The sequence below is a fragment of the Megalobrama amblycephala genome, linkage group LG11 (assembly GCF_018812025.1).
Source record: "Megalobrama amblycephala isolate DHTTF-2021 linkage group LG11, ASM1881202v1, whole genome shotgun sequence".
NCBI lineage: Eukaryota > Metazoa > Chordata > Actinopteri > Cypriniformes > Xenocyprididae > Megalobrama > Megalobrama amblycephala.
Genome location: NC_063054.1, coordinates 28,859,287 through 28,931,375, shown reverse-complemented (window position 1 = coordinate 28,931,375; position 72,089 = coordinate 28,859,287). Strand labels below are relative to the sequence as shown.

The following is a 72,089-nucleotide window of genomic DNA, read 5'->3' as shown; positions in this document are numbered from 1 at the left end:
GGCTGTTGTCAGGGCGTGGGCAACCAGGTATATCTTTGACCGTATGACAAAGTGCTAAACGCAGAATGTATGGGGAGAGTCATGTGTTGAGTGTTAGTATGATATTTTTTTTGCTTGACTATTTGGTTGAGTGATATAAATATTTGCAGCTTTAAATTGCAGTCACATTTACCAAATTTTGTCAAATTCTTGTGAGTGAAATGTCATTTCAATAGGAATCCATAAATTGGAATTTTGCTTGAGGGTGAAAGATTTCCTCACACAGATTTTGTGAGTAAGTCATCCAAATTCGCCTTGTTTGCCAACAGAAACCTGCTTGGTTTAAAAGTGACATCTGTGACATTGCTACACAACTGACAGTAAACAATGAAATTTCATTAATGTGGCCACACCTTTACTGGCCCTATGTATATGAAATGCATTAGTCCTTTTTTACATTTAACATTTCAGAGTGCCATTCTGTCTCTGTGAAATGCTTGACCTTTCGTTGTCGTTATGATACTAATCAACTTTGACACACCCTTGTCCCAGATGACCCCAAAGAGATCCAGTTTATTCAACTGTTCACAAAGCATGAAATGAGTTTAATTTCCTACCGTGAAGTGTGGCGTGGTTTACACCCTGGAGCCTGTATATCATTCCATCCCCTCGTCCTGTTTTTGTGGACTTACTGTTCGCTGTTGTCCAGTAGACACTTTTTTACAATAGATGGATCAGGCCCTGTCTTAAAAACATCTTTGTGCAGCTCATTGGTCAGTGCTACCTTGCCAGATCTGAACAGGCCATCAATATTTCTGGCATTTTACAAGCTACATTACCCTTACTAATCTGCTTCTATACCCAGCATGCATCTTTCTAAGGCAAGTGCCAGATTTCACCAAGTGTTACCCAAAGGCATTCTAGAATACACTTAGTATAAAAACTGCTTTTATTTTTCAAAATAGCCTGCAGTCTATTGTGGAATAAAACCATGTCCTCTAAACCATATCTTGTTGTTGTAAGGAACATTAAGTTCCTTGACTTTCTTTTCAGTGCCACCTGCCAAGGACAAGAGAAAATTACCAACATGTGGGCAAATTTTATGTTTTTACCTGTTGTGTATTATTTTAATGATTCAACAGCTGTTTTTCCCTTAATGTGATTTGCTTCTTTTTTTGTTAAATTGTTCTTTTCTCTATATCTCTGGACTTTTACTAATGTTAATGCTCAGATATTTAAATTCAGATTTGCAATATGCAAATTAGGTATGGATATATGTGTGTTCTTTATAGTATTGGGAAGTAACTAAGTAAAAGACTATTTTTACTATATAGCTAATGTAGCTTCCAGTAACAATCTAAACTCTAAATTGTGTTTTTAATGAGTGAATAATCAAACATACTCACCTAAATAGCACTCTCTCTCTCTCATATGTAAGGTTTGAAAGTCTGATTCATTTTACTGAATTGATTCATTCAAACAGTTCATGTAAATGAGCCGATTCACAAAAATGATTCGGTGATACTTTATAATAAGGTCCCATTCGTCAACATTAATTAAAGGGTTAGTTCACCCAAAAATTAAATTTCTGTCATTAATTACTCACCCTCATGTCGTAACTCGTAAGACCTTCATTCATCTTCAGAACACAAATTAAGATATTCTTGATGAAATCTGAGAGTTTTTTCAAAATCTTCCAAAAAAAAGCAACAAAATTACCGCATTCAAGGTCCAGAAAAGTAGTAAAGACATTGTTAAAATAGTCAACCTGACTACAGTGGTACAACCTGTTATGAAGTGACGAGAATACGTTTTGTACGCAAAAACAAAACAAAAATAATGACTTTATTCAACAATTTATTATACCCTGTTTATAAACTATAATCTCTGGCTTCTGGTAACGGCCGTCCGCGAGTCTATTTTTGGCAGAAGAGTGACCTCTAACCCAGTTAACCCTTAAATGCACACCTTTATACCTCTTTAGTGACCCGGGACGTCATTCACTACCCTCCTCGTTCATTTTTTAAAGTTAGACATCAACCTTCTTGATATTCCTCAATCAATTCATTATAAAGAATATAACACGAAAAAATCATAAAATTATAAAAGAATGCCTATCTTTGCATTCATTTTTTGTAAAAATTGTATAGGGTCACTAAAGACCCGAGGTGTGTATGAGTGTACTTATATTTTTTCTAAACAACAATAATTTTATCTTAGATGACAGAATAAGTGCAATTCACCTTTATTCCACAAGGTGGCAATGTCTGATACACAATGCTGAAGTGACGACTCATTTAGACAGAAAACGAAATAATAAGAAAAACATGAAATGGCTCAGCGATTTACTGCAGAGCAAGTACTGAACGCAATCAAACATGACTGTAACTGTCACTGGATGGATCTGTTGAAGCTGTTAGCGATCTAAATATTGATTTTGAAGATGTTGAAAATTATATAGTTTTGAGAATACGTTTGAGATCGCGAATGGGCTCATATTTGTGACCTCAAACATAAAACTAGCCTATTATTTGCTGAATTTACTGGGAAATGAGCTCTGACAAGGACAGTGATGATGGCATAAAACATCTGCTCAAACGGAGCCCTTTCAAGCTCCAAAAGGTAACAAAATATGCTTTATTTTATTCTTCTGTAATTGTTACTCTAATATCAGAGGAGTTTTATATGATTGCGACAGGTAGAGATCCTTCCGTGTTAGATATAGATCCGGGTCGATAAAGACCCAAATATGTAAGAATGATTGGCGAAACAGTCATGCATTTAAGGGTTAAACAGCTTGACTTCACTACTTAAAATTATGATTAGCATGTAGCTTGTAAGTTTTCTTGAAAAACGTCTTCTCAAACACTGGTTTTCTGTTGTCCTCACTGTGCAGATTGTTATTGTTATATGTATGTTTTCTTGTCATCCATGCAACAGGTACAATAAGCATCAGTGTAACTGACTGCTTCATGCATATATATGGGTATACTGTAGATCCAACTGTATTAAGTATAAACCCAAGGCTTCTTAAGTCTTTTTGCACAGCGTTTTGGTTCATTTGATTCACAACAACTTCTTTATATGAGCCTTTTTGTATAACCAGCTCCACTGAGAGATACTTTTAAAGGCATATTTCTTCATGGATTTTCTTTTTGAACAGTGTGTCCTTTGAATTCCTGTATCATTGTGGAATTTTGGAAATATATTCATTTCTTTTGTTAAGGTTGCTATCTGCTTTCACACACACACACACACACACACACACACACACACACACACACACACACACGCACACTGACGTCTTGTGCGAGGTCTTTTCCTTCATATCCAGCTCAACCGAGAGTCTAAGAAGTCTTAGGATTTAGTTATTGAAAATGACTACTGACACTTTAGATAAGTGGTGTCTAACAGAACACATATGAACAGACACAGTCATTCAATGTGGGAAATCAAGAATAATTTTTTTTTCTATTTCTGTGCAACAGTGATATTTGTATTGTTTCTAATTGATAAAGGTCAGGTTAGTTTTACTTTTATCATTTTTGAAATGTCACAAATGTACATTTCTTTCTTGCCCTGGTTGCCATTTGCTTTCTTGTTGGCTGTGAAATAGCCATCATATCACAGAATCAGTCTGTTAAAGAATTATAAAAATGCCCTCTAATGAAATACACTCCTTATCTCAAGGGCAAAAGATCAATTTGATGTGGCCCAACATCCTTATCAGAAAGCGATTACATGGGAAGAGCCGTTTCCTATTGGAGTCTTCCCTCAGACAAGCCACTATCTGCCACCTAATTAAAAATCACAGGGAAGGCTGGGTCTTGTGACTCACTTACACATTGAATTAAAGCCCCACATGGACAAACATTGCTTAAAACTATAGGATTGTGGCAATGTATGTCCGTCTCTCTCTTTGTCTAATTAATAATTAGATCAAATTAATGGTGATTTATTGGATGACTACATTCATTCATGTAATACATGGTATCTGCATTTGAAAAAAAAGTAATTAACAGATTCGCTTTAGTGATTTCCAGCCATCATATGTCATACTCTTTACAAAGACATTGTAAATGGGTTGTCAGGACTTTTCTTGGTTAGCATGTAAAACAGCTCATTTAAAAATTTAAGATTAATTTCATATAGAGTGGTATTTCATTTTGTTTCAATGCATTGTTTAAAAAGCATCAGTAGATTAAAGGTCACACTTTATTTCGATAGTCCAGACTCTCTTTAGACTAGACTGTCTGCTTAAAGGGATAGTTTCAAAAATGTAAATTCTGTCATCATTTAATACTCACCCTCAGTTGTTCCAAACCTGTATGAATTTCTTTCTTCTGCTGAACACAAAAGAAGATATTTTGAAGAATATGGGTAACCAAACATTTGTTTGATGTACCCCACTGACTTCCATAGTATGAAAAAAACAATGCATAACCTGATATTGCTGAGTTCAACATGTCCTTGGTCAACATTTTTGTTGATCCTGGAACAACATTCAAATCAACCAATCAGATTTGAGGGACAAGTTTACAGATTATGTCAAGTTTAGGCTTAAAATCATGAATTGGTGCTTCTACATCAGTGTTATTCATCTATCATTTCCCTCTGATTTTTGGGATAACTTATGGGTAGGGTTAGGTTTAGGGGGAGGAATAGGGTTAAGACTAAATTTTCAGACTAGAATGTTGTTCCAGGATCAACAAAATATGTTGACCCAGGAACGCATCTAACTCAGCAATATCAGGATGTGCATTGCCCATATTCTTAAAAATATCTTCTTTTGCCTTCCGCAGAAGAAAGAAATTCATACAAGTTTGGAATAACGTGAGGGTGAGTAAATGATGACAGAACTTTAATTTTTGGGTGAACTATCCCTTTTATATCTGCTAACACTTTATTTTGATGGTCCCCCAAAAAAATATTCTAATGAGTAACTTTGCAAGTACATGTCAACTTAATATACATTTTTCTCTAGTATTAATGGGCATGTATTTGTATTGTTTTTTCATTCTTAGCCACTTGTGCCTGCACTAAACAATAAAATAAAATAAAAATAAAGGAGAAAGGCAATGCATGCCTCTAACATTCTCAGTTCTCCACATTTCTTAGTATCTGTGACTCAGAACAGCCTCTCAATGTAGGATAAAATGTAGCTCCTTTTTAGAGTGTGTATTGACAAGGAGCATTTAGTTGTGCATTTAGACTGATTGGAGAGTATAGGATCCAGAGCAAAAGAGAGAAGGAAGTGCAGATCTCCTTAATGACAGCCAGGGAGAAATGCTGCATGTTGACTCATCCTTATCAATATGCATGACATCATTTTTGGCCTTGTAAATGTGCTGATTTAGGTGAGCTAAATCCTCTGTTGACGTTGAAGCCTGTTTGCAATGCACGAGACGCAGGAATTGCTTGTGCTTTATTGCTAGGAGCTTCCTTGGTTTTTCTTAATGGACTGTCCTGTTATTGCATATTATTTATGGACTTATAAAACTTTATTCATGCTTTATTCATGTTTTGTTTTTCCTACTGCAGTTATTAATATGATATGAAAATAATGCAGTAATATTTCAAATATACATATTTATATTTTAGTTTTTCTTACGTTTAATAAAATTTAATCTATATGAATTATTGATTTATGGTCTGAGGACAGGTGTTGTGAGTGACAATGTAATATAATATTGACTGAGAAAAAAATCTCTGAATAAATATGTTGCATGTGCATTTGTAAATGCAACATATGACTGAAAAATTATCTGTGTCAGTGGATATAAAGATGGATTTGAGGATCATGCTCTTTAATTTGTAAGGGTCAATCTCTTCTCCAGCTAATGTTCTTCACCTTAAATATTGTTCTGCAAAGTTGTGTATGTTTCTTAAAGAAGACAAATCCGGTTCTCAGTATTTAACATTCACTGCTATGTCATGCTGATTATACTGTGTAAATGATTGCATATATAATCACCTAGGCAGAAACTGTTTTTATGAAAGATAATTGGTATAAGGCAACAAAAATAAATAGAATAAAAATAAGCAAATAAATATTTAAAAAAAGCATCCTACAATTAGCTTTTTAGCCCTTTCCAACTAACCTGGTGAGAAAACCTTTTACCCAAGATGTATATATAACATTTACTTTGCAAGATAAATTGGGGTGATGAACAACATGATCCATCGTGTGTCTGATGTTAACCCACACACTGGATACAGAATGTGGAGCCGTGGATATGGAAACAAACAAAGAAGTTTTTGCTGTGGTGTAACTAGTTGCATGACCTAGTTTTTGTTTAGAAAAGAACTGGGACAAAACTGAAGGGGAGAAAAAATTGTTGACTGTGTTCTGCATGTTTTCATCTTCTACCACTGTATAGGTCAAAAATAATGTATTATTAATTATAAAAATCTCAAACAATTTCTTTACACTTTGGGTGAAGAATTAGACACGATTTTGAAACAGGGAGCACAAGATCTTAAAAGCTTGTGTGATTTTTAACTTGTAGTATGTGAAATATGAAAATACGTAATAAATATTTGATGGTGATGACAGAAGAAGGGAAACAGTTTTGAAACTTTGTAAAAGATGAATTAAAAAAGGCTACAGTACTTTAAATGCATATTTATATTTCTGTTTATTCTTAATTTAAATATATGTTAATATTTATTTCATACTATATATAGGAATTAGGGTTGTCAAAATTAACGTGTTAATTTTGCGATTATTTTTAATGCAAAAAAAAATTAACTCAATTAACAGCATCCCTTTTTTTCTGTCATCCTTTGGCTGTTCTGAATTATATGATCATTCAATCATTCATCAAGTGCTATTAAACCATTCAATTGCGATAAGATGCAAAAAAAGAACTCAAATCTGTACTGGTGCGCTGTCTGTGAAGCAGCTCTTTGAGAACAAACACCCAAAAAGTGCACAGAAAGCAGCTTCAGACAACGTGGCCGATAAAAACACACAAAATTATTATAAGCACAGTCTTAAAGGTGCCCTAGTTTCAAAAATTGAATTTACCTCGGCACAGTTGAATAACAAGAGTTCAGTACATGGAAATGACATACAGTGAGTCTCAAACGCCATTGTTTCCTCCTTTTTATATAAATCTCATTTGTTTAAAAGACCTCCGAAGAACAGGCGAATCTCATATGTAACAGTCGGGATCATTAATATGCACGCCCCCAATATTTGCATATGCCAGCCCATGTTGAAGGCATTACACAAGGGCAGGCAATATTAACATCTGGATGTGCACAGCCAAATCATCAGACTAGGTAAGCAAGCAAGAACAATAGCGAAAAATGGCAGATGGAGCAATAATAACTGACATGATCATTGATATCATGATATTTTTAGTGATATTTGTAAATTGTCTTTCTAAATGTTTCGTTAGCATGTTGCTAATGTACTGTTAAATGTGGTTAAAGTTACCATCGTTTCTTACTGTATTCACGGAGGCAAGACTGTCGTTATTTTCATTTTTTAAACACTTGCAGTCTGTATAATTCATAAACACAACTTCATTCTTTATAAATCTCTCCAACAGTGTGTAATGTTAGCTTTAGCCACGGAGCACAGCCTCAAACTCATTCAGAATCAAATGTAAACATCCAAATAAATACCATACTTACGCGATTAGACATGTTGCATGACGAACACTTTGTAAAGATCCATTTTGAGGGTTATATTAGCTGTGTGAACTGTGTTTTGTTTTATACATTTTTGCAATATTACATGAAACTGTCTTTACTAACTGATAAAAGACTATTTATTAGGTGCACTGAAAGTAATAATATTAATATACATCATCTGTGCACGAGGTAGGGCCTTAAAAACATCAGCCAATCATTTACGCGATCATCGCGTAAACGATTGGCCCTCTGGCTTGTCAAACACTGCCGTGATGTTCCTTGTGAGAGACAGTAGCTTTCCCAGTAACTTTCCACACTCCACAGACGCCGCATACAATGTTTTTGTCAGGAGACAGGAGTATGAGTTACCTGCGGTGAGTCCGACATAATGAATCCAAAAAAACACGACACAGCGAATGCCGGTGGTAAACACTCGTGTTCCGATACTCGTGCACGAGTTTTGGGAGGTGTTCCTTTGAAATGAGCTGTGAAGGAGGGGGGTTGTTCTTACGCATGCACTCATTTCAAAAACTCAGTAACAGTCTTTGGATTCTCAGTCGACGAAAAAATCCTCTCTATCACCTTTAAGGCAAGCGCGAGCTCTTGGGGCGTGGAGCATGAGATTTAAAGGGGCCACATACCCTGAATCGGTGCATTTATAATGATAGGCAGACACATCACAGACACATTCAGGGGACACTTAAGACTTATATTACATCTTTTGAAAACATGTTCTTCGGCATCTTTATAATTATTTAGAAAGTTTTAAATGAATGTAAAGGATGTGCGCCAGATCTTAAAGTGACAGTCACCTAATGACTCTGCTGTGGAGTTGATTCAACTCATAGACTAGCATGTGCTGTCATGTTAATCTTTTGTGCAAATCCAGCGTTGAATTGACCCTCGTTTGTAAAGTAGTCTGCCACAAAATGGCGACACGGTACCAACATTCTATTACAGCGACTCTTCCTCTTCTCTAAAGCAGCCCAACATTTGTTGCATTTGTTGCCTTGCCACCTTTGTTGCGTGTTCCCAGGGGCAGGGTTTATGTACATTTTAGGGTTAGTGATGTCACTAACCTGGGAAGAAGCTCATTGTAGTCCCCAACAACCGTTTGTTGTAGTCCTTAAACAGAGAATTCTTTAAAAAAAAAACTGAACTTTGAGCATCGTAACTTTGCAGGTATTATTTACATTACACACTAACTAAAGTTAAAAAAGTGAAATCATAATCAACCACCCCTTTAAAACAGTTTTGTCCCATGTCTCAAGAATCAGTGTTAATTCCTCAAATGCAGCTGGTTGCTAATGAACTCCGTTTACCACAGTATTTAGATACTTAATCTTACTCCCAGTGTTGAAAAGCAAAAGTCTAATAAGCTGGAACTGAGGAACTGTTGGTTGGTGTTGAATTGTGCGCGCATAGCTAATCAGAAAAACAACATTCAGCTGGGAAACATAAGCTTTTTCTGCAAGCATTAGGACAACCCTAAAAGGAGAAACAGCGAAAAAAGTTTATTTTCTGCATGCGCAAGAACAAAGTCAAAGATAAGCACATAGAACTCTTAATGTCCTCTAATAAAAATAGGTCAGGCATATAGCCACGTAGGGAAAACAGAACGCAGTATTGCTGAGTTGCAACCTTGTATGAAATGAAGATTCATGATCAGCTAAATTACCATTTAAGGGTTTTTAAATAAGGACAGTTATGAAATAATACCTATGAGGGTTTGAAGTATATTTCCACCTGAAACTACCTTTTATGTGTGTTCCTAAGCAGTGAGTCGATGTTTCCACATGCACACACACACACATAGCAGATGCTGTTTCAAAAAAAAAAAACATGCTTTCTCAAGAGGCCTTGCAGCATCTGGTGTGCCGTATCAGCTCCTCCATGGTGAATCTTCTCTAATTGTCAGCTGAAAAGACACATAGATCCTCTGCCCTCTAACAAGTGCCTCTCAGCTTGAGAGTCTGATGCACCATCTCAAGGAAGGGATAATTTAATGCAGACTGCATTGTCAACTGTCATTTCTGTACTGCTAAGAGAAAAATTTAATTAAGCTGACATTAACATTAGACTATACATTTTCTTTTCTGGGTAGCCTATGAGATTTGTATCAGCAAACCTCTATCTTTTAAAAGTGTTTTTATTGAACTTTCCATCAGATTCTCATTTTATTCACCCATCGACTATCGGTTTTAAATTGAATGCAGGACTTCTGAACTTATTCTTGAAACTTTGCTATCAATATTTATAGGTTACTGCACGCAGGCAAACAAATCCCTGTTTAGCATCACAGATGATGATGCAGCTTCATTGGAGAGATCAAAACTAATTAATTTCCTCTATTAACAATATACATTTGAGTATATACTTTCTGAATGTTGTCGGAAAGTACTCTAAAGAAAGTTTTCTGATGTTTTGTCAGTGCTGATGTATGAGAGGAAAATGGTTTTTGGTCTCCTCCTAATTAGGTCTGCTTGTTTCTAATTCTTTAATTGAGCAGTGAAATATTACTCTTCTCTTTCTACGTCTGCCCCACGGCTTTGTCTTGACCTAAGAGCCCATATCTCAGCACAGAGGAAGACAATTGGCTTCAGGACCCAAAAAGACTAAAATAATTGGTGCTAACTGCTAATCCTACATTTTTATTGTTGTTAGAGTTTTTGTAGGGCTAGAGTTCTTATTCCAGTCTGGTGTTAATCCTCAGACAGACATTGTTTGATATAAAAGCACAGAGCTATCAAACAAACAATGAGACATTTACCATTTTGATACAATGTGTCTGGATATTCTAAATATTTTAGGTTGTGTGAGAATATAGAGAGAAGCATATGAAGAAAGCTCTTTAAAAAAAAACATAGCATAACAATACTCTATAAATAGCAACTGAAAAAACAGACCAGCCTAAGATGGTTTGCTGGTCTTAACTAGTCTCCCATTCTGTTTAGGGTAGTTTGTTGGATGATTTTAGATGGGTTTTAGTCAAGTAAAGTCACCTTTATTTATATAGCACTTTTTACAATACAGAATGTTTCAAAGCAGATTTACAGGGATAAACAGGAAAATAATAATTCAATGATGCATACAGAGTTCAATTCAACTATAAAGCATCTCTGTAGAAAACAGTTATGTCATCGTCCAGGTCTGCGTTTCATAGTGACCATTGGTGGCAATGGTTCTACGATCTACTTAAAGGGCACCTATTATGCAAAATTCACTTTTACATGGTTTTTGAATATAAATGTGTGTTGGCAGTGTGTATACACAACCACCCTATAATGATAAAATTCCACCCACTCCTTTTTTTATTATTCCCATAAATCAAAAGCAGTGTCTCAGAAAAAGCCATTTGCAGATTCTGGGCAAAGCGACATCACTTTGTACAGGCCCCACCCATGACTGCTGATTGTCTCTGTCGTATTAGCATCGAGCGAGTTGTACACAGTCCGCCATTTTCTCCAGGCTGGAGCAGCTGTAGCAACAACAATATCTTGTAAGCAACTGAGGTGTTTTGTTGTTGGATGTAAGAGTGAACATAACGGTCTCCATGTACTCCTGAAATCAGAGCCGCTGAAGACAGTGGATTAGTTTTATTTTTGAAGGGAATGCGCCCCCATATACCTAAATTCGTTTATGTCTGCGCAAATCATTTTACACCTGCTTTGTGAACGACTGTCAATACAAAGGGTGGATCACTCAGTGATGTCATTACTCAAGGATGGATCACTACCAACTGTTCGTGATCCCGATACTGGACATGGCAGTAATGAAAGGAAGAGCACACACTTTATTTTTATTAAGCACATACAGTGATTTTCTGGAGTGAAAACGGACGCTTCATCTTTTGTGTGAAGTACAATAAATGTCATAAAACTCATCAGTATATTTTTTTTCCATCATTCAGACGGGGTCCAGTACAACAGGCTTGTACTAATAATGGATAAAAGCAAGATGACAACATAAGTTATAACCGTAATTAAACTAAACTATACCTGTTCTATCTCCATGCAGCATATATTCTCTAGCTCTGTAGGCATTATTATCTGAATCCGGATCAGAGTGAACACTGTTACTGACAGTTTCTGACATTATTAGTGCGTCCTGACTCCCGACACCGGAGAATGAGCTCTTGAAGCTCCGCCCTCTTTGACCGGGAACAGCAGCTCATTTGCATTTAAAGGGAAACACACTAAAACGGCGCGTTTTTGCTCACCTCCAAAAAGTGGCAATTCTAACATGCTATAAAAATTATATGTGAGGTATTTTGAGCTAAAACTAAACTAAAGGGGCATAATAGGTGCCCTTTAAGCTTACAATGTTTTTGGGAAACGCAGCCCAGCTCAGTTCAGTACCCATCCAATAGTGTCAGTACAGTCAAATTAATAATAATGCTAAATATTGCATGTCCTCAACTAAGCAAAACAGAGGCAATAGTGACAGGGAACCCAAATAACATCGGTGGAGAACAATGGAGAAAAAAACCTTGAGAGAAACCAGGCTCAGTCGTGGGACCAGTTCTCCTCTGGCCAAATGAACCAAGGCATTTATTTTTAGCTGGTCAGGTAAGTAGGAAGACCATCTTAAACCAGCTAAAATCACTTCAAACCAGGAAGGTAAGTAAGTATTTTTTCATGCATACAGTATGTGAGTGTGTGAGTGGCAACCACATTTAAATGCGAGAGTGAATCTGCATAAAGCTGACAAACTAACAATGAGACAATAGCAATTTTGAATGACTTTACAAGGTTATTTTGATACAATGTGTGTGTATATTTAAAATATTTTGAATTGTTGTTTATGGAATATACAGTCAAGAAGAGTATGAAACAAGCTATAAAAAATATAGCATGCCAGTACTCTATAAAAAGCACCAATAACTGAACTGAAATGCAAAAATAGTGTAAACAAGATGCTTATTTAACTGGTCCATCACTTTCTGGCAAGGTCTATTGGACAGTTTTACCCACTTTTGTAGCTGGTCAGGCAGGTATACCATCTTAAACCAGCTAAAAAATTTTGTCTAGTCTTTTGTTTAGTTGAATTTCCAGACATCTACATATTTATGAATGCCAGCCACATTTAAATGCGAGAGTGAATCTTTTAAATTATCATTATAATTAACCGAATGCAGGAGTTACTCCCTAATTTGCAATGGCTGACATAGTGATCGTAACATTGACTTCTTGTTGCTGTAAACAAGATGTTCCTTATGTTGCTTTTATTCAATTATTTTTTGCATTTTTAACTACTGTAGTAAAACTGTCAGCACAAACTTCAGCTTCACTTACAGTTGATTCAGCTACTCTCCATCACATTTTCTCTAACACAGCCTATTTTTACATAAGAGTAACACGTTCCAATTTTCACACAAATTTATCACCACCAGATTTTCTCCTTGAGTTCAAAAGCCAATCTGTCACACTGATGTGCGAAGATCTTTAGCTGTAAAGTCTTCTGGATTGTTAAAGGCTGGAACACATGCCCTTAAGGCTACGTTTGACCTTCATCTGAAATGATTGTTTCAGCAGTATTACAAAACTGGGCCAGTCAGATGAGTCACCATTGTACAGGAGAACTCACTTATGGGGATAGGCCAAGAGTGCCAACCTTTAACTGGTGCCGCTCGCTATAACGTTAGTTACTGGGCAATAAAATATGAAACCCCTGCCAATGAATTTCGCTCTCACATGAGGCAGCGCAGCGCGGCGGGAGGCGCTGGGTGAAGTCCCTTGGCTGAAGGTAATGTATTCCCAGAAAAGCAATGTCAGCATGGTGGCAAATACACTACGACAAGTGAAATGATTAATGAGCTTTGAAGGACTGCTGCAGACATTTAACAAGGAGTAATATTTTTGATGAGGGTGCTTTGGAGTGCATTTACTGAACGGTAACAAATATCAAGACATTGTATTTTCATATTCACACTTGCATGCGATGAAAGTTGTATTGATCTATGTGCACAGTGAATTCAAACTTAAATTACAAAAATTGTATAATACTAAAACCAAAACCAGACCCATTTTTGGTTCCCCAAAGGACCTTTTTTCTTAATGTAAAGATTACTTTAAAAATCCAAAGAATCTTTTTCCATTATAAAGAACCATTTGCAATGGAAAGGTTCTTCATGAAACCATGTTAATGCCAATAAAGATCCTTTATTTATAAAAAAGTGCTTTAGGATTGGATTGGAAAGTATCCCTTTTTTTATATAAAGCAGAAAGTATACTTCATTTTTTTTTATGCGTACACTTGCAAAGTATACTTCACTTGACTTATAAGCTTACACAGGCATTTGACGCATGCGCATCGCGACAAATTGCAATACCTCTATGAGTATTACAACCCATATAATAACATCTTTGTATTCTTTCATGTTAGAGTTGTACAAATGAGGGTACTTTATAATCCCTTCGCACAATCTCTCGTCTGTGTAGGCCTCCATTGTTGCTGTAGCTTGCACACTGTGGCGACCAGGGCGGGCGAGAGCCGTGAGGGAACGGCGCGAGGCCGGTGACACGAGAGTTAACGAGCTCCACCTGTGAGGCGCACCGGCCTTGAGTCTCTCACGGAGGAGCTCCGGGAGCATAAAAGGAGGAGCGACGACAGTGAAGGACGAGAGAGGACCAGGCCTGGACTTTATTTTATGTTTTATTATGTTTGTGTGGCTGGCAGACATCTGCGAGGGTCTGCCGGCATTACTTTCGTTTTGTTCTTTGTTTATTTTATTAAAGATTATTGTTTGAATGTTCGCCAGTTCCTGCCTACATACTTACAAACTGTGTTACATTGGTGCTGAAACCCGGGAGGAAGGAGGGACATGCTGTCGGAGAGCCCTCACTGCTGAGGGGGATCGCGGTGCTGCGGAGTTCGGGCAGCGCGGGAGTGAAGACCGCGAGAGGCTGTGGTGCTGGAGCCTTGTGACAGCTGGGACTGAGACCCCGATGCCGTGCTCCTGGGACGAGGTGGGGTGGCTGCCGTCCAGGAGGGAGCGGAGGAGTTGCCGTCGTCCGCCGTGGGCCGGAGCCTGCTACCGACCGCCATGAAGGGGAGGAGCAGGGGACGGCGGACTCGCTGCTGGCTGCCCTCAGCCGGAGGAGCCATCGCCGGCCGCCAGGAGGCAGTCGAGGATCGGGCCGTCCACCGAGCGTCCAGTGCCATCGCATGGCATCGCGGGGAAGAGCCTCTCGGCTGGCTGAGGACATAGCGGCAGTGTGTCCGGGAACCGGACCAAGAATTTTTTTTCTCTTCTCCCCTCTCTCGTTCTGTCGCTCCCCTTGCTTCTGTCTCCTTTCTCTCGTCTCGTCTGTCCTTACCCCCAGGTGCTGCGGCCGCCGAGACAGGCCCCGGGGGGGAGTAGAGCGCAGTGTCGGGAGTACCCGGGCGAGAGCCGTGAGGGAACGGCGCGAGGCCGGTGTGTTAACGAGAGTTAACGAGCTCCACCTGTGAGGCGCACCAGCCTTGAGTCTCTCACGGAGGAGCTCCGGGAGCATAAAAGGAGGAGCGACAACAGTGAAGGACGAGAGAGGACCAGGCCTGGACTTTATTTTATGTTTTATTATATTTGTGTGGCTGGCAGACGTCCACGACGGTCTGCCGGCATTACTTTCGTTATGTTCTTTGTTTGTTTTATTAAAGATTATTGTTTGAATGTTCTCCAGTCCCCGCCTCCTTCTTACCATACTTACGAACTGTGTTACACACACATTCAGGTCTGTTCTGGTTATGCAGTATTTCTTCGACTACCTTGGCTGCATTCCACTCCAAATTTTTATGTCCTTCACTCGCTAACTTCCTTCCGTCTCGTGGACTCGGATGTGCATCATTGCTTATGCCCACTACTGGCGGAACTCATGCATAAGGTTTAAATGGAATTCACTATGGAGTTCAGTGCTTGGGGAAGTTTGCGAGTGCGTGTCTAAAATTGGAGTGGAACACAGCCCATGTCACAGGGCATGGTTGCCACCTTGAGGATAAAGTAATTACTGCAAAAATATAAGTAAATAAATGTGCATGTGCGACCTTACAACTTCAGTTACAAAAATTTGGCGGTGCACGTTCAATATGCGCATACTATTCTGATGATGAATTTCGCGTCACATGCACTGTACGCTGACCCTTGCGTATGCATAAAAAGTGAAGTATACTTTGGCCTTAAGAGCGGACACAGCCATTTGTAAATTGAATGTGTCTGGCTTTCGACGTCATCTGTTTCCAATTATTTTTAGCTGTACAAAACAGCTTGTCATGCTGCTTAATATTGCAAACTAGTATTTCTTACCATACTGTTTTAATGTATTGCGTAATTATAAACACTGGTTTGTAGTGCAAGTAGTTTTATAGTTTACTGCACTTTGTCTTTCTTCTAGTTATTTAGCCTATAGACTGGCTAATACATTGGAAGTCTCTCACATTCACAGAAAATAGCTTATTTCTGCGTTGTAAGGTATACATAAGGTTTTACTATCCATCTGTTTTACTATCCAAAACCCTATCAGAAGAGACCTGCGAGCCCTTTTTGGGTCACGAACCACTGCAAAATATACCAAGAGTATCAAAAAATATATTCTCTTCTTCCCCAAGGTCTTTTTACCCTACTGAAAGTCTTTAAAAAGTCGTACTTTGTTAAACGGTGTCTGAGATTTTGATGCAGTGGTAATCGTGCATATAACACAGAGCAGCAGTGACAGAGAGGACGTCCATGCTGTCTTTCACTATTACAGCCAGTTACCGCCTCTCCTTCTCAATGAAGTCTTACTCAGGGAAATTAACATCAGATTTGAACAGCAGGTGGGGCTTCCTGTTTTCCTGAGTGGGAGCCAAAGCAATTCATGACTCAAGGTTGCACGAACTCTACTGGGCACGAGGCACATTCTGCAGCAGGACCATATGAGGGCCATTCATAATGCTGACAACAATAGCAAAGCACACTGTCACCTCTGAGAAAAGCCCTGTTTCTTTCAGCAATCGTTCGCGATTTGATTAATTTATCACCGCGCACGACTTGAACAGCGGTGCCAGGAACTGACTTCGCTGTCAGCTGCATTATGTTACTGGTTTTATCGAATTCTTTGTGGTCTAGTGTTCAACAGATATGTGTTTCGAGATGAAATGAAAGAAATGTTTAAAGGGATAGTTCACCCAAAAATGAAAATATGATGTTTATCTGCTTACCCCCAGGGCATCTAAGATGTAGGTGGCAGAACACAAATGATGATTTTTAACTCCAACCGTTGCAGTCTGTCAGTCATATAATGCATGGCAATGGGAACACAATCTATGAGAGTAAAAAAAAAAAAAAAACATGCACAGACAAATAAACCCTGTGGCTCGTGACGACACATTGATGTCCTGAGACATGAAACGATTAGTTTGTGCGAGAAACCGAACAATATTTATATAATTTTTTACCTCTAATACACCACTATGTGCAAATGCCTTGAGCGCGTGCACGGAATCCGGTGCGTGAGGTGTGTACACGCTCTGGCGTAATTTAAAGGATTAGTCCACTTTCAAATAAAATTTTCCTGATAATTTACTCACCCCCATATAATTAAATAGAGTAAAGTTATGCGTATTTGGCGTGCTGTCCGGTGAGAGGGCTCCGAGCTTGGAATTTTGGCCCGAACCCAGAGTACTCCCCCCGGTGTGGTAAAAGTAGATAGAACTAGAAGTGAGGAGATGGGGTGGAGGAGGGATAACTGATAAACTCTCAGATGAACAGAGGTAAGTCTGCTGAATTTATACCTCTTGACATTGGTTGAGTTGATTAACTGAATGCTCTCCACCTGTGCTAATTAGGTTAATTATCTAAACTTGCTCCTCCCGAATTTTGTTAATAAAACATCACGTCATCCAAGATGTTCATGTCTTTCTTTCTTCGGTCGAAAAGAAATTAAGGTTTTTGATGAAAACATTCCAGGATTATTCTCCTTATAGTGGACTTCAATGGCCTCCAGACAGTTGAAGGTCAAAACTGCAGTTTCAGTGCAGCTTCAAAGGGCTTTAAACGATACCAGACGAGGGTCTTACCTAGTGAAACGATCGGCCATTTTCTTAAAAAATACAAATGTAAATGCTTTATAAACACCAGTGATCACCTTGCACGTGCTTCCGCTTTCTGTATTCTTCAAAAAGCTTGCGCTGTATGTCCTACGCCTTCCTTATTCAACTTACGGAACGAATGCGGCACCAGTTCCATTTTTTCTGTAAGTCATTTGTACTGAAGAAGTCAACTACATCTTGGATGCCCTGGGGGTAAGCAGATAAACATCACATTTTCATTTTTGGGTAAACTATCCCTTTAACTAAGGTCATGATTTAGACACTTTTAGCAACTGATATTGTAGATATCATGGCAGCAGACTCAGTTGACTCATAATTTTTTATGAAATCTGCTAAAGTGACAATTTTTTGTGATAAAATTATTATTGTGTTTTTTAATGTGGTTCTTATTATTTAAATCTCATATAAAATTAATGGGGGGGGGGGGGGAATCCAAAGCTCATCATGTAATATTTCGTTTGCTCGAGGCTGATCATCAGCATTTTTCAAAGGTTAAGTGCTTTTGTGACCATTTGTTAATTTCTACATTTTTAAAAGGTTCTATTTTTGCACTTGACTATATTTTTGGAAAGTGTCAGTTAGTATTTTGTTTTCTTTCCTGTAAGAACAAAACATCTCTCCTATATTGTCATAAGCAGGTATCAGCAAGGCCCTAGGGGCTTCTTTAAAACTGCATTAAACCAGTTAGCTATTTATAATGCATGGGATTACTTACTCCCATGAAATGGATGTATTGACAGCAGCCAATAACATGAGGTCTAATGGAAGGGAAGAGGCTGTTTTAATTAAGATGGGTCATTTCTTTTCTCTTGGAGGCTAACATGAGCTCTCTGTCAACCCATGTTAGTGGCTGCTTTCATCAATGGTCAAAGCTGTGCAGAGAGGATGTTTGGGAAGGAAAGTAAGCCATGAGCCAAGCACAAAGGAATAGTAATAAGATTATTTTACCAGCCTATTTTGCTGGTCATAACCCTAGAAGAAACAAGGGTGTTAAATGGAAAAGTGTTTAAGTGTTCACCTCAATTTTTGTATCATGTCAGTAATTAAAGAAAAGTTCAGAGGGCTACGCAGAGCAAAATTTGTCACAGCGGAAACAAAAACTTACTATATAGAAACAGCATCACAATTACAAATTACACTTAAACTACCAACTGTTTCTTTTATCTTCTTTGAAAATAAGCTTGTGTATCTTTGTATCAGTCACAGGTCAAGCAGACATTACTGATCATCTCCTAAAATAAATTTGACTCGTGCCACCTACCTAAACATTGTTGCAGACCAGGTACATCCCTTCATGACAATGGTGTTCCCTGGTGGAAGTGGCCTCTTTCAGCAGGATAATGCACCCTGCCAAGCTGCAAACATTGTTAAAAAATAATTTGAGGAACATGATGAAGAGTTCAAGGTGTTGCCCTGGCCTCTAAATTCCCCTGATTTCAATCCAGCTGAGAATCTATGGGATATGCTGTGCAAGTTCGATCCACAGTGGCTCCACCTCACAACCTGCAGGACTTGAAGGTTCTGCTACTAATGTCTTGGTGCCAGATACCACAGGACATCTTCAGGGGGCTTGCAGAATCCATGCCTCGGCAGGTCTTGGCAGCACACAGAGAACCAGCAGCATATTAGGCAGGTGGTCATTATGTTTTGGCTCATTGGTTTTTAAAATATATCATATCCTGTTACATTATCTAACGATACCAGGAGTAAGTTTACATTGAGCAACACCCAGAGGCCCAGTGTCTTCAATAGGGAAAACTGTATTCAGTTTCTGTGTTCTTACAGCAATTCTATTTTCTACTTTTGTTGATTTTATATATTTATTTTATATGAGCTTTGCTATTTTTGGATAATACATTTGGAATACAATGTGGTTTTGTTATTTCTGACAATAAACATAAAAAAGCATTAACATATAATAGGGGAAAATTTTAATAGAGAAAAACTATGGCTAGTTTAACACAATGGAGCAGTATATGCTAGATCGGTCATTAATATTTACAATATAATATTTCAAATATTATAAATACATACAGGATTCTGCTGAATAACTGTAAATGTTAATAGAAAGCCCACTGTAGAAGACAAATGATCTTAAGGTTAATAACGTAGAGTGGATTATTATACAGGTCTCTCCTCATGTTTGACAGATGTGGCCTCAGGCTATGATGTTGAACTCAAGCGGTGTGTTATGCACAATCTGTCACCTGTTTTTCACTTTTGCACTTGCGCTTCTCACTTAAAGGATAGCATCACACCATTAGTATTTATAACACAACACTCTGTGTTATTAGAAATATGTGCGCTTTACATATAAAACAAGGCTTATTGCATTCTGACATCACTGGCAATGCAGACTATAATTCATCATATATGAAACACAAAGTCATTTTCTCTGGCTTCTGTTTTTTAGTGATGGCCACTTTAGAAGTCACTGGCCTACATCTTTTTTAGTGCTGGCTTTTGAATTAAATGTAATTAAATTCAGTGCCAGTTTTGTATTTGTGCATTAGGTGGCAGTTTCACAGTGTGGTTTCTCCACAGCTGTGCTTTAAGATGTGTTTGAGCGTTTGGCCTGCCACTCTTGCCACTACAAGCCCACCACCTGGCGACAGCGGCTGGCAGGAAGTGCACATTAAGCTTTGACTGCAGGCCCGTATCCACTGAGACTGCAAAAATATGGGATTCTTCTCAACTGCACAATGCTTTCTTCTTCCACGTCCTTCTCCAACTTCAGTGATATTTCTCTCTTATCATCTCTGTAGTCCAGTGTTGCCATGTCTGCTAATTCTAAACAACTTTGGGCTTGTTTTCTCATCACTTATAAATATGTGCAGCCACAGGTTGTGTATTTTGAGCTTATTTGTAGAATACAGTCATCAATTCGTGATACAAAGAATCTGGAGCAATTCTGATATTTTCCAATGTATCGCGATTCTGAGCTTAGTTTTTAACAGCAGATGGCACTATGTGCTTTAGAAACACCTGTAAACTGCTTGCTTCTCGTTCCTTTTCACACACCACTTAAACCTAAAATAATCATTCATAAGGTTCGAAAAGGTTGAGGCAAAATACAAGGGTGTTCACAGTGGGCTGTTTACATAAATCTCATGTCATAAAAGCATTCTGAGCTGAGGTGCAAGTATATTTAACCACTTACATGACTCAGCCAAACGCACGATCGCTGCCCAGCACTCTTCTTCATGAGCATTTGAGTGTGCGGTTAAAACTAGCCTAGAGCGCCATCTGCTGTTAAAACTAAGCTCAAAATCGATTCGAGAGAGAAAATATCTGAATCGATTCAGAATAACTGTATCACAAATCAAGAACCAATGTATTGTCCCAACCCTATGTTTGGGCTTGCTAGTGCCTGGCTCCCATAGCACAATAAAATATGGTTGACCGCAACAACTGCTGTTTGAGTTCCACACTCATGTCATAATTAATCAACATAGTTTATTTTCTTTTTTCTCCTGTGTTTCTGCCTTTTACCTTCCCCAAGAATGCATAAATATGCAAAAGATCTTCATCTGAAGCAACATTGTTGGTTTAACTTAAAAAGGTAAGTAACCTGGTTGCCTTAAAATTTTGAGTTCATTAGCTATGTTTCCATAAAAGTTGCAAATTTAACTTATGCGCAAAATTTGAATATCGCACAAAACATTTGCGACCCGTTTTCATCCCATGTGTTCAAGAGAACAAAATCATCACTTCCTGGGAAATTGGCACAACATATCTCTAATTAAAATTAAAGTTGTCATGTTATCTTGCGATCATTTTGATGACCTTTTATTTTAAATGTGATATCCCAAAATGCGCATAAAATAGCTAGATGGAAACATAGCTATTGAAACAAAAAAATTACTCAATACAAAGAAAGAGAGAACAAAATCTCTTTCTTTGTAACTCAAATGTTTAGTTTCAATTAGTTAAAATTTCAAGGCAACCGGGTTACTTAATTTTAAGTTAAACCAACAGTGAGGTTGCTTATTTAGACTTATTTTATTGTGGCAAGTCACCTGCTTTGGGCTTGTTTTGTCAGACCAGGCTTTTATAGTGAGATCTGGCAACACTCAGTAGTCATCATTACAATGGAATGGAGTAAATGTTTCCCCCAGTTCTGGGATGGGCAGTGTTGAGAATCTTAATACATATAATTGTCTTGTGGTGTTTTTTTTTTCCTGACATGTGATCTACTGTATGCACTAAATCTTTTGAGCTCAAGTGGTAAAGAAGGTGACTGAGCTGACGGCTCTAAATTGAGGTTAAAGTGTAATTCTAAGAAAAGGAGAGCACACATTTTGGTAATGATCTGGGGAATAAACTAGGACAAGTCATAGCCCTACTATTCCGTGACTGTCTCCGTTGTATCCCAATTATGTGGCAACATGCTGCTTTCTGCCATGTCACATTTACGTTAAGAGTGAGGCGTTTGTCTGCATCATTCATATATTCCAAGAGTGCATCCAGTGCTTTGGCTTGCTATTGTAACTACAGCGTTTTGCAGGCTAAAAGCATCTTTCTCCATTAACAGTCAATTAGAAATATCCATTGATTTTGATTAAATATTTGTGTGTGTACCATCACAAATTAGTCTTATTTTGCTTCCAGATGTGCTCAAAGGTGGTACAGTTCTTACTATTCACAGCAAGCAACCAAATTATAGTCATTTTGTGTTGATGACCATGTCTAAGCATTCACTGGTTGTAAACACAACATCATCCGCACAGAAGTAATGAAGAAGCTGTAACTGAAAAGGATTACAGGTCATCTCTGCAGTCACACATGATCAGCAGTGCAGAAAATTGTTTTATGCTGGGCTTATGTTAAAATATTGCACAAACAACAAGTATGCATCCATAATAGCTATGTGTAGAGAGTATAATCTAAGTTTCATGCCAGCTATTAAAACTATTAAAATGGGTAGTTATTTAGAACTATGGATTCACTTAACCTCATTTGACCTGCCATTAAGAGAACATCAGCGACAACGACAAATAACAATGGGAAATTATTCTATTCCAAGATCACAGTGAATTTATTCTTCACTACTTCAATCTAGTTTTTGACTCCCTGGTACCATGGCTTTTTACAAAAATGTTACTTTTTCATCATGTTGTAATTGCTATTTATTTACAGAGTGTGAAATCAATGAGTTATAGTGTACCCCAGTTTTTATTACAAGTTGTATTTCAGGCTTGTAAATTATATTTTAGATCAAATTAAGTTAGAGCCTAAAGTAAGTTCCCAGAAAAAAAAAAAGAAAAAAGAATAGTAAGGTAATACATGGATTGTTTTTCCAGAATAAGGACACTAGCTATCTATTTTTGGTCTGTTTGATCTATTTTTGGTTCTGCCCGTGTTCTACCAAGTATAAAAGAGGCTTTAATACTTCAGCTCCACAAAGAATTAAAAACATAAAGCTTTTAACATAGAAGAAAGGTTCTCAATATTTCAAGTAGTCAGTAGTATTCTTACTGAAGAATCACCGCAGGCTGATATTGCATTCCACTTTTTTGCAGAGCATTGAAGCTCTGAAATTAAGTCTGTACAATATTCAGACAATCATAAAAAAAATGGAAAATATAGCAGCTTGATATGAATTATAATCTTTGCTATAGCAGCAAAGATATAACTGTGAATAAAGCTCTCTATAATATTATAGAGAGCTTTATTCATCTTCAGGCTGTATCTTTGTCTTTGAATCATTAGCGAGTTAAGAATAGCACAAAATTAAAGGATAGCATAAAATATTATGTAGTGTAACCCATAATAAAATGATAGATAATGTCAGGAATTGTCAAAGTAAACTTCCTAATAATGGAAAGCAAATGGCATACTGTTGCTATGGCTACCACCATAAAATCTGTTAGAAGTGCCTATTTAAGCACAACTCACAACTTTTGTGGTTAATTAAATGCGTGAAAGTGCTGTTTAAATGCGTAAATATAAATACTTGTATATGCAATATTTGGGGGGGCTCGATGGTTAATTCATAAAGGCTATAGAGTACCTCAGGGATGACGCGTTTTTGTAGGCCAACCCGGAAGTTAGCGGCGCACGGGTTCCCTCGGTTGAAAGCCTATGCATTTTTCCCATAGACTTTTGGAAAATCGCAGAAAATAAGCTCTGTGTTTAACAAAGGGTCATGACACTTACACGTTTTGTCTATCAAGATAATCTTTACAAGTTAAAACAACATAAATAAATTTTGAAGCCTAAATAAAGTTGTCAGATATAAAAAGCTAACAGTAGGCTATAAACGGACTACAGCACACCATGGTCGCGGATCAACGTCGTCACCACCAAGCTTCTTCAAACTGTATTTAAAAAACAACATTATTTAAAAACATGTTCGCTGATTATGATCTGTACTGTGTATGAATACTTATCCACTTTTTCATGAGAAATGCTGTCCAAATGTCCTGTTTATCATGATGACGTCTAAAGTCCCCGCCAAAGTAAGTAGTCCCTTTTAGCAATTTGTTAGCAACTGCCGTTTTTAAGACACAGTAAAGGTTTAAAAAATCACAAGCGGGTTATAACTGGTGTGTTTTATGTCATAGATCAAAATGTGAAAATATTTAGAGGCTTTGTTAACCACAGACACAGGCAATTTAGCAAAAACCCATTCAAAAAACCCATAAGACTTTACGGCATTGGAACCGGAAGTAGCTAACTCGCTTCCGGGTTTTGACTACAAAAATGCGTCATCCCTGAGCTACTCTATTAGAGTCAGCATGAAACGGAAGTTGCGAAAGTCTTTTCTTCCCTATTGTGACGTAGGCTAGGGCGGAACTTGATTGGATGTTTTACCTTTGTGGTTTGCTATTCATGAGTGACAGGTTGTCCCGCCCCTGCGTCAGTAAACACGTCATCAGAAAGGGATATGGGAAGTCATTTTGATTAAAGGGCGCATTAAAAAAAAAAAAAAAGATATGCACGGATAAATCGTTTATAATAAATACTGCAATATTCTATAAAAAATTACCACTTTTGATTTTATGGTGATAGATAAGTTTCGGTCGTTATCAGGAAACTCCGAAGGACTTTAAATGAGTAGCCACATAGCCTATGTTTATGTCTAGAAATCAAATGATTTTTTATCGTGTCTGCACTGAAACTACATTTGGCCTTGTGTGTGGACTGCCGCCCTAGCTTTAAGATGGGAATGCCTCATTCATTAGTAATCGAGTGGCTATTTCAAGAGGTGAGTCCACGATCAGCAAGGGCTTTGAATCGCGCGTGTTCTTAAAAATGAGCCCCCACCCACCCAGCCAGCCAGTATTTCCCCATCGTGCCTCCTTCCATGCACACAGCAGCAGCAGCAGCACATGGTTACAATAAAGCCCATAAATCAGGCGCCTCCGATCGAATAGTCCGAATTAAGCACACATGCACATCAGACTGGGGCTGGCTGCTGTTGCAGCAGAAGAAGCGAGAGAAACAGTCACACATCAGGGGGAGGGATGGAACCAAAAAGCCTCTATAGTGATCAATATCTGACTGTCTTGTTGCAAATCGCTGCAGTGCTTCACAGGTGTAGTGAGTATTCTCATACGGATTGACTGAACTGGAGCCACATGTCACATGTGCTTCATAGGAAGAACCGGGGCATCATCTGCTGCAAGCTGGATCTGGAGGAGGATGCTGCGGCAAGTGATACACAGAGGGCTGAAAGCTTCTTTCTACTGGCTGGGTTTGTTCGTGAGTAGGCATCCGGTGTTCTTCCTCACCGTCCCCGCAGTCCTGACCATTATTTTCGGATCCACGGTGCTGAGCCGGTTTAAGCCCGAAACGGACCTGGAGATCCTGGTCGCCCCGACGCACAGCCTCGCGAAGATCGAGCGGAGTCTCGCCAACAGCCTCTTCCCCATCGACCAGTCCAAGCACAAGCTGTACTCGGACCTGCACACCCCCGGCAGATATGGCAGACTCATTCTACTGGCCAAATCCGGGGGAAATATCCTGGAACTGGCCGAGCAGGTGCTCCAGGTGCACAAGAAGGTCCTGGATATGCGTGTCAATTATAAAGGCTTCAATTACACTTTCGCGCATCTCTGTGTCCTGAGCCACCGGGACAAGAGATGCCTCCTGGATGATATCATCACCATATTCGAAGACATTCGCTTAGCTGTTCTGTCTAACAGCACTTTTTCCAAGGTCCCCGTGAGCTATCCGAATACAACGTTAAAGGTAAGAGACATATATAGTCTGGAGCACAGCGGCTGTGCTTCAAAAACCTCGCGAGCCGCCTAACGAGACAGCGTTTTTTCGAGGGCTTTGAGACGCAGCCTTTGTGTGCGGTGGAACGACATTGCAACAATGAAACTGCAAAAAGGAGCTCGGCATATTGCGACTGTGCCATAGAAAACCTTACGAAACGCTCAGAATTATGAATAGACTCAGTGCTGCTGTATTAGTAGTGTGTGCAGCCTCGGAATCAGCTGCATAGTTCTCCAGCACTGCACTCTGAGGCTGGTGATGCAATGTACACTACAAGACACTCACAGAATCTAGACTTTTATCCTATTTTTTATAACATAACAGATGTGTTAGAGGACGTTGTCCTCGTGCACTATATCTAATCAATACAATTATTGCAGATTACAAGCAATACTATTAATTAAATACAATTGTTTAGAATCAAGTATCAGATAAGCTGCATTAAAATAAATGATTCAACTTGGAACAGATCTTTGAAATATTGAGTTAATTAGAATCACAAGAACTACTAACAATTAATTTAAGTTCCTCTAAGAAGGTTTCTTAAGTTGTATTCACTTAAAAAAAAAAGAGTTTTTTTAAAGCAGTTTTCCCCTTGTGTGAGTGATTAGAGAATCAGTTATGGAACAAAAACACTGCCTTAAATACCTGTACACAAAGACACAGGTAACAATCAACTAACTGATCATTTTATAGGAACAAATACATGCCATCAAAAGACAGCAAGCTACTGAATATGACAATAAACCAACAACAGTTGTTGGGGAGACAGTGAAACCATATTATTATTTCAGGCCCCAGTGCATGCTGGGAAGACCACAGCTGGAAATGTGAGCATAAGGTGTGTTTATGCGAGAAATGCTTGTAAACTAGACTTATATTTATCAATAATCTAAATTTGGAATTATTCAAACAGAATAAACATTTTAAATTATGTTAACCAAATTTTGATCATAATAACGAACATAAATCTGTTAAATATTTTGTGTTTTCATGATCGACAGTAGCGTATTTCTTGCACATTGTTACATTTCGAATGTCATAAACTGAGAATAATTATATAAGACCTATAAGACTAAAACAGTCTTCACCAAAATGCTGCACTACTCACAGACTAAAGACTAAATATAACACAGCAGTACAGCAAGCCAGATATCTTATTGTTTTCCTAAGCCTACGTCAGTAGGAGTAGGAGCACGATCTGTGTGAATGAGGTGCTCACGGTGGCCTCTACAAGAGCTCATTCATATTGTGCCAGAACATCTTGAGGCTGTATTGCTGCATCGCTCTCTCAGCATAGGGTGATGCACCGTCCAGCTCATTATTGGATTCTGAAATATTGAGACTATTGAGCAAAATACAATAATATTCAACCTTCTCTGGATTTTATTCATCCTGCATTGTTTTGGTGCAAAACTGATGTCGTTCAACTGTGGAGATTGTCTTAACATTTATCCAGCTTCATGCTGTGGATATCAGCTTGTGTTTTCTTCTTGCCTGTTTTGCTTGTCTGACATTTAGCTAAAAGACACTAAGTACACACTGCTTCCTCGAGAGGTTTATTTTTTTCCTTCTTTTTTTTTTTACATGAAAGACACTGCCCGGCCAAAAAAAAAAGTCGCTGTTTGGATTTTAGTAGGCAAATACTTAAGAATCTATGAATGGATCATTATTACAGTGATTATTATGTTTCTAGCATGTTATATGTTTGGCAATGGTTCTTTTAACTCTTAAAGATGGAGTGTGTAGCTTTTCATTTCTTAAACAACCATGTAGGAAGATGTATCATGGCCATATTCCAGGATGACAATGTCAAGATTCATCAGGGTTAAAATTGTGAAAGAATGGTTCAGAGAGCATGAAGAATCATTTTCACACTTGTGAATTGGCATATCACAACATTTATTTCCATCAAGAGATGCATCATTTTTTGGTCAAGATCTTGTATTGACAATGCAAGAGGTGAGCACTCTGTAAAGTCTACTCCAGCACATCCCAAATACTTACACTGAGGTTAAGATCAGGGCCAATTCATGTGTGAAAATGATTCTTCATGCTCCCTCCCAACAATTCTTTCACATTTTGAGCCTGATGAATCTTGACATTGTCATCCTGGAATATGGCCATGATACATCTTAATACATGGTTGTTTAAGAAATGAAAAGCTACACACTCCATCTTTTAGGGTTAAAAGAACCGTTGCCAAACATATAACATGCTAGAAAATAAAATAATAATCACTGTAATAATGATCCATCCATAGACTCTTAAGTATTAAAATCCAAACAGCAACTTTTTTTTTTTTTTTTTTTGGCCGGGCAGTGTAATACATTGTTGAAGTGTGTTAAATCCATTCAAATACCAGAACAAATCCACACCAACAAAGCTGGTTTGCTGATTCTGCAAGTCACACATGATTATAACATGGGATTAATGTTAAAATGCAGTAAGGAATTGGAGTAAGATTCTCCCACTCATAAAACTCTGAACTGTGCAGTTTACAAATGTATAGTGTAAAAATGTATATTGATCTATTAACTAGGGATGTATGGTTTTAAAGGAAATATTTTATATACATATTTAACCATATTAAGGTATATTTTATGGATTAAAGTTGGAGTTTAAACTGTTTTTACGAATGGTACATGGCTGCTATTGCTATTTCTTCCTGCAGCCAATACTACAGATCTCAACTCATTGGTTAATCAACTTTAGTAATCCTCAGATGTTCCAAGCGTACCAATTATTTAACTATTTATTGGACTGTAGCTGATTTTTACTGATAGGAAAGTACACTTGTTATATTGAATTCAAACTGAATTTCACTCATAACAGTTTCATTTAATGAATAAATTAGAAAAATAAATTAGTAACTGGTTTGTTTTGGCCCTAGGATGGTCGGGTGTCCTTTATTGGCCATCAGCTGGGCGGCGTGGCCTTGTCCACAAATAGCCGGGACCAACAGGTTAAGTTTGCTCGCGCCATCCAAATCACCTACTACCTCCGTAACCTTGGCCCAGTGGTGCAGGACATCATTGCTGAAAAGTGGGAGAGTGAATTCTGTAAGCTGGTGTACCAGCTGGCTACAGACAGCCAGGAGCTACAAATCCAGTCGCTTACGTCCTTCAGCTTATGGCGGGACTTCCACAAGACAGGAGTACTGGCCAAAAGCGAGGTATTGGTCAGCTTGGTGCTGGTGCTCCTGGCAGCCACCATCTCCAGCTCTATGCGGGACTGCTTGCGCGGGAAACCCTTCCTGGGCCTGTTGGGCGTCCTCACCATCTGCATCGCCAACGTGACGGCAGCTGGGATTTTTTTCATCTCTGATGGGAAATTTAACTCTACGCTGCTTGGGATCCCCTTTTTTGCCATGGGTAAGTGCGGCTTTGTTCACGGATACTGTGGTGATTTCATATAGGATTATTATAATTGCTGTGTGACTCCTTGGGAGGTGGGGGGGTGTAATTGTTTTCCACAGCAGTCATCAGGGTCAGTGCTTGTGCAACAATGGGCTTCATCATTACAGAAGGAGAATCTATGATATTAGAAGTAGAAATGGGAGATAATTAGAGGCCAACATTTTTGTGGTGCAATGGAAAATCTTTGAATGTTTGCCTGAAAATCCATAAAAATTGAAAATTGATGTAGCAATAGCATGATCTGCAAATCTGACTGTTGGTATAGTTAATGTATCACTTATGATAAAGATAAACCATTGGATGTCTGAGTTACATAGAACAATCATAGTGTGGTGGAACACATTGTAGTGCAATGGTTCTCACCTGGTGGTTCAGCAACAGAAGAAAAAAAATTAAAAAAACAATAAAAAAATAATGCTAAATGTAAATAACAATATGCAACTAACTATGTAATTATATTTGCTTAGGATACAAAAATAAAATGGAGAGAACACTTTCCACATATTGTTTTGTTGTTGATGACACATAGTGTGCATCCAATCAAATTATGTGGTGTTTACGTATTCCTGTAACTGGGTAAAACCTAGCCAAATCAGGCTGATGACAAAAACCCTCATCCGCGAAAACCACGAATAAAGCTATGCAAGGTAAAAACCATCAGTCAGCAATAAATGTATTACTGTGGATGACTGGCACTGGTGTTCTAATGTGTGTTTCAGGAAGTGTTGATATTCAGGTTAACAGTACAAGTGTGACTGTGATGTTTTGATGAGTGTGCTTTTAATATACATTAAACTGTTCAATGAACAAGTACACTGTAAAAAATTAAGGTTGACAAAAATGAAAAGTTTTAAGACAACCAGCTGGAGGAGATTTTTGAGTTTTCTCAACTTGTTGTATAACAAGTTCAATTTACAACAAGTTGAGAAAACTCAAAAATCTCCTGCAGCTGGTTGCCTCAAACTATATGTTTTCTCAACTAGATTTTTTACAGTGTCATTTTGAATAACTTACATTTTAAACACAATATTGCTCGTATTTTTGCTCTGTCAATGGAAATAGTTCCAACAGAATCAACCGTCTTTGAGCAACACACAGTAGTGTTTAGTTCCTGAATGAATGAGTGAATGATTCAATGACTCTTTTGTCACTAAAATGGATGGATGTTTTACAATGAATTTGCTGATTGAACGATTCATTTGCTGTCTCATTTCAGAGGCTGCGTCCTCTGGATGTCGCATTTTTATGCTGCATACATCATCAAGGATGTCTTTTTTAAGAAAAGTAATCGTAATAAAATTGACTGTTATCCTTGTGAGGTGTAAAATACTGTAATTTCATTTTTACTTTGCTATCTAATGGTTACTTTTCTTAAATGAGTCCGCCTCGATGACATATGTGGCCAACAAATGTGACCTCTGGAGGACGCAGCAACTCTCTTTTTCTTAAACTAACCAGTGTTTTGAATGAATCGGCTTAGTGAATGATTCATTGACTTACATAAAGTCACATATCGCCACCTTCTGGCATAACTGTGTAACCTGCCAAGAGTCACAAAAAAATAAATGGATAAGCAGAGAGATAAAGAATAATATAGAACAATATTGATTTCAGTATTTGATTTTTGATTGCATTTTATTTTTGCATAATTTCCTTACTGTGTTAGATCCACTTGATGACCAATGTAAAATCTGGTCTCCTCCATAAAACACATGCTTGACTGAAACTTATTTCAGAATTAATGAAGTAAATCCAAAAAGTGATATTAGATAGCGAACACCTGTCATTGCACCAATAATTGCAGTATGAATCTGAGGGAACCTTTTAGTCTGCAGAATTAATCACTTTCTTTCTATTGTTCATGCATTTTTGCAGAATAATAAGGAACAGTCATTAATTTCCAACAGTGCTGTGTTCTTTCTGCTGTGTTATTTTTGCGGACCCCTGGGAACACAATCTAGCAAGCTAAAACAAACTTGGAAATTTAACGAACTCCAAACTCAACACATCTCGCAGGTGTTAAAACACCCTTAGAGTTTACACCTGTCTAGGTTGCATTAGATGCCCTTAGGTGACAACTGTCACAACCCTCAACTGAGTGGAACTAATTAGCTTCGGATTTAAAGCGCGTCAATTTGTTTTCTCCTGTGGAGGTAGAATCGTGATTCTCGCAAAACAATGATATACAGGGTACAAAAGCACAATTAAAACCTGCGGAGAATAACCGCTTACAGCTTCTTCTTATTCTCAGTCAGTCACTACGATGGGTTTGGTTATTGTAGCAGCGCAATAGAATAATCAACCAACAATTACATGTGGCTTCCCAATTTAAGAAGACGGCAACATTGTCAGTAAAGAGACTGAGTGCACTGTAGGAGTTTATGATCATGAATGTCCTTGTGGAGCTTATGGATCAAAGGTAATAATGCTCAGTGCTGTATATGGTGTCCCTAATGATCCGGACCCCTCAGATGCTCAGTCTTATTGCAAGGCTAGCCCAGCGTGTAAGATTAATTGCTCCCTGACCACTGGATTTTGAGCTCTTTGCAGAATACGGAGGACCTGTGATTTACTATGCTTTGCATTTGAGCTTCACAGGAAGGACAATCTGGAGAAATAGATTTTGTCAGGCCAGTGAAGATGAATGGTGACACTCTACACGGTACATCACAATGTGCTGCGGGGTCCCCGGGGACATGGCGTGGCTCTGTTGGGTTGGCGAAGTGACAATGGATTCAAGTTGGTGGATGATTGTGAAAGGACTTATGTTCCTCACACAAATTTAAAGTATAGCTTTAGAAGTCTTGGAATATAGTGCTTAAAGGCTTAGTTCACCCTAAAATGAAAATTGTGTCATTAATTACTCACCCTCATGTCGTTCCACACCCGTAAGACCTTTGTTCATCTTCGGAACACAAATTAAGATATTTTTGATGAAATCCGAGAGGTATATTATTCGTCCATTGACAGCAAGTTAACCGACTATTTCAAGGTCCAGAAAGGTACTAAAGATATTGTTAAAAAAGTCAACGTGACTACAATTCAACCTTAATTTTATGAAGCGACGAGAATACTTTTTGTGCGTAAAAACAAAACAAAAGTAACAACTTTATTCGACGATATCTTCTCTTCTGTGTCATTCTCATAAGTTGCTGACATCCAGCGGTCCCAGGTTCTACGTCAGAACGCAGACTCATTATTTGCCTGCATCAGCATCATACGTATGCGTCATGCTGCTTACGTGATCAGCTTTGGCCAATACTGAGCCGGCATTCGGACTTAAACACGGAAGCCTTCAATGTGCTTCTGTGGCAACTACGTAACGATAATGACAGGGAAGAGAAGAGATTGTTGAATAAAGTCGTTATTTTTGTTTTATTTTTGCGCACAAAAAGTATTTAGTACCTTTAGGGACCTTGAAAGTGTCGGTTAAATTGCTGTCTATGGACGATTCATATACCTCTCGGATTTCATCAAAAATATCTTAATTTGTGTTCTGAAGATGAACAAAGGTTTTACAGGTGTGGAACGACATGAGGGTGAGTAATTAATGACAGTTTATTTTTGGGTGAACTAACCCTTAGTCGTTTGGACTAATTTTGTGGGGAATTCTTGAATTTTTAAGACAGACATAGTCACTATGAGCTAAATAATCTGGTAACACTTTACTATGTACACTGCATTATAAAGGTATACATGATGTAAACTAGATAAAAAAGTTTGTCGAGACTGTTGCTAAGGTGCTAAGGTGTTGCTATGCGGTTGCTAGGGTACTCTGAGTGGTTGCTAAGATGTTGCTATGTGGTTGCTAGTGTACTCTGGGTGGTTGCTAGGGTGTTGCTATGTGGTTGCTAGGGTACTCGGGATGGTTGCTAAGGTATTCTGGGTGGTTGCTAGGGTGTTGCTATGCGGTTGCTAAGGTACTCAGGGTGGTCGCTAGGGTGTTGCTATGCGGTTGCTAGGGTACTCGGGGTGGTTGATAGGGTGTTGCTAGATTTAGTTTGATAGATTGATTTAGTTTGATAGATAGATAGATAGATAGATAGATAGATAGATAGATAGATAGATAGATATAGTTTGATAGATAGACAGATAGATTTAGTTTGATAGATAGATAGATAGATAGATAGATAGATAGATAGATAGATAGATAGATAGATTTAGTGTGACAGATAGATAGACAGATAGATTTAGTTTGATAGATAGATAGATAGATAGATAGATAGATAGATAGATAGATAGATAGATAGATAGATAGATAGATAGATAGATAGATAGATAGATAGATAGATAGATAGATAGATAGATAGATAGATAGATAGATGAGTTTATGAGTTTGAATAAGTTTCAATGGATTAGAAATAGTACATAGAATGGCACTTGAGTCTAATTGAGTTTTTGAGTCTAATGGGCTTCCGTAGTTTAAATTAGAATTTTGACAGTTGGAGTTTGAATAGTCTTGGCTCATTTGAACATTCCGTCAATGAAAGTCAATGGGATTTTTCCAAGCTTTAACAGTCTTTTTTAGGAAAACCGTAAGCCGGATCAGTTAGAAAAGATATAGCACACTAAGTTAGAACAGTCTGAAGATCTGACCCGAGTTTGGAGTTTGTAGAGTTAAAGCTCTAGGAGGAGTTAGAGTTGGAAATTTTAGTCTCAGAAGAAAATAGCATAACAGCATTAAGTTTCAAGCCAACTTAATTATAATGCATTATATTTTTTCATAAATAATTGTAACCAAAGTTAAAATGCATTATAATTTTTGCAGATTCCTTGTTACATCTGAAATTGGTTGATGTCACGTGTTTTAATGCATTATACTTTCTAAAGGTGTAACAAAGGTGTAATTACTGCATTAAAAATACTTTTTTAACGCATTAATTAAATGTTACCAAAATCCTTCATCCTTGACGGGATAAAAAGGTTGAAACGACACAAGGGTGAGTAAATAATGAACGAATCTTCATTTTAGGGTGAACTGTCCCTTTAATAGGACATGGCAGAAGATGGATGCTCTGCAGAAAACAATGTGTGACACTGTTGTCGGAGACAATGAATGGAGTGTGCGCTATACCTTCACTTTAAGTTTGGAGGTTATTTTTATTCAGACGCATACAGCAAGGGCCTATTTATAGACTTGCTTCCTGCCACACGTCTTAGAGGCGGAGCGGCGAATGCTTTGTTCTGCTGGGACAAATGACAGGATAGGAAATCAATGTCAAAGTACTCACTCACCTTCTGATCTCAGTGTATGTACAGTAAAGTGGCTTGCTGTTGTCACCGTTTACATACTGCATGATGAGCATTGATCATGAAAATCATATAAATTATAAAGCTAGTTCTTATATTAGCACAGTTGTTTTAGATATTTAAAAATACAATGAATTATCTTTCACACACACATTTTTCACACACAAAAAATGATTTTTTTTTTTGGCCCCCACTGTTGTTTTTCATATGCCACAGAAGAGTTATTTTTTAAAGAATCTTCAGGCAGCCAAAAAAGGGGTAGTAGACTGCAGTATAATTATTAAACAGTTTTATATCAGAAAAAAATCCACAACTTGTGCAAGTAGCCTTAATATTTCAATCTGTGGTCCCCTTCATCCGCTCCAAAAATAGTCTGATCTTCTGCTCTGCTGAACGTTCTGAAACTGAACAGACGCGAGAAGTTCACATAGTGAGCGAGTCATGTTGACAGCAAAGAAATGAAAATTCATTAAAGAAAAGAAAGGTGAAGGCAGAGGCACAATGCAAAACCAAATTCTTTTAGAAGAAAGCTGAGTTTATTAAACAAGTCGTATTAGCACAACAGACAAATTATATTAAGCATATACTGAAAATAATAATAACCTAAAAATCTAAATTAACTAGTTTTATTCAAGTAAACAATATTTTATAAAACAGATAGTTCCGGCCCTTGTTTCTGATTGGTTGAGCCGCGTTCAAAACCTTTGTAAAATTCCCGAAAACATACAGCTGACCGCATTACATGAGAATCGCTGCGCCACTGAGTGTGTATGGTGCTGCATCTGTCTTAGCAACCACTCTTAGAAACGTAAACATATGTTTGTTCTCAATTGATTTTGTTCATTGACGCTTACTGCATTGTAGAAGAGTATCGTGAGAGAGATATCTAGTGACCGAGTGTATTACCTGCATTCAGATTTAGCATTTTTCTTCAGGTCAGTCATATGTTCATAATAAAAAATCCGTTTGAATGTCTGCTGCGAAATTGTCCTCATTTAATGGGGTTTTCCCGTGCCCTGCTGACACTGAGAGCGCTAGTCAGAGCATTTGTCATTTGCGTCTTGTTCCGTGTTCACAAGAAGTTTCAATATAAAAGTCTTTGCGGCTGAGTGATTCGCTTATCTTTGCTGCCATTTAATGGCATAATAAATATAACTTTTGTTGCTTTTCACGGTCAGGGACTATTTTTTTCTGGTGGAAGGAAGGCTTTTATTGATTTTACTTAATGAAAGTTGCATTGATAGGCCTACATATTTTTTGGCTTTAATATTTGTATTGTGTGGTAACACAATAAGCCCGGTGAAGCCATGGTTTACAGTGAATTTATAACAGCTAATGGGGTTTTAGGCATGATGCAGAGCAGAGTAACAGTATAACGCCCCTTTAGCTGTTATAAATTCAATGTAAACCACAGCTTCTTGGAGCTTATTGCTTTAATTTAACACCACTGAATCAACCTAAATACATTCATTTATACCAACAAAATATTTTTTCTGGGTTAAAACAGGTAGAAATAGCTCTTTAAGGTTATTCTTTCAGGTTACCTTTTTTTTACAGTGTAAGTAGATCAAACAGACCACTGCTGCCAATGCTGCTTTCCCTAGTGAAAAATATACTAAAATCTATTTTAAATACATTTATTTTATGCTAAGGGTACTACAATTGCATTTACATTTGCATGTACTTATTATAAATACCCCGGAATTGTACTTTTAGTTTAATAAATTGGTATACTTAAAGTCTGCTAAACTATTTAAAACTATGCTAAAGTATTTTTGTGTTGAGGTCCAACTAAAGATATACTTAAGTATATTTGATTATGCTAAAGTGGAACTATTGCAAGTATACTTTAGTACAAGTATATATATCTTGCATTCAAATTATACAGTGATCATACTATCCTTACTAATAGTGATATTAAACACATTTTAGGCTTAATATTTAGAAATATGCATTGTGCAATAAAGAAGAACTGCAAATACAGTTTAATTAAAATATTTATGTCAGTATGTCAGTAAATAGTCAATGTTTGAAGCAGATCAAAACCCTTCATTAAAGTTGTCCTAAACCCTTCTTGTAAGGACAACTTTGATTAACTTTTTTGATCCACTTCAAATGTTGACTACTGTATATTAATGGGTTTGTAGTTAGTGTGAATTGAATGTAGGCCTATTTTAAATACATTTTGGTAGGGTTTTTTTCACAGGGGCAGACTCTGCATCCATTGCCTCTGACATGTTTTCTCACCATCACATACTTAACTCAGAAACTTTTAAGGAAATCTAGAGTTACCTAAACTCATAATTATGAGTTGTGCTGATGTTCATGTGCATTTTAAATACATTCTTTCTGACATGACTTGAAAACACTGTAACTGCTGAAGCTAAACCTTGACCCCCATTGACCTACCCTAACATCCTACTATTGGTAGAACCACAATTGATATGTTTTGAACACGCCATAAAGCCAATGCCATCGCACTCACCAACAATCTCTTTTGCTGTACTTTTGCTAAACTTTTCGCTGAAGTTCACACTATTGGGAATCTGTGTTGCAGATTTTGGCACATTTGTCAGAAGGAAACTAGAGTCTAGAAAGTCATTGTAGCTAAAGACACAAGTCTCACCATGTATTTCAAATCTGAGAATGATCAAATTATTTTTAGATGATGCAATATAAATTTTTAGATGAGACTTTTTGTGCAAACCACAGAAAACATGAGGTATGAACTGAAACATCTAGTTTGTTTCTGCTAATTGGTTGTAAGGGCAGAATTTTCAAACCCAACTTTTGCCTACAGCTCAGACGTAACCATGAGAAATTTGCAAAAAAAAAAAAAAAAAAAAAAAAAATTTAATGTGTTAAATTTTTAAGTACTTTAGTAATTGATTTTTGTTGAATACTATGTTGACCTGTTATGATTAAATGTCCAATTCAATGAACAGTTTTTGGGTTCTACTTGTTTACAGGAAATGTGTTTTGAGTTACAAAAAAAAAAAAAATCATAAGTTTTATAATTATGACCTTTACCTTTTTTAATAATTTGCTCACACTTTGAATATCAGGTAGGCTATTGTTTTTAATTTAATTCAATAGCACTTTTTCACAATTTTGCATGTTGGCAAACAGATATACATACATATAGAAAGTAGTTACATAAGTAAATATTTGTAATTATGACAAATAAAGAAAACAACATATAGTCAGTTTGAAATGGTGAAAGAAGTTCACGTACCTGATCAGAAGTTTTATTACATTTGTGTATTCCTAATGCACTTCAATGCACCTACTGTAATACACTTTTCCCATTAATGCTACTTTAATGGCCCTTATTTGCACTTTGAAATATGGACTGCAGCCCTTTGGGTGTCAAAATATTATGAATTATTAAATTAATTAATTAAATGAATTAAACTGATCCTGAGAAGAAGAAGAAAAAAAAAAGAAAGTTAAAATGTCTAATAAATCCAGAAACGTTTACTGCATGAAAAGCAAATCATTTTAATTTATGCGTCACATATATAAATCCGCAGCTTAATGCAAAACCGCCAAATCATTTAATTGCGTTTTTGTCAGGAGCAGTTGTGGTGCATTGAGAGTTGAAGCACGCAGAGACAATCGGCAGAGGAATGTTACGGATGATTATATTTCATCCGCACACACGGAAACACAATCTGTTCTGCATGTTCACATTTTTCCAACAATGAACGGAACTGTCTGTGTTTTAGTGCGTGCACAAGAATAAAACTAATGTGCCGGTTTATGCAATTGCTCCATGTTGCGTTAATGACAGATAATGTCATATTTAATGTTGTGTCTGCTGGTTTTATTTCCTTAACAGCTTAAAATTTAATGCACGTTCGTGTTGTATAGCAACAGGCCGTTTCACGTTTATTTTCACGCACCACTTACTGTGTCTATATTAATAATTTTGTTGGCGATTCACAGTCTTTTAATCCATATAATTTGTGCTGTCATTAATAGTTGTCATTAATAATGTCTGCGTGTTTATAGCTGTACTTGTAACAGTATAGAGGGAACACAAAGTAACACTAGTTTAGTATAGTAATCTATATATGTGTGGTGACGCAACAGGTAAGCCGAGTGCTCTTGTGCGACAGTGGCCCGCATGACCCGGTCAAAAACAAATATCTGAATTATGCTACTAATTGTAAGCATGCAATGTAGTTAGTGTCTGGGTTTAAAGGTGCATATGTCTGTTGTGAGCCGTATTGTAAGTGTGAGTGTGTGCGCGCAGTGGCATAGTCACTCCCCAGCATGTCAGTTCTATTGATCGAGCTCATTTAGGGCCACAGACTGTGGAACAGCATGTGCCCTGGGATCTGGAGCGTCTCCTTGCAATTCTCTCCACACAAGCATGATTGTGCCTGGTCATGGCTAACACATATTCACTGTGCCTGGGAAGCCCAATCCCGTCTCAATCACTCATTCCAGAAACAAACACGTACAACCACCAGCATTTACAGCAGACCTTTGCTGTCTCCTGCAGGAAAATGTAGATGATGGGGTGTTAGTAGATTGAAAACTAGCCATGTTGAATGCCATTGATTTGTCTTAGTGCTAGAAGGCAGAAGCAAGTCCTGGGGAAGAGATTAGGGCTCTTACCAACGAACTACTTATCACAAACGTCTTCAAGCGTCACATATTACATGCCATTAAGCCTGTGGCTGGATAATTTGCCATTGTCAGAAGGAAGAATCAGGATGAGGTTTGTTGGACATCATAAGCCAAGAGAAAAATTTCATTTGCATAGTTTGTTCAGGCATGATGTGCAACCACTGAATCAGTGCGTGAAATAGAAATAGTAACAGACGTCCAGCTATTCTTCTGCCTCCCTCCGTTTGTCATTAATATTCCAGTCCTTTTATCCTTCAGTTGTATGATTTATGTTTCACAGGGTTTTTTTCTGATTGAAAATTATGCAAGATTGGAAATTAAGGGAATGGATTTTTTTCATTTAGTAGCTTGCTTCAAGTGAAATAATTGGCATTAAAAATGCAGGAGTGTTTTGGATTAAAGCTGTTTGAACTTGACAATATTTTCACTGTCATTTTTATGCTTCTGTACCACTAAAAGAAAAAGTGCTGTTTTTAGTGTGGGAGTACAGTTGTTAGGAGAAATAGATCTTCCGGTGAAGGCCTTGAACACACTGACGTATGCTGACAGTAGCATGTTTTACAATGACATGGAATACTGTCAGATTGTAAAGGAGATACTCTCGTGAGTTTGTGAGACTGAAGCCACGGCATATAGAAACCGAGTGACGGAAAAGGGAGAACATGAGCTATTCATGACTGCGGCTTTCCAGACTGATATATTGTTTAAAAATGTACTACTGTAGCTTCTACTGTATGTTGTATAGTCTTTTTGATATGAGTGTAGCCTCATTATTTCGTGTAAAACTGATAATGAACAATTAAATTGTGCTCCAAGTACAGTACATTTTTAATATTTCAGGAAATTTTGAAATAGTGTGGCCCATAGCACAATGAATCCAGGGTGTTTTGTTCAGTTCATTTGGCGTCTGAGCTAAAAGTAGGCCATAAGAAAGATCAGAAAGTTTTAACTAGTTATACAACATGGATATGAAGCCCAAACTTTTTATTAGTCTACTTTTATTGGACAGCCTTTTTCATATGCGAATACTTTATACTTTCTCTTGGATATTTTTAGATTTGTTCTTTATGTTCAGCATAAGAGATCTTGGAGCAGTTTCTTCTGTATTATTTATAGGTCTATTGATCATGTCTGATATAATATTTGATGAAAAGATTGAAAAGAATTCGTTGTCACCTAACAAAATGAATTTACAGTATTGTTCAAATGTTTTTTTGTTGTTGTTTTGTTTTTTACAAGTTGATCATAAGTGACAGTAAAAATTCCAAATAAATGCTGATCTTTTGAAATGTCTATTAATCAAAGATTTATCAAAAAATGTATCACAGTTTCCAGAAAATAGTATTGTTGAATAGTCAAAAGCACAAAAAGCAGCATACTAGTGTGATACTGAAGACTGGAGTATGCTGAAAATTTAGCTTTGCCATCACAAGAATGAATAAAACTTCAAAATATATCAAAACAGAAAAGAGTTATTTTAAATGGTCACAATATTCCTGTTTTTACTGTATATTTGTACACAAATACTGTAGATGCAGCCTTGGTGAGACTTCTTTCAAAAACATTTTTTAAAAATCGTAACGACCCCAGACTTGTAGAGTATTTTACAATGATTCTGTTAAAATTCCATCTTGAAAATCTAAGGTTATACATGGAAACGTATCCATTGCCAAACACAGCTAAATGATGGTTCGTAGAGTCAACAGCAGGATTGATGAAGTCCACTCCTATGAAATTACGTGCGAGTAACTCAAGCCCTCTGCTGATTTACATGCAGTGCATTTGCACAGCTTTTTCATTAGCAGCTGCAGATGCAGCAGATGTGTGGGGTGCCACAAGAAGCAGCAGCCATTCAATACAATGACAGAAGTGTCACACCATTCTCTCCATCTTCTGACTGGAATCATTTGACTGGCTCTGCAAAGCGCCCAGCTTTCTACTTTGGCACTGTTGTGTTGTGTTGAGTTTTGTGCAAATTGCACACCTAATCCTTAGCAGCAGGATTAACGGTGTGCCGTGATGTGTGCTGTGTTAAGATAAGGACATGTTCACTGTCAAAGGAGATGCTAATTTTGGGCACTTTTGTAATGCAGCGTTCTTTGCATGTTTTATTTTTGAACGAGCAGTACTGTCTTTATACTGATAATGTTAAACTGATAATGTTCAAAATAAAGCTGTTTAAACTGCAAACATTTAATTTCTTCACTTTTTGTTTCCCCTAAAAAAACATTTGAGAAGCATTTCATTAAATATTTCAGAAATAAAATTTTGTACGTCAATAAGGCTTGTTTTCTTGGTTTTATGCATACACATAAAATGGGGTTTTTATTTACCAAAAAAGAGTACATTTTTACTTATAGAAATACTGATTAAAGGCCCGTTCACACCAAGAACGATAAATATAACGATAAATATATTTGCGTCCGCACCAACAAACGATAACGGTCTGTTTCTAAGTTCACGCGCTGCGGTTTCAAACTGTACAACGTGTTTTTACTGCTCTTGTTGCATTTACACGGCTTTAACCAGCAGATGTTCTCAGCATGCTATGTTTTGAGAATCTAACAGTTAATTTAGCTGACAAAGTGGAATAAAACAACACCTAGTCTTATTCACTGCAACTTCAAAAGAAGCAGGACAATGTTGATGAAACTAGCGCCGGATACCAGAGGTAAATTTATGTTACTCTATTTGCTAGCCTGGCATAATTATCTCATTACTTCTCACCATTTATTCTGAAGGTATGGCCAATTGTTTTGCATATATCCATTTTCTTTAAAGTATCCTTGAAAAGGGGGGTTGACTTGTCAAACGGTCGCTTTTTTCTGGACCTCTGCGATTAAAGGGTTAGTTCACCCAAAAATGAAAATAATGTAATTTACTCACCCTCATGTCGTCCTACACCCGTAAGACCTTCGTTCATCTTTGGAACACAAATTAAGATATTGCTGATGAAATCGTATGGCTCACTAAGCCATTCAAACTCTCAAGGTCCATAAAGGTACTAAAAAATATTTAAAACAGTTCATGTTCAGTGGTTCTCTTAATATTATAAAGTGACAAGAATACTTTTTGTGTGCCAAAAAAAAAAAAAAAGACTTTTCAACAATATCTGTATGGGCAGATTTCAAAACACTGCTTCATGAAGCTTCTGAGCTTTATGAATCTTTTGTTTTGAATTAGTGATTCGGATCTCCTATCAAACGGCTAAACTGTTGAAATCACGTGACTTTGGTGCTCCGATTCACTGATTCGATTCGTAAACCTCTGAAGCAGTGTTTTGAAATCGGCCCATATAGATATTGTTGAAAAGTATTTATTTATTTTTATTTATTTATTTATTTATTTTGGCGCACAAAAAGTATTCTTGTCGCTTCATAATATTAAAATAGAACCACTGAACTAACATGAACTGTTTCAAATATGTTTTTAGTACCTTTATGGACCTTGAGACTCTGAATGGCTTTGCTCTCAATAGAGGCCTCACTTCATCAACAATATCATAAATTGTGTTCAGAAGATGAACGAAGGTCTTACGGCTGTAGAATGCCATGATGAGGGTGAGTAATAAATGACATTATTTTCATTTTTGGGTGAACTAAACCTTTAACTTCTCCGCAATGTCGTCTGCCATTTTAAATGCGCGTGAGCGAGACGATTTTTTTTCCCAGCAGATCGGCTGTCAGTGTTGTATCGTTCAACTGCTGGAAAAAAAAAATGTTATGATCCCAACGATGTCGTTTCTCTATATCGTTATAGATAGCTGTGGTGGATAGTAATATTATTTTATATTTAGAACGATTTTTATAACTATATCTTTAATGTTCTCTTTATAGTTATCCACAAGTTTCCTACGCCCCATGAGGCCTTGCGTCAAACGTGGGAGCGTCTTCCGGTTCGAAGTTAACAACATTTGACAGTCATTCAAGATTTAACGATCCAAACTTGCGAACGTTTGTTTTTTACTTAAAGATTTAAGATTCCAGCATAAATATTTGAACAATGTTTTACAATAAAAAATGTTACATTAATAGTAATGTGTTAATTTATGTCAGGAGTGCAGATCAATCATGTTAAATCTAACAGACCTATTCAGTTGCGCCTGCTTCCATTAATTTACGATCACAAGAATGCACAAAACAACTCCACTAAGGCTTTTAAATCCAAAGGCTTACACATTTAGAAATATATTGATAACATACCCTATGTTTACGTCACTTTTCTGAGCATTTCTATTTATTTCCCTCTAAATTATGCGATGATTGCAATCCGAGGATGTTTGCGCGATCTCGTCTATCTATCCTGATCCTTTCAGCCAGAGCAACAGAGGGAGCTCATGAGAAGGCAACAGGAGTTATGAGTTATACGAGTTAACCGGAGTGTGTGAATCTGAAAGATGTGCATTTGTCAGGAATCAACAGGCACAGGGAAGAGACAGATAAAACATTAAACTAAATAAATACACGATTATAATAATATAAGAATTGTCTTCGTCCCTCAAGCAGTCTCTGATATTTTCCATAAACGTGTGTATTTATCGCAATGGTTAACATCAGTAGCCTTTAGCATCGCATACAGTGGAAACGCGACTGGCTCTGGCACGCACAATACGTTAGGAGTAAAATATCACATCATATGGCTTTGGTGCATCAATGACAGGTGAAGTACAGACAGCGGGTTGTTAATGTATTGCAGGGTCAGGATGCTCTAGTCATGCAGCAGCACTTTTGTGGAAGGTCAGTAAAGTAAAGGGCAATTAAGGGCCCAAACTGTTTATTGTATTGTGATATTATTAACTAATAAATGTACTAAACTGAATTGTTGTCCCTGAGCGCCGTAACGACATCTCTCATAAATATTTGCAACTTTGCAAAGTAAACAATGATCCAAAAAACACTTAGCCTCTTCGCTAATTAGCACACTAAATACCATTGGTATGCTACTTCCGCCGCCTCACCGGAAGTTGTACCCACGTTCTCTTTTACAGTAGCGGCCCGCGGAAACAGGTGGATAGTTCTTGGTGTGAACGGGCCTTAAGAAAATTATTTTGTGATGTAATTTTTTCCATTCAACAAATATGAATAGATAAAAGCACATTACATCAAGTTAGTTTTGTTCTGACATTTGCTGCAAAGAAGGACTGCAATGGCACCGTGGTGGTATCAGATGTAATAATATGCTATTTTAATATAACACATAATGGTAGCCTACTGAATGATTACCATGTTACTGTAACATGATATTTGGTACTACAATGTACTTTGTGGGCACCATGGTAATACCATGTTGCAAGTACAAAAAATGTAGTAATACCATTTGGAAATAAATAAATGTACAAAAAATACTGCTCTACTTCCAGAATAGCTGTTCAGAAGATATATAGTCTATTGTACGTGTCTTGTCACTGCAGCACAGAAATACTGACACAGTATGGAAATCCGTGTAATATTTTTCCCATCTTCTGTCACAACTGGACATGCTTTATTGGAGGTGTACGAAGGGTCCATCCGTAGGGTGTTTTCCTGCAGGTGATGGATGTGTTTGCAGCTGCTCGGTGCTGAAGTTTTAAAGCAGTAATTTTGTTTAATGACTCACTGCATTGCAGCGAGAGAGGTGATGCAGCTCTTTATATTGAAGTCACAGCCTCAGAGTAGCTTTCCTCCAGCCGGTGCCGGCTGGAACTGTCCACAGGAGGCCTGTGACAAACTGCCCTCTTTAGTTATGTGGAATGTTGTACCTGTCCACCAGCACCCAGAGACATGAGGTACAGCCCTTTATTTGCCACCGTACCCCTTGTGAGATGTGCAGGGAACATTTCAGTTCAGTTCCCCAGGTGTTCTCACAAAGCAGCATGGGAAAAACTCGGTGAAGGAATTCACTATGAATTAATTGTACCCACAGTTTATTTGCACACTCACTGTCTGGATTGTTTCAGTGCCCGATTCACTAAAGGATTTATGCAAATCCTGTAACACACAAACACACCCACTACAACAAAGTTTACTAGAATTTGCTAGAATTTCCAGTTTCAAAGTAACTTTTTCTCCCCAGCTCTACCTAGGCTGGTGGATCTGGGGAGGTGAAAGGTTTCAGAGAAACTCTGACAGCACGCTGCAGGACTAGCCTACAGCAAACACTGAAAAAGACTTACATTTTGAGCAAGTAATCTCTTTGGCTGTGGATGCGGTAATGATGTGATTGCTTGCAGATTGCATGTAAAGAACCAGCCTGCGCCGTTTAGAGTTTCATGGCTGAACTAGATATTTATTATTAGATAAATAATGGAAACACTATACAATAAGGTTATATTCATTAACATTATTTAACTACATTCATTAACATGAACTAACAATGAACAATATATGCAGCATTTAACATTTCTACATTTCCTTATGCAGTCTTAAAATCAAAAGTTGCACTATGAACTAATATGAACAAAGGAAGCAATTGTATTTTTTATTAACTATCATTAACAAAGGTCAATAAATGCTGTAAAAATATATTACTCATAGTTAGTTCGTGTTAAAGGTTAACAAATTAGACCTTATTGTAAAGTGTTACCTAAATTGTATTTTTATTTACAAAGACAAGTAAATAGTTTTTCACAGGAGCTTGGCTGTATTTTAACTACTTCAAATAGGCATGATGCTTAGATTGAAGCTTGGCGATCTACACTTTCAAAGCTTGGTCATCTACAATCTATATATATATATATATATATATATATATGCCAAGTTAATTTGCTCTTCTCCATTACTTGATGAATAAGTCAGTTTTAAAACATAATCTGTAATAAACATAATTTGCATAGAGAGGTGTGTTTGTGATGAAAGAAATGTCAGTTGCTTAATTTGAGCATTTTCTATCTAGTTAAGATGGATTGCAGGTGGTTAGTGAAAAAGTATTTGCACTGAAATACTGTGAAAAAAGTAATGACTTCATGTTAATAATATACAGTATGATAATGTTGAAGTATGATGGTGAAGTAAATGTGTGTATGTCGGGGACAGCAATGGGTCACTCCCCCCTCTATGTTCAGGGGCATTCACGGTCTCTGTAGCCCTATTAGGCAAGTGCTGGTCTACTTAAATCATTAGATGTTGTTGAAGTGGTTTTATTTGAAATGCATCAATAATCTCTGTCTTACTATTCATGTGATTTATAACCGGCAGGAGCAGGTCTCCCTCGTGTCATCTCGCGGCTTTGTGCTTTCTGTTTTGAATACACTATATTTGCTGCTGCACTCCTTACCGTTTGCCGCTGCTGCTGCGGCAAAACGTGTCAATCTTGTTTCAAGATGTTGGTTTGCTACGCATTCCTCTAGTCACCAATTTAATCTACTCTCTTGAATGGACGGACCCCTTTTGACAGAGCTTTTTTGAAACAAAGTCACTGCCATACAGTTGATGTTATTTAAAGGCCAATTCACACCGCCCCGTCAACAGCCAACAAACGCCAACAGACCCCAACAGGGGTATCACACCGAACCAACAAACTCCAACAGACGAGTTTGTTGGCGTTTGTTGGCTGTTGTCGGGGTGGTGTGAATTGGCCTTTAGGAGTAAGCTTTTGCATACTGTCACAAAGATGGAGAAAGAATAAAAGGCTTCTTCAAAGGTGAAGAAAATAAAACAACAGAATACATACCTCTTGGCAAGATTAAGGGTATGTTTACATGAAAAGATGTACTAAAAATGGAAAGGCTTTTCCTTTGCGTTTTACACGTACAGATGACAACATGGTCAAAATGACCCCTGTTCACGGGATCCGTGAAAACAATTAAAAATGCTGTGTTCTGCATGCCAGGCCAGTAGATGGCGATGTCACTTTGTAAAGAAAGTCTACGCACCTGAGCATGACGTCACAGTTTTCACAAATTCACATTTTTGCAGTGTACATGGAGACGATAACTGTACCTTTAAAAAAAAAAAAAAAAAAAAAAAAAAAGTGCACTTTGAATCCCGTTTCAAAAGTTTGCATTTTCAGGCCTCCAAAACTGTTGTTGTGTAAATGAACGAACAAAACGCATACAAAGTTTTACATTTTTAGTTGAAAATTGTGTCATGTAAACAGCCCTTAAACCTATAAAACCGAAATGAGGCAATATTACAGTTACCAAAAGATTTAAAAAAATTAAAAACACTTTCTCAAAATGCACATCAGTAATATTTTTTTCTAAGGCATGTTTATAAAAGCTACTTAAATGTCCTAATTAAACTAAGACCTAATCCTGGCTTAATCTAAGCCCTGTCTGTGAAACGGGCCTTTATCTTTTTTTCTTTGTAATTAACAGCTTAACATTTTTTTTTTTTACTTTTTAATAAGTGGGTCATTATAATAATGGCCATTTGAATAATAGAAGCGTTAACGCTAGATGATATCTAGTACAGTGTTTTTTTCTTGGTTTGGTGTAGATGAAGGTGGTCTTCTCTGACGGGAATGTTATAAAGCTGCACAAAAAGGCTCGGAAACACTGATCTAGGCAGACATGTAGTTGTTTAGTCAAGTTTTGTCTCTTTGTCCTGTTTCATTAGAGACTTTTAGAACTGGGCACATTTTCTTTCTGCCCTTGACCAGTAGCCTGATGGCACTCCATTTATATTGTGGTGATTCATACACGGCCCACACTGAAGAAATCGCCATGTCATTCTGATAAGAAGGAGTTTTGTATTCCATTAAGAATTACCATTCCAGTACGTCTCATTTGTCCTACATAAGGAAATCCCTCTTGCATCATGTTAAACGAGTTAGCATCTGGAAGGTGATGACGTCCAAACTCAGAACAGCGGGAATGCTAATGCCTGAGTAAAACTATCATCTTTGTGTATTGCTGTTCAAATATTTACCAAATCATTAAAATGCCAGTTATTAATAATGAAGAATGTTATAATAAGTGCTTCCCAAACTTTTTTAGTCTTACAGCTCATCAGTAAAGCTCAAGTACCACTTTACTGGCACCAAACCAGAGATATATTTTTAACTCATACCAACATCGATGAAATATCCCACGAGTGAACCTCATTTTTACAAACTTTAATGAGAAGACAGTCAAAGGACAGGCCAGTGGCAAAATATTCTAATTCATATGCAATATTATTTAAAAAATAATGTGGAAAGTCATGCTTATTTCCACAGAAAACATTGTGGAGTTCAGTGTTTGCATTTCCTGTGTATTCTGATGCAATTCGCAAAGTATATTTTACAAAATGTACAGAAATTTTACTTGTATATTATTTTGTATATATTGAACAATATTATTATTATGAAAATTTTTTTGTTTTGATTCTGTGGTTGTTCAATTTTAAATATTATTTTCTTTCCTAAGAAGGATGAGAAAAAAATATGGCATTTTTTAAAATTACTTATGATAATCTATCAACAGTCCTAATTTTTAATTTTTATAACTTTCCTGGTTGGGAATCACTGGACTAAATGAATTACCCCCCATCAGCCAAAGAGTGAGACTCCATTTCCATTTAGCAAGGATAAAGTGAAAATTTGTTTCTCATGAATTGCCACTCTTACAGTTCTTTGCAGATTTTGAAAATAATAAATGGCACCCACTTCATGAATCTAATTAATCTTCTTAATTGGAGAATGCAAAACAATTGCTGAAGCAGTGATGGGTTTTTATAAGATGGCAGGGTCCGCAACTAATCACAAATTAAATTCCTCGTACAGTTGTTTTGCTGATTTATATAATTTGGCAAGTAGTGACCCATGTTCACACTCCAATGTATGAATGTTTCATTTCTACCAAACTTTGTGTTTAGTAGTTTAGGTTTTAAGTGCCATTTAGCAGTTGCTTTTTATTTAGAGCAGCTTCCCGTTATTACAGAGGCAGCTCTTTCAGAGCAACCTGAGGCTAAGTGTCTATAGCTTAAGTGTACTTGATGATAAAAAGCAAGATTGTGATGTCAGCATCCCATAATTACTATAAAAATTACATTAAAAGTTAGTTACAAACTTTACATCTGGTCACAATTTATATTAGGTATAAAACATGTAGGCCCTATATACACAATGAATGCATTGTATCAAATGGTTAAAGACACCCCAAATATAAAGAGGACAGAACATCTTTAAATTACTTATATATTTATTTAAATAAATAAATAAATATGTAATTTGTTGGCATTATGTTGGAATTAGTAAACGAGCAAAATGTTATGTAATCAGCTATTTTTATACTATAATTATTTGCATTTACACTGCAGTTACAGTTGAATGAATAATTTTATGAAATTAGTGTTTATAAGTGTTTAAAATTTTGAATATAGAAATATGAAATGAAAAAATTAAAGTCTTGATAAGCGAGTCAATCAGTGAGTAATTCATTCACTGATTCGTTCAAACCAGCTGATTCATTCATGAATGAAACTCCACTCTGTGTTGAAAGGAGGTGCTAATGTTTCGCTTTGTTATTTGCTGAACTATTTTCATTTATGAAATAGAGCAAAAACAGTCAAAATGTACATTGTTGTGTTTAAAAATGTAAATTAATATCAACTTATTTTTTATCGAGTTGTTGTATTAAAATGAATCGTATATTTGCAATCGTGCTGATATTCGGGAAAACAGCACTTTTAGCACAACGCTATTTTACGCCCACACACCAGACTCAATTGTTGTTAGGGCTATTGCCTAGTTAGGCTGGCTCTATGTAGATATTTTAATAGTAGTCTAATTTGACAGCAGTAAGCCAAAGCTTAGGGTAAACACACTATTGTTACCTGGCTGTCACCAGTAAATGATCAAATTTAAATAAAAACTAAAAGGGACCAAAAGGGCAGGTGCTTGAGCACCACTTGGGGTTTATCTATGCACGTGCCTGGATGTCAGTACCCCTTCTTTGAGTACATAATATTGAACATGCAGCTACCAGGTTACCACCAACCCACCACGTAACCTCCGCATCTTGCAGATGAATTCACAGACTAATGGACTTGTTCTGCCCCTTAATAAAACTAAAAGCAAGGAAAGCCAGTCCATCTGACTCATTACATTGGCGTAATCCTTTATGGTTAATTAGGTTTTTCTCCGTGTCTGTCAGCTCAATGAAAATTTATGATTTTGGAGAAAGAGGTAAGAGAGTAGTTTTTGTGACACATTCTTGACAGGGACAGAGTGCGAATAGACAAGCTGTGATGTCCTTGATGCTGAGTGAAATATTTAGTGGATGGATGAAAGTCAAATGTATTAATATGTTCAAAGGTGACAGTGTGCACACACACTAGATCTGATATATGAGCTTGAGTGATCCCATAGGTGGATCGTAGAAGAGTAATTGAATTACTGCTCATCTTACAACTATCATGAAAGGCTTATTATTCCATAACTCATGTTTAGTGGTTGAGCAATATCTAGGCAATGGCTGAAAAAAAAAAAAAAAAAACGCTGATACAGTGGGGTCCAAAAGTCTGAGGGCACATTGAAAACCTGAGATTTAAATTCTAATATAAAATATACATTTTAGTTTTTCAATTTTTTATTTTTTTTATTTTTAAAAACAAAGAAACAACTAAAAATGAGTAAGAAAGAAATAGTGAAAGTTCAGCACTTTTTGTCTAGTCTAGATAGATGTGTGGCAACATTTTGTTCAAATTGTTGTGCTGATTATGTCTTTGTAATGATTTTTATTAATGAAGAAAAATACAAAATAGAAGCATTTTCACTAGTAATCTCAGACTTTTAGTCTCCACTGTATAAAATACAATTTAATCATGTCAAATGAAGCATGCAGTCATTTTACACATTTGTAATTGATTTATCTATTTAAATATTTTATATATATATCAGAAGTGCCCAAACAATTTAATGTGATGGGAAAAAAATTAAACTTGTTTGAGGGATGTGGGCCGAAAGTAAATGATGCATTATAACTATATTATATCAACATTTACATATTGTTAATTAAATGAACTTATATTCTGTACATTTTAATGCAATAATACAACAACAACAAAAAAGTAAAAACAAAGGTTAAATAAAAAATGAAGTGGTTTTTCCTATCTTTCCCCCTTTTTGTTATATGGCATGGCTGGCATAAACATTATGCGCCAACCTGGAATGGATATATTTATTTGAATTAATTTAAATATTATAAGAATTTGTATATTATATCAATTAAATTATTAAAATTCACTGAAAAAAATGTCTTTTGTCTACTGACACTTGGCTGTTATTGGATTTTGGAACTGACACAACTATCACTTCTGTTAATCAGCCAAGTGGGCACAGTTTTCGCCAAATGCCAATAATCTGAAAATGGGCAATTAATCACCCTGGCTGATATATTGGTCTTTCACTATGCATGTTTTATATTTTTGTTGATTATATTCATGCTGACATTGCTCATGCTGTGTAGTAAAGTTTCTCTGTGAATTTCCCATGCATCAAACTATAAATTGCTTCTCTTTTTTTTTTTCAGGACATGGAACAAAGGGTGTGTTCGAGCTTCTGGCAGGCTGGAGAAGAACCAGAGAGAGCTTGCCCTTCAAGGAGAGGGTGGCAGATGCGTTCGCTGACGTGATGGTGTGTTACACCATGACCAGCTCGCTCTATATTATCACCTTCGGCATGGGTGCCAGTCCTTTCACCAACATTGAATCCGTGAAGGTCTTTTGCCAGAGCATGTGTGTAGCAATCCTGGTGAACTACTTCTACGTGTTCTCGTTCTATGGCTCCTGCCTGGTGTTTGCCGGACAGCTGGAGCAAAACCGCTATCACAGCGTCTTCTGCTGCAAGATCCCCTCTGTGGAGTATCTGGACCGCCAGCCCACTTGGTTTAAGACCATGATGAGTGACGGTCACGACCTGTCTACGCACCACGACAGCGTGCCGTACCAGAACCACTTCATTCAGCACTTCCTGAGGGAGCATTACACAGAATGGATTACCAACACCTATGTCAAGCCTTTTGTGGTTATCCTCTACCTGATTTATGCCTCCTTTTCATTCATGGGATGTTTACAAATCAGTGATGGCTCCAACATAATTAATCTGCTAGCTAGTAATTCGCCCAGTGTGTCGTTCGCCCTGACTCAACAGAAATACTTCAGCAACTACAGTCCGGTGATTGGGTTTTATATCTACGAACCCATTGAGTATTGGAACTCCACAGTGCAGGAGCACCTCAAGACATTGGGCCAGGGCTTTAATAAGATTTCATGGATCGATAATTACTTTCACTATCTGAGAGTCGTTAATGTCAGCGCATCAACCAAAAGTGATTTCATTAACATCCTCAAGACTTCTTTTCTGAGGAGCCCAGAATATCAACACTTTGTGGACGACATCATTTTCTCTAAAAACGGAGATGAGTATGACATCATTGCATCCAAGATGTACTTGGTGGCCAGGACGACCGAAAAGACCAGGGAGGAGGTCGTGGAGTTGCTGGAGAGACTCCGACCTCTCTCCCTTATAAACAGCATCAAGTTCATCGTTTTCAACCCAACGTTCGTGTTCATGGACCGCTACAGTTCCTCCATCATCTCCCCCATCCTGACGTCAGGTTTCAGCGTGCTCACTATTCTCATTCTCACCTTCTTCCTAGTCATTAACCCACTGGGCAACTTCTGGTTGATCCTGACCGTCACCTCGGTGGAACTGGGCGTCTTGGGTCTCATGACGCTTTGGAATGTAGACATGGACAGCATCTCTATCCTGTGCCTTATTTATACTCTCAACTTTGCCATGGATCACTGTGCCCCCCACCTCTACACGTTCGTACTGGCCACTGAGCACACGCGGACTCAGTGCATCAAGATCTCTTTAGAGGAGCATGGGGCCGCCATTTTGCAGAACACTTCGTGTTTTGTAATTGGGATAATGCCTCTTCTCTTTGTGCCTTCTAACCTGACCTACACACTGTTCAAGTGTTCCCTTCTCACAGCCGGCTGCACAGTTCTGCACTGTTTCGTCATCCTACCGGTGTTTTTGACATTCTTCCCGCCCTCTAAGAAGCGGCACAAGAAAAAGAAACGGGCCAAACGGAAAGAGCGGGAAAGAGAGAGGGAGCGGGAGAGGGAGAGAGAGGAAATCGAGTGCATTGAAGTCAGGGAAAACCCAGATCATGTGACCAGTGTTTGATTGAAAGACGTGTGTGAGCGTAAGTGATAAGAAATCAGCTCCTGGCCACTAGGGGGCGACGTCAGGCAGCACTTCAGAGGTCCAGAGGTGGCCGAGTCCGGCACTCTTGCTCCTGGGGTGACACTTGCAACCACAGCAATCAACAACAATGCTGTCCAGAGTAAAAAAAAAACAAAACCTTCTCACTCATTTCTTGTGCACCCTTCGCCCAGAACAGTGTATAACATCTGCAGCTGCTAGCTTACGTTAGCCGTTAACATGAAAGGTTTGCGCAAAAAGGTTGTCTGTATACATTAACAAATTCAGAAGACCTAAACTGAAGGCCTCCAGAAATGTTAGCATGAATCTTAGCAGGTTGGATCTCTAGTGGTATTCCCAAGGGTATTTGTTTGTTTTGTAAGAGCAGAAATCATAACCAAGTACATTTGCTCTTATTTAGCACCAACATAAATCTTTTTGATCATTCCTTGTTTTTTAAACTGTTATGCACCTCACATTCCTCCAGCCTTGTGCTTACAAATTAATTAAGACCAACTCTGTTTAAAAATAGTAGCAAATGGAAGAAGCAGTTTTCAGCTTTCATCAAATTATGCAACACTCTCCTACAAATAACACTTAGCATGCATTTATCACAAATGTCCTGTAGCAAATCTAACAGTGTGTTTGCAATTTTTCTGGTAGCAGTTACCCCCCCCCCCCCCCCCGAGAGGTCCCACCTTATACCTGTAAAATATCCTCCGAGCAAAGCATTAATGGTCAATAGAATTAATTATTAAGGATTGGAAAAGGTGTTTTTCTGCTTAAAATGTTCAGTGAAAGTACATTTGTCAAATTTGACATTTAGCTGATATTCAGACTGTAATTTGTTTTACTATTCCGAGTAAACAAACCACGTCTGAAGGTGTAGAGTGTGTAGAGACCGCCAACACGAATCATTAAAATGTTTTGCATAATATTAAACTGCATATGCCATTTAAAAAAGATTTTCCAAAACACCCAAGCGGCTCATTCATAAGAAAAGAGACTTGTAGCATGTCTTATAGCTGCATTGGTATGGTCTGTTTGTTTACTTGCTTCTGTGTTTGTTTGTTACATTAACAACAAATCTGGTCATGAACCTGTCCTTGTAGTTAAAGAGATTAGAAAGTTTTCCAGATTCACTGATGGCTGTCATCTAAAAAGATACAGTATGTGTCAAGTCATAAAGGTAGATATTGTTTTTAAGTGTAGCATGTGTTTTGTCTGTATTTGTGTGTTTGCAGAGGTGAGCAGTGCAGATGATATACACTGTGTTCACGTTGAAGAAAAATCTTGCACAAATCAATATAGAGGTATCACGGTACATTCTGGTGGAAATGAGTATGTCTGTAATGTTACAAGTATCGGTTCTCTTGTCTACAGGAATATTAGGCATCGCATCAGGCAATGTTATGTATTAGCAAAGTAGTCAACAGTTTTGATCTAAGAGTAATTTTTACATGTCACAAACACAGTTATTGGACATTCAGCACTGGTCAAACCTTATGGCATTAAAGGGTTAGTTTACCCAAAAATGAAAATTCTGTCATTAATGACTCACCCTCATTTTTTGAAGAAATCCGAGAGGTATATGATTCATCATTCTCGTACGCTGTTTCCGTTAAGCACTTCCAGGTTCTACGTCAAAATGCAGGGTCAGTATTGGCAGAGGCTGTTCACACGAGCAACACGACTCATGCGTGTGATGCTGATGCAGGAGCCGACCAATAATGAGTTGGAACCTGGAAGCGCTGGATGTAAACAATGTATGAGAATGACACAGAAGAGAAGATATTGTTGAATAAAGTCGTTATTTTTGATTTGTTTTTGCGCACAAAAAGTATTCTCATCTCTTCATAAAATTAAGGTTGAACCACTGTAGTCACGTGGACTATTTTAACGATGTCTTTAGTACCTTTCTGGACTTTGAAAGTGGTGGTTAAATTGCTGTCTATGGACGAGTCATATACATCTCGGATTTCATCAAAATATCTTAATTTGTGTTTCGAAGATGAATGAAGGTCTTACAGAATTTTCATTTTTGGGTGAACTAACCCTTGAAGAAGCAACACCAAAGGTCATACAGAAAATTTAAACAGTAAAGGGGGTAATTCACCAAAAAATGAAAATTCTGTCATCATTAACTCTCATATCATTCCAAATCTGTATGACTTTCTTTCTTCTACAGTACACAAGAGGATATTTTGAAAAAAATGTTTTTGTCCATACAATGAAAGCCAATGGGCTCCAACACAACAGGCTGTTCAGTGTGTTCCACAGATAAAAAAATTCATAGAGGTCTGGAACGACATGAGGGTGAGTAAATGATGACAGAAGGTTCATTGTTGGGTGAACTATCCCTTTAATTTGAAAGTTTATGGAGGCAAAATTCAGCAGCTGTTTGCTTTTCGCAAGACTCATTTGCCCCGCCGCCTGCATTCCGGAAGGCTCTTGGTTAATGCTCCAATAATCACAGATTAAAAATATTTAGTATAAATATTTCATCAAACTCTGATTGTCCTAATAAACAGTGTAAAGGTGTAATCAAAGTAATTATATCCTTATCTCATACCACAACAAACTGTTCTCGTCCTTTCCATAGGTTGATTTAGATTCAAATTGATTCAACAGTAGGTCACTGCAGTGTATGCCTCAAGATAGACTGCCTGCCAAAAAATGTGGAAGTTAACCCCAAAAAATTATGTTAAAAATACTGCTAGCTTTTGTCCTGCTGTGTTTATTGTACACATTTCATAATCATCAAACTGTGCAAAACGCATGTGGTAGCCAGAGCCTTATTGATCCAGTCAAACAACTGGATTCATTGTATCATTCCAAAGGCAGAAGGCCTCTCGCTGGGGAAGGTTTCTAGTTTAATTGAAAGGTTAAGACACATGGACCAAAGGTTTGCTATAGAAGCATTAGAAAAGTCCACTAGAAACTAATGTCACTAGAAAACGCTTAATGTACAGTGATGATCTTATGTTTTCATTGACTGTTTCAATGTCACAGGTATTGGGCACTTACCTGCGTGTTAGATGCAACATTCCAAACCCAGCAGGTTTCATAAATATTAGTCAGTGGAACTTTTATGTACTTAGTGTCTAATATCAATGGCATCCCCCTATTTTGTAAGAGCTATATCATTTGTTTTGGAAGAGGGCATGAAAATTAAATATACGAAGACAAGAGATGCATAATGAAAATGATGAAAAATCATATACTTCCCAAAATGACTGTGTATGCATGTATTGTATGTATGCATGTATTTGGTTAGTGTGTGTAATTTTTTTTTTCCTGACTTTTTGAGAGCTGTAGTTGCTGGAGGGGACTCTTTGTTTTAATGCATACTTGATACCATCTTCAGAAATGTATGTTTTACAGGTTTTTTTTTTTTTTTTTTTTTTTTTTTTTTTTAAGCCAGTGGGGAAAATGATGAATTGTAAAATAAATGTATAGAGTTTTCTAATTTTTTAAAGAAATAAGAGGTGAAAACATTTTTTAAACTAAAGGTCATGTTATTATAAAAAGCAATAAAGAACAAAAAAAGGAATAAAAATAAAATAAATTCTAAACTCAGTAGGCCAGTAATAACACATGGAAAGTTATTTGCATCCTCACAAGTCTGTCACACTACAATATGTTTGATCTTTCGTTGTTAATTATATAGCTTATATGAAAACGTCAATGTAATTTTGCAGGAGACAACATCTCTCCTCTCATCTCTCATGTCTTTATAGGTGGCCAAAACTGAATCTTAATTAGAAATCTTAATTATAATGCAAGATATAGTCATAGGTATAGAGAGTTTGTAGGAACTTTGCTAAATGTGCATAAAGCTATTAAAACGCCAAATAACTATGTTGACAATTCAGGACACTTAATTAAGTTCCAATTATGTAACCCAACTGCGTGTATATTACATCTACTAAACTGCTGGTCAAATCTCTAGAGTTAAGGCTGTGTAGATGAAAATCTGCATACTGTTCTTTTTGTTGTGATGCATGTTCTTGGATCAGGCCATAAATCACTTAGTTGACATTCTTATTATCTGCTTTATTTAACTTCAAAGTGGCCCACAAATCAAAGTCAATACAAAGTCACCACCGTTTTCAATGAAACCACAGACTTCAGGCATGCAGCTACCGATTCTGAGGGCCATAAATCAAATATGCACTTTTGGGCTCAAATAATTTTAGATTTCAGGAGCTAAGACTGTGAATCATTGCTTAATTTATACAAATTAAGTATTAATAATCATTTCCATTACAGGGTACGCTTTTTTCTGCAAATGTAATGTCAGAGGTCAAACAACAAACAAAAAACAGATACTTTTACTGTTTTACCGCTCTGTGAAGTAGGAATAGCCCACTCAAAACATCTATTGTGTGTGTGTGTGTGTATATATATATATATATATATATATATATATATACAGTATAAAGCTCATTTCACTCTTCAAAACTTTCAGGTCAACTTCTGATTCTTTAATCAGGAGATATATTATGTAAAAAAGCACATTTGAACAGATTTAATTTAATAACATGCATATTCTTACACACAGGTGACTACACACTGAGGTATTATTTTGATTATAAATGTTTGTTCTAATTAGTCAATGTTTTATCATGGGGTTTGCTATTTAGAATACAGATAACAGTGTAGATCTTCTTTTCGGCTTTCTGTTGTGTGTAATTTCAACTGTATTTTACATTGCCAAGGACAAAAAGTCACCACAATACACAGTGGGAGCATTTTGATACAGAACAAATAACTTTCAGATGATATTGTGAATTCAAGGTGATTATAAAACACTGGATATCAGTCAGCTTTTTAGCACACACCAGCATGTAGTCTTTTTCATGATCAGGTCACTCGAACTACAGAGCAATAATGTGCCAAAAAATGTGCAAAACTGTATGTTGTTGTTGTTTCCCCTCTGGTGCATCCTTTTTAGCCTCTACCAGGGTCCAAAATTAACATTTTTAAATGACATTCTAATTGTCGTTTTTGGGAAATGTTTCCATGATACAATTGGGAAAGGGTCTATATCAATATTCTTTTTTTTTTTTTTTTCAAGTAAAAATCTGTTACTGCAACAAAGTACGTCTACATAATATACAGTCAAACCAAAATTTATTCAGACACCTTGAACATACAATTCATTAATACAGTTTATTCACTATAGTTTATAGTTTAAAATATGAAAAGATCTCAGAAGTAAACTATGTCAGAAAAAAATAATCTTAATTATGTCAGATAACACTTAAGCAAAACATGGCCAGGCCAAAGTGTCTGAATAATTTTTGGTTCCAAATTTTTTTTATCAATTTTACTGGTAGTCCACTGTATGAAAGATTTTTGAGTATGTCACAGTTTACTTTATTTTGCTAACCTCACTTACATAAATGAACTATAGTGTCCTGCACCCACTAGTAAAAATATATCAAAAATATAAATAAAAAAAAATATTGATTTGACTGTATATTGTTTTACTTATGAAATATTCTTCACATTAAGTCACCAAATGAAATATGAGGGGGGAAAAAGAATGCGACTGTACCATGACAGTCACCGTGATTTTGCCAAGTAAGACATGTTCCTGGATCAACATATTTTGTTGATCCTGGAACAACATTCCAATCCGAAAATGTAGTCCTAACCTTTTCCCAACCCCTAAACCTATGCCTACCCATAACTTACCCCTAAAATGAGAGGGAAATGATAATTGAATAACCCTAAACGACACATAAATGGTAAACTTGTCCCTCAAATCTGATTGGTTGATTGGAATGTTGTTCCAGGATCAACAAAGATGTTGATCCAGGAACATGTTGTACTTGGTGAAATCACGTTCACCGTACAGTGACCTGCACTGATTGAAACACATTTAGAATAAAATAATGCAAATTCTTTTGTTGTTGAGGCAAAAATGTCTTTTTTTTTGTTGTTTTTTTTAATAAAAATAATGTGAAATAGGGTTTCATGACATATTTATGGCTGGTAAATTTTCTCAATGCATTGGCAAGTGTAGAAAGAAGTTAACTTTGGATCCTGGTCATAGCAATGACATTTACTGTACTTACAGTACCCATCTCTGGTTCGTTTTTAGCCAGGCTATATTAAAATCACTTAAAATCACCTGACTAAATATATAAATCTGACAGCTTAGACATCAGTTTGTCCCGGTATAACAAGCTCTTCACAGTTGCGACATAATTTGTGACCTCAATTCACAAAACGAGCCCAAAACGTTCATGTCTTATGTTGTATAAGCCAACAATGAGAAGGCAGTTTCTGTGGATTTCTTTCTCTTTTTATAGTGAGCTCCTAGTTGTTCACTGCTGTATCTGTATTAACTCTACAGTATTGTTTTTACAGTAAAACCATAATAATAATAATAAGTGGGAAGGCAAATTGTAAAAGATTTGAAACAAAAAAGGCTTATTGTCAGTGATCTGATTTGGCGTTTACTATTAGGAAATGATACTTGACATTGCAGAGTAACTGTGTTTAAAATTACATTCTGTTCTTTATGTTTGGTAATTTTGTTGGCATTTATTGCTTGTGTTTAAGCTAATAAGCACTCATTGAAGACTGTGAGATTGTTATGCAAGTGCTCATCAGCTTTGTTGAAACAAAATTAGACAAGAATTAGACTGCCATGAATTGTACGTCATATCAAAGCTTATAAAATGTTAGCTTTCACAATCCGAGGCCCACAGGTTCATAAAATATGAGAGTTATTTCAAAGTGCTAAATATTTTTTAATGTGTCCACTTGTGACCATTTGTGGTATGTATTGCCAGCAGTAAATCTTTAAAAGCAGCTTACACAACATAAAAGGTAATGTCAAATTTCAGTGGTTCGTCTAATGCAATTAGTACTTACCTAAACAGTAAATTACAATAACGAGACTACCTAATATTTCTTAAATAATAATTTAAGGCAGTGTTTTTAAACAAAGTATTCTAGGAGGCTTAGTTCATTGTTGTCTGTTTAGTATCTCTGTTGTGAGCTCTTAAAGAAAATGAAAAAAAGACAAATTACGTCATCCGCAACACAAAGCAGTAAATCCTTAGTACAAATCTATTGATAATGAGTTAATGCAAATAGTCAAATCCATTTATGAGCCCAAATATGTGAAATAAAATAGGGACGTGCAGTGGTATTACAGTAGTAGTAAACATAGTAGTCTACTGCATTTGATTCCTTAGGGTCGTCTCAAAAACTAAAAAACTAAGTGAGATATTTAGGATAAATAGCTGTGTGAGCATTTTCAAAAGGGCGCTAAGATGAGCAACATCTGCTTTATCACAGTTAAGATACTATGTATGCAAAGATGCTCTCTATGTCTTTTTTATTAACACATTAGTTCTAAAGCATGAAGGTTTAGTTCCTATGCTTGTGTATAACACTGTGATGCTCATACAAAGTTTACTTTTGTGGACATGCTTGCATTGGAACTGGAGCGAAGCCATTGGTGTAACGTAAAGGGGACGGTTCGATTCTGAACCCGATGATAGTGGCGAACCCATTTCTAAAGAACAACACATCAGTAATGAAACTGTGATGCTTACAATGGCTTAAGGCGAGACAATGTCATGGTTGTGTGGCCGAAAACCCCTGTTATGTAATTTCTAGTCTGTGTTTACTTGTGTGAATCTAAATTTGTGCCCCATTTTCTCCTTTCTTATTTCTCACTGCTTTGCTCTCAGCAGCTCCAGTGCTTAATTCAATGAACTGCCGCATACATAACCTATCTGCAGTGATTCTGTACTATTTCTTACTTGATTACTTCTGTGCTTTGTTCAAAGAGTGTGACTAGCCCTGAAAACAGGCCCAAAGCGTAAGCCTCTCATGCAAGAATGCAGATCAAATGTTCAATCTTTTCAAACGGGCAAAAGAAAGAAAGAAAGAAAGAAAGAAAGAAAGAAGAGTGAGTGAGTGAACCACAAGATTGATGTCACATATGAGTCTGTTTGTGCAGTTGTACACTTGTTGGGTGTCTTGAATTTTTTTGAGTTCACTGTGAAGTGGATATGTCAGACTTAAAAACATGACGTTTTAGATTCCATTCTGATGCAATGAGTTTGTTTTATTGCGTTACAGAGAACACAACAAGTGAGCATAGCATTAAATTAATAAGTCTTCCATTAATATGGTGTCATGCACCAGAACACTTTCATTTGAGTTTGGTCACAATTCAAAGTAGCGAGTAACATGAACTGAATCGATCAGCCAAAAATAGAAACCATAGTAAAGCGATCATTTAAAGGAATGTCTTTAAGTCTGAATTTATAAGAGGTATGCATTTGAATGCTCTGAATATTTTCATTGTAAGCTATTTTTTACTGCCTGCTATGTTGAAGCTATAAATATTATGCTGATGTACATTTTTATATGGAAACATGGAAATATGGATTTTTTCATTAAAGCCTTTGTCTATGAAACTTCTTGGCATTATGACTGGGAACCTAATGTTTACCGGGTGGGTGGATGGGGCATCTTTCTCTCTGACACAAAATTAGCATCTTTCTTCTCTGGTGGTGACACAGAATGATGAATGAGAATCCTAGTACTATTTACCATTGGTGTGAATCAAACTAATTTTGTTAGTGTCATCCATAATATAACAGGTTCCATCTTTAAAGATTTTATTAATAATTAAGACATATCCTCTAATAAGTTTTATATTATAGGGGGTGACGCCACTCTATCTGTTTTCATGCACGTCACCTAGTATTAAGTAGGTCTATGAGACCATTTCTCCATGGAGAAAGTTTTCTGTTAGCATTCCCATTCATCTAATTTCCTCAGCTGGAAGGACATGACGTAAAATGTATTTTATAAAGCGGATAGTTCCGGCCTTGATTTTGATTGGTTGAGCCGCGTTCGAAACCGTTGTAAAATTCCCGAAAACATACAGCTGACCGCATTACATAAGTATCGATGCGCACACTGAGTGCGTATGTTGCTGCTTTAGCAATCACTATTAGCAATGTAAACGTTTGTTCCCAATTGATGTTGTTCATTGAAGCTTACTGCATTATGTAGAAGAGTATTGTGAGAGAGATATCGAGTGACCGAGAGTATTACCTTCATTCAGATTTAGCATTTTCCTTCAGGTCAGTCCTATGTTCATAATAAAAAATCAGTTTGAACGTCCGCTGCGATCTTGTCCTCATTTAATAGGGTTTCCCGTGCCCTGCTGACACTGACAGCGCTAGTCAAAGCATTTGTCATTTGCGTCCTGTTCTGTGTTCACAACAAGTTTCAGTATAAGTCTTTGCGACTGAGTGATTCGCTTATAAAGACAATCTTTGCCGCCATCTAATGGCATAATAAATGTAACGTCTGTTGCTGTTCACAGTCAGGGACTATTTTTTCCAGCGGAAGGACTGCTTTTTGTGATTTTACTTCATGAAAATTGCATTGATACATATTTTTTGGCTTTAATATTTGTATTGTGTGGTAACCGTTTTATTAAAGAAATAAGCCATATGAAGCCCTGGTTTACAGTGAATTTACATCAGCTAAGAGGGTTAGTATAATGCTCTGCGTCGTGCCTAACAATGCCCCTTAGCTGTTGTAAATTTACTGTAAACCATGGCTTCTTGGGGCCAAGTTTTTTGAGCCTAATTTCTTTACTCTATATAGTCATACTGACTGATTGAATTTCTTGAGCAGCAAATCAGCATATTAAAATGATTTCTGAAGAATCATGTGACACTGAAGACCGGAGTAATGATGCTGAAAATTCAACTTTGTCATTACACTTTAAAATATAGGCTATTAAAAAAGAAAACAGTTATTTTAAAACGTAGTATTATTTCACATTATTACTGTTTATGTATAGCCTACTTTTGATTTTTGATTAGGGTTGTAACAAATAATCGATAAAACCGATTATTATTGATAATAAAAATAATCAACAACGAATCTGATAATTGATTAGTCGTGTCTGCGCTTTGCCTGGGAAACCATCAGCCAGTCACGTAGCTTTACAGTAGGGAATAACCCATTTCTATGGTCAAAAACAATATGGAAAATAGCGGAGGATAGAGTGGCTGCTGCGGAAAGGTACGTGATCCAAGCTGTGCGAATAATGAGAATGCTTTATATAAGAGTTTCAAACAAAAGCAAGCATTACAGCGTCTTTCCCTGTCGTGCTTTGACTGCCTCTGACACGTGTTTTCCTCAGAGCATAACTTTACATATTATGGTTATGTCCTTATCTGTACATTTTAGAAAGTATTCTACAAAAATTTGTACTGACCACAAACCTTTGAACTGTAGTATGATTAAACATCTAGTTAGTTTTTAGTTTAAATATTTGATATAATGAAAGATATAGTTCAAATATTTGATATAATGAAATATTTGAAATGTGCATGTAGCTTGCAAATATATTTCATCATAAAACATGGCTATTTTTGAAGGGCTGTCAATAGAGAAAGATTTTTGGGCACTGGTGTAGTTGGCTTATGCTAACCAGCCAAACTTTAACCTGTTGATTTTACTCTAAATACCAAAAACTTTAATTCTTTATCTATACTTTTCTTTGACATGTGGACATAACAATTCATCTTTAAAGGATTAGTTCACTTTCAAATAAAGTTTTCCTGATAATTTCCTCACCCCCATGTCATCCAAGATGTCCTACACCTTCCCTATTCAACTTACGGAATGAACACAGTGCCAGTTCTGTTTTTTCCGTAAGCAGAATAGGGAAGACATAGGACACAGCGTAAGTTTTTTGAAGAATACGGAAGGTGGAATGGTGGAACCACTTGCAATGCGATCATTTGTGTTTATAAAGCATATACATTTGTATTTTTTTTTTTAGAAAATGACAGATCGTTTCACTAGATAAGACCCTTATTCCTCGTCTGGTATCGTTTAAAGCCCTTTGAAGCTGCACTGAAACTGTAATTTTGACCTTCAACAGTGGAGTCCATTGAAGTCCACTATAAGGAGAATAATCCTGGACTGTTTTCATCAAAAACCTTAATTTCTTTTCGACTGATGAAAGAAGGACATGGACATCTTGGATGACATGGGGGTGAGTAAATTATTGCATAAACTGATTTTGCTGAGTTCAACATGTTCCTGGGTCAACATTTTTGTTGATCCTGGAACAACATTCAAATCAACCAATCAGATTTGAGGGACAAGTTTACAGATTATGTCAAGTTTAGGCTTAAAATCATGAATTGGTGCTTCTACATCAGTGTTATTCATCTATCATTTCCCTCTGATTTTAGGGATAACTTATGGGTAGGGTTAGGTTTAGGGGTAGGAATAGGGTTAAGACTAAATGTTCAGACTGGAATGTTGTTCCAGGATCAACAAAATATGTTGACCCAGGAACGCATCTAACTCAGCAAAATCAGGACGTGCATAAATTATCAGGACATTTTTATTTGAAAGTGGACTAATCCTTTAAGTTTTGTATTCACAATGCCTGTTGATTTTCTACATTTTAAACAACTGCATTGCATTTGACAGACACTGATAAGGATGAGATTAACAGTAGTCAGTACCAGTAGAAAACATAATTTTCCTGGGGGTCCCATCAGAGCTGCCTTGCCTGCAGCTCCCCTGTATGATGTGGGTTTGATTGATAGGGTAAATCCAGGGATAAAGTATAACACATGCTAAGAGACATGAAAGTACAGTTTGATCTTCTCTCTCCATCCCTGGGGGACCTGTCCACAGAGGCATGTCTCCAAACCTTTCTTCTATGTTCATGGACTTTGTACAAGCCTTGCTTTAGGGAGGTGTATTTAGCGTTTATTTCTAAACTAGGATTTGGAAAGTTAAAGCTGCAGTCTGTAAATTTTGTTGGTTAAAAATTATCATCTGCAATATTTAAATTTATCATGATGATGGTGGATTGTAATCCAGAAAGGTCCAAATGACAATCATCAGTGACAACTCGAGATTCACCCGTAGTCAAAAGCAAAAGACGTCGGACAACGGAGTGGCTAAACACACTAAATACATACAGTCACGCAATGCTGATGTTGTTAACATTAACAATTTGAGAACAAAGTATAATAATAATTTGCACGATTTGACATGATCCGAGCTAAGCGATCGTTAGATGTAATCACCATTGGCAGCGCGATTTATCGTAATGCTTTTTTTCTCAGTTGGTCTGAACAAAAGTGGCAGACATGTTACTTACTTGTTCAGATGACATTTTCCGAAAATTTTTATTTTGGTCATACTTTCAAGATGTAGAATTTGTGATTCTGAAGTACAGTATCCACACCGATCTGGTGACTGACAGCAAGCATTAGATTCATCTGCGCTGAGGAGCCGTGCCGATGCACAACCCATGTAAAGATGATAATTCCACAAATAACTGCAATTGCAGGTTTCAAACAGAGATGGCGACAAAGAGGGAAAACTTACAGACTGCAGCTTTAAAGTACAGTATTTTTGGGCAAGCTACTCCAAAAAATTAGCTAGCAAAGTTTCAAGCTATATATTTTCAAAATGGAAAGACATACTTGATCAAATGCGTTCATTTAAAAACATTCACAAAAGAATTATATTTCATCATATATATATATATATATATATATATATATATAATGTCACATCACCTCAGATAAGAAGAAATCTATGTCCAGTTTGGAACGTCCCAAAAGATTCATTTGAGTGAGCCATTTACCCTGTTACCGCTCCAAATGATTCAAACTCACAGTGATGATTCAGATAGGTTGAAAATAACTGATTCAAATGAATCATATACAGCCAAATTTGTTAAACACACACCTTTATTGCTGAGATTTTGTCAAGAAAAATATAGCGTTTTATAAAGCTACCCCACTATACTTGATCAATAGGTTCGCTACACAGCAATATTTTTTTTATAAAACAGTGACACTACCGCTGTGAAATTTAGTAGCCTATAAGTTTCGCTATACCTTGAATCCATCATTGCACTGTATATAAGCTGTTATGCAATAAGTTCAATATCTATTATTTATGAACATGCCTTTATTCTAAGAGTGAATAGGAAATGATTGCAACTGTAAAAAGAGTTTTATGCTAAATTGCTAATTGTGATTCCCATCAGGTTGTGAGAACGGTCCATTTGATTGTCGCAGGGAGGTGGGAACGTACTCACGCGTGGGTAAGCAGCTGTGATCTCATCAGCTCAGCATGTCTATTGTGTTGAGCTGAATCTCCCTGTTCTGAACCCATTCTCTGTCCGCTCTGGAATCAAAAATTCACTGTGTGTGTGGAGTTTATCTCACGCACATCATATTGCCGCCCCCGCTGAGATCATACTGTTTATTTCAAGAGCAGGGTCCTACCAAGGGCAGACTCCACAGTCAAAGATTTCACAGATACAAAGAATTGAATGATGAATGTGTTGTTTGTTACACACAACTGAAAACATCAGTGCCCTAAAATGTAGCCTATGTATTACATTAGGCCTATAAGCTTCTTGATGTTGTTTGCCATCACTTACATCATAGATTTCTAGATTTAAATTTTAAATTAACCAATGAGCTAATTTAAAAAAAAAGGCTGTTTAATATTATCTCAGTTGGTGAAGACCTTTTGAATTCTTCTTAGCATTGCTTGAAATACTGGCTTAATGTTAGTCAACCAGCTAACATTGGTAGTCAACAACCAACATTCTGAAAGGCTTAACGTGAAAAACACTTTATGGTCTAGTTTCACAGACAGGGCTTAGATTAAGCTAGGATTATGCCTTAGCTCAATTAGGATATTTAAGTAGTTTTAAACACCTTAGAAAATTAACATTACTGGTGTGCATCTCGAGACAAAACAATGGCACTGACATATTTTAAGATATGTCAGTGCAAGTTGCTTTCATTTAAAACAGTTCAAACATACATTTTACTCTGGGACTATAGGCTTAAGCTTTGTCTGTGAAACTGTGAAACAAAATGTACAGTATGGTAGACTGGGTACAGTTGGAACAGAGGGACAGGTGAAATGTTAAATAACTTGCATGAACATCACACCTGATCCATGATCAATTTAGAGAAATGTGAGGTGTGGTCAGTGGGGTATGGATGAAAAGAGGTGTAAAGAGTACCTGAAAACCATACTTGAGTAAAAGTACAGATACCTTACATTGAAAATGACTCCACTTCAAGTTATAAGTAACCAAATTCCAGTACGACTTGAGTAAAAGTCTTAAAGTATCTGATTTTAACAGTACTTAAAGGGTTACTTCAGGATTTAGCATTAAGCTTTGTATTAGTAGAATACCACTAGTATTTTCGAATTACCGTGCTTTCCCCCTTCATATCAGCCCCAGATGAGAGATTTATGCATTTTTATTCTGTAAAAAAGCCTCCGATGACGCAAAAATCGTCATTTTGCGTCATCGGAGGCTTTTTTGGCCAGAGGCTTAAAACTACAGCCAGTAATAGCAGGTAGTTACGCATTTTTTCACCACGCCCATACATATGCGCGTTTGAGGTTACTCACGGACATAGATCAAAGATTTTATCAAAAGTGGGTGTCAGTTATATTTTTAAGCTTACAGTAATTAACTTTATTTTGTCTGCACTACATCAGCGGTTCATCTCGCAAATTTATCGGTCTCTGCAGTCATCTCAACCAATACAGCAACAGGCTTTTGTGGTAACGTTAGCATAAATAGATAAATAGACTAACTCAGTTTTACAGAACAGTGGCTTTACTTTGATAACAGTCAACTTATATGCAACTTATATGTAATTGTCTATCTAACGTTACTTTGCTAAGTTTGCAGTTTTACTGCTACCTACAACACTACATATAGGCTACTGTGTTATCAGTCTAGTATCAGCGAGTCTTACCTCTAGGCGAATATGCTTAGTACCAGATGCCCAGGCTGTTCGTCCTCTGAGAAAGTGAATATCGATGGTATCGCGGTGTCCTTCAGAATGATTCTCTTCATTGCAAGGATATTTGGTTCGTAGTCCTCGTGCTTGAAATGGAGACTACTGTAATGACTGAGGCAAATCAGACACAATTATTGGTTAGTTAACCAATAGTTTTAAGCTCACTCTGGAGTCTGTCCCCATCCCCCGGGAAGTTTTCAGTTACAAGTTTATTGCGCCGAGGAATGCGGTTGCCGCATGGAGAACAGAGTAGAGACACAGAAAATCTGCATCTTCCCTGCATTTTCCACACAGAACACAGACTCTATGGCATTAATGTATAGACAGACTGTGCTATAAATAAATCCTTCTCAGGAAATGGTATCCATTATTACTGATGTTGTATTGTACTCATTGTATTTACATGTTTGATGATTGTTAAATGTTATGACCTGCACGGTAACTTCAATCATGCCATGTTTAGTGTCTATACGTTCGTAGCGGGAAGATTTAAATGCTTGTGTATGCGGTACATCCATACCTGTGCAACACATCAGTATTAAAAGAATCTTTAATAGTTCTGATTCAAGAACTCAGCTTGTTAATCTTTCTGGGTTGTAAAAGCCCTGACAGGAGGGGTGTTGCCACCCAGAATTACAACATCTTTATTGGTCCGGTCAACAACTGAGAGGTGTGACTTTGACCAGAGGTTAAAAACCAGCGAACAGTGCCACTACCCCGCTTTTTCTCCTTGCTTCTGAACGACCGAATCGATCTCCTTGCGGCCGGCCTAGGCCAGGCCTGCAAGGCCTGTAGGCCTCGGCCTACAAACGAGCCATGTGCTCCTCATCCAACATGGAAAAACTGGCAATAACTTCGGACTGAATCACCCAAGATCTCTCCTCAGATGGCAGAGCCGATGCTCCTCAGCCTAAGGGCATCTTGCAAGTATCGTACATTTTAACACTAAACAGCGAGTTAGTATTAATTTGTAAGACTTACCTTGCTATTGCTGAAGAAACTGATGATTCCTTTCCAGATTACCTTTGACATTTCATGTAGCTCTAGTAACAGCATCTCTTCCGGTTCAACACTATCATTACTCATTCTGACTTGCGTGTGTGTGTGTGTGACCCTTTATGTATGTTATGTTATGTGTTTGTTAGTTTAGTTATGTGTTTGTGAGTTAGTTAATAAAGATTGTGCACAATACACGTTTGGATCTGACTCCGTCTGCTAATGAATTGCCTCTTAAGTGATAGATCCGGACTACGTGCTCTGAGTAGTACAGTACAATAAGAAATATTATTTTTCCATAACTTGGAAATTGACATTTCTTAGAATTAATAAACAATCAACACTGAGCGTTCACTGGACGAACAGGTTAACTGATTGTAATGTTAATTTTAATGTAGCTACGTCCAGTTAATCTGATTAACGGATTTGCATATTCATAATTAATCATAATTAATAATCATAATGAGTTATGAATAATTATTAATATTTCCCCTTTGAGTTAATTTTCGCTACATATTTGGTGGAGAACGAAAGGCATCATTTTAAGCAATTGTTTGCAGATGGACCAGTAATCAATCATGTGTTTTGATAATCTTTATTGACATCTTATACATGCACATACAAATTTCTGATAAAATCAGCAAAACTAGGGCTTGAATGCACATTCTCTTGAACGGCAGAACGTTCCTCGATGCTATAATGCATGTTTAAATTGTATGAAGAAGCTAACCTGAAATTATCGAAGAAATCATAATTTCAGTTTTGCTAAATGAACGTAAAACTTTTCTGACGACGGAATCGCAGATTAGTAGCGTGTACAAAAGGGTATCAAAAGTAATTAACCTGAACTTGGGCGTAGAAACCCCCACTTTCAGCTTTAAATGCATAAGTCTTTCTGACGATGGAATCTCAGATTAGCAGCACGAACAAATAAACTAACCTGAATCTGGGCAAAGAAATCCCCACTTTCAGCTGTAAATGCATAAGCCTTTTTCTGGTGATGGAATTCCAGATTAAGCAGCATAAATTTACCTGTGTGACGAAGAAATCTCACTAGAGTTTTTTTGTAATGGTGTTCTGGGCGAGACTCCCCAGTCACCGATTAAAGGCCTTTTTACTGTTCGTTCCGTCACTGTATTCATGCGCGGGACCGCACATATGAAACACGCAACGAACCTGTGGTGTAAATTCTAGCGTAGCTAACTAGCAATCCACCACCGTCTGTGAAGTGATGTGCTGTTGTGATTTGTGAGTTATGCGTGACCACACTGGAGTTCTTAATGCGGGCTTGCAACGCGGTTAGAATTCTGCTCCATTCTGATCATGTTGCGGGCTGGCATTGGTCTCCTGGCAACGCATGACAACAGAGCGTGTAGAGCAGACACCTCTGAAAGTCTGATAGCAGCACACCCACATCACAGACTGTTGTGCAAACAACGAATCACGCGTAGTCGAATCTAGCTCTATAGAAACCCTACGCGTATACCCTACGAGTTAAAACCCTTTACCTCGACTAAAAGCTGCTAGCACCCTGCTAGCACCTAGACATGTGCAAGCATGAAGCATTCAAGCCAAAGACTTTATAGACTTTGGGATTCCCTTTAGGAGGGATTTTGATTTGAACCGCTGATGGGAACACAATGCGTTGTGAAGCTCCGAATCAAATGAATCAATTGCGTCACGAACGATTCACTGTTCGAACCGCTCAAAGCGCCCCTTTGCGAGCCAGAACAGTAAGCGTAGTGAATACTAGAGATATACGAATACGAGACATCTTTAAGAAGCCATTCACAAATGGTTATTATTAAGTTGTTATCAATTAAATGTGATCAATGAATCATCTAATATCCTTAAACCTGAGGTTTCTGTCAAGACATGATATTTCAGTAAACTGTAGCGCTTATTGAAACACTCTGAAACTGCTAGGACGCATCACAAAGCCTCGTTTACTGAAATCACGTGACTGTGGCAGTTTGACACACGCTCTGAATCACTGATGCAACACAAACGATTCATTTGAGTTCCAAAGCTTCACAAGGCACGCCTCAAAGGGCACCCATCTCTGGTTTAAACCGTTTGTATGTGTGTGTGTATGTGGCGTCACTCACGTTGTCAAGTCTGAGTACCTCTATTCAGTCAAGTTGAATTTAAATTAAATTTAAAATTTAATTAAATCAATTTGTTTAGTTTCCTATCTCTACTTCATGCTAATACTTTGTTCACCTGACTATCCCTATGCAGCCAAGTTGAATTTGGTTAAATTTGAAAATTTAATTAAATCAATTTTGTCTGTTAAACTTTCCTTTTAGATTTCTAAATCTACTAGGAAATTCTAATTTTATTTTGTTCAACTTCATTCCTCCTCTACGTGTCATTTTATTTCCTTCACTTTCTTTCTATATCTCTGGTCGGTCAAGTTGGATTTAATCAAACTTAGCATTTAATTAAATCAACCTGGGTATTCACATTCCCTAGGTCTAAAGGGACCTTCTGTTTTTATTTTATTTATTTATTTATTTATTTTTTTGTTGTGTTGTGTTATTCTACTATCACCCTCTTCCCTTTTTCTATAGGATTACAGTAGTTCTAGAAACTGTTGTTTCCTTAATGAGGCATAATGAGTTATAGGTTATTACTACGCTAACACCTATCTCTCAGCTCCCCCTCCTCACTCCTTAGTGCTGAGTACATGAAGTACGGCCACCGTCCAGTGCACTTGGGGCTCCGGAAAGGACTAGAAACTCTTCCCGTTGTTTCTTCTCCTTTCGACCTCAAGGCATCTGGTCTTTCTCTGTTAGTCTAGAGATTAGGTCATCACTTGAACCAGTGACACCTGCTTAACCATATCTCCTAGCAAGACTAAATGGGTAAA

General features: G+C 37.2%; 1 protein-coding gene across 1 annotated transcript; it reads left to right on the top strand.

Annotated features, from left to right (window-relative positions):
* The first annotated feature begins 24,247 nt into the window (after positions 1 to 24,247).
* ptchd4 (patched domain containing 4) lies at positions 24,248 to 55,121 on the top strand. The gene is made up of 3 exons (XM_048207285.1): positions 24,248 to 25,887; positions 28,811 to 29,291; positions 51,655 to 55,121. The coding sequence occupies exons 1-3, from the start codon at positions 25,282 to 25,284 to the stop codon at positions 53,316 to 53,318; spliced, it is 2,751 nt and encodes a 916-aa protein (XP_048063242.1). The 5' UTR covers positions 24,248 to 25,281; the 3' UTR covers positions 53,319 to 55,121.
* The last annotated feature ends 16,968 nt before the right edge of the window (positions 55,122 to 72,089 follow it).

Coding starts and splice junctions, on each gene's coding strand:
- ptchd4 (XM_048207285.1), top strand. CDS start 25,282: ATGTGCTTCATAGGAAGAACCGGGGCATCATCTGCTGCAAGCTGGATC. Junction 25,888..28,810: donor ATCCGAATACAACGTTAAAG/GTAAGAGACATA, acceptor TTTTGGCCCTAG/GATGGTCGGGTGTCCTTTAT. Junction 29,292..51,654: donor GATCCCCTTTTTTGCCATGG/GTAAGTGCGGCT, acceptor TTTTTTTTTCAG/GACATGGAACAAAGGGTGTG.